Source organism: Zalophus californianus, chromosome 9 (genome assembly GCF_009762305.2).
Source record: "Zalophus californianus isolate mZalCal1 chromosome 9, mZalCal1.pri.v2, whole genome shotgun sequence".
NCBI lineage: Eukaryota > Metazoa > Chordata > Mammalia > Carnivora > Otariidae > Zalophus > Zalophus californianus.
Genome location: NC_045603.1, coordinates 61,887,565 through 61,953,391, shown reverse-complemented (window position 1 = coordinate 61,953,391; position 65,827 = coordinate 61,887,565). Strand labels below are relative to the sequence as shown.

The 65,827-nt window shown below is 50.1% G+C and overlaps 2 protein-coding genes across 8 annotated transcripts; both read left to right on the top strand.

The window, feature by feature from the left end:
• Positions 1-13,474: 13,474 nt before the first annotated feature.
• ACVR1B (activin A receptor type 1B) lies at positions 13,475-48,232 on the top strand. 5 transcript variants are annotated; one of them, XM_027592883.2, is made up of 11 exons: positions 13,522-13,633; positions 14,890-15,039; positions 16,825-16,939; positions 29,818-30,057; positions 30,870-31,118; positions 34,320-34,550; positions 36,978-37,145; positions 38,178-38,334; positions 39,492-39,616; positions 43,325-43,455; positions 44,970-48,232. In XM_027592883.2, exons 4-11 carry the CDS (start codon positions 29,883-29,885, stop codon positions 45,093-45,095), a joined length of 1,362 nt encoding a protein of 453 aa, XP_027448684.1. In that variant the 5' UTR covers positions 13,522-13,633; positions 14,890-15,039; positions 16,825-16,939; positions 29,818-29,882; the 3' UTR covers positions 45,096-48,232. The 5 variants fall into 5 exon arrangements, with proteins under 5 accessions (XP_027448682.1, XP_027448683.1, XP_027448684.1 ...); XM_027592884.2 differs by lacking the exon at positions 16,825-16,939; XM_027592885.2 differs by lacking the exon at positions 14,890-15,039 and having other exon boundaries at positions 13,539-13,633.
• Positions 48,233-56,487: 8,255 nt separating this feature from the next.
• TAMALIN (trafficking regulator and scaffold protein tamalin) lies at positions 56,488-64,180 on the top strand. Of its 3 annotated transcripts, XM_027593659.2 has the most exons (8): positions 56,488-56,823; positions 58,925-58,974; positions 60,565-60,619; positions 60,734-60,836; positions 61,997-62,090; positions 62,195-62,261; positions 62,491-62,557; positions 62,999-64,180. In XM_027593659.2, exons 1-8 carry the CDS (start codon positions 56,572-56,574, stop codon positions 63,496-63,498), a joined length of 1,188 nt encoding a protein of 395 aa, XP_027449460.2. In that variant the 5' UTR covers positions 56,488-56,571; the 3' UTR covers positions 63,499-64,180. The 3 variants fall into 3 exon arrangements, with proteins under 3 accessions (XP_027449460.2, XP_027449462.2, XP_027449461.2); XM_027593661.2 differs by lacking the exons at positions 56,488-56,823; positions 58,925-58,974 and adding an exon at positions 59,621-59,700; XM_027593660.2 differs by lacking the exons at positions 56,488-56,823; positions 58,925-58,974 and adding an exon at positions 60,082-60,425.
• Positions 64,181-65,827: the final 1,647 nt, after the last annotated feature.

The following is a 65,827-nucleotide window of genomic DNA, read 5'->3' as shown; positions in this document are numbered from 1 at the left end:
CATATGGTATTTGTCTCTCTGACTTATTTTGCTTAGCATTATACCCTCTAGCTCCACCCATGTTGTTGCAAATGGCAAGATTTCATTCTTTTTTATGGCTGAGTAATATTCCAGTGTGTGTGTGTGTGTGTGTGTGTGTGTGTGTGTGTGTGTGTGTGTGTATCACCTCTCCTTTATCTATTCATCAGTCCATGGACACTTGGGCTGCTTCCATAGTTTGGCCATTATAAATAATGCTGCAATAAACATAGGGGTGCATGTATCCCTTTGAATTAGTGTTTTTGTATTCTTTGGGTAAATACCTAGTAGTGCAATTACTGGGTCATAGGGTAGTTCTATTTTTAATTTTTTTGAGGAACCTCCATACTGTCTTCCACAGAGGCTGCACCAGTTTACATTCCCACCAACAGTTCACGAGGGTTCCTTTTCTCCACATCCTCACCAACACTTGTTGTTTCTTGTGTTTTTGATGTTAGCCATTCTGACATGTGAGGTGTGAGGTGATAGCTCATTGTGGTTTTAATTCGCATTTCCCTGATGATGAGTGATGTCTTTTCACGTGTCTGTTGGCCATTTGTATGTCTTTTTTAGAGAAATGTGCGTTCAGGTCTTTTGCCCATTTTTATCTTTTACTTTTATTTTTTTAAAACATTTTTTTTACTTATTTGACAGAGAGAGACACACAGCAAGAGAAGGAACACAAGCAGCGGGAGTGGGAGAAGGAGAAGCAGGCTTCCTGCCGAGCAGGGAGCCCGATGCGGGGCTCGATCCCAGGACCGTGGGATCATGACCTGAGCCGAAGGCAGCCACTTAACGACTGAGCCACCCAGGCACCCCTCTTCAGCCCATTTTTAAATTCGATTATTTGGTTTTGGGGTGTTGAGTTGTGTAAGTTCTTTATACAGTATGGATACTAACCCCTTATCGGATATGTCATTTGCAAACATCTCCCATTCCATAGGTTGTCTTTCAGTTTTGTTGATTGTTTCCTTCACTGTGCTGAAGGTTTTTATTTTGATGAACTCCCAATAGTTTATTTTTGCTTTTATTTCCCTCGCTTCAGGAGACATATTTAGAAAAATGTTGCTACAGCTGATGTCAGAGAGATTACTGCCTGTGCGCTCTTTGTTTTTTTTAAGATTGATCGATTGATTGATTTATAGAAAGAGAGCGAGAGCAGAGCAGGGGCGTCTCCAGCAGACTTCCTGCTGACTGTGGAGCCTGACATGGGGCTTGATCTCAAGATCCTGAGATCATGACCTGAGCTGAAACCAAAAGTTGGACATTCAACCAACTGAACCCCCCAGGCACCCCTACCTGTGCTGTCTTTTAGGACTCTTATGGTTTTGGGTCTTTTTTTTTTTTTAAAGATTTTATTTATTTATTTGAGAGAGAGAGAATGAGAGATAGAGAGCACGAGAGGGAAGAGGGTCAGAGGGAGAAGCAGACTCCCTGCCGAGCAGGGAGCCCGATGCAGGACTCGATCCCGGGACTCCAGGACCATGACCTGAGCCGAAGGCAGTCGCTTAACCAACTGAGCCACCCAGGCGCCCCATGGTTTTGGGTCTTACATTGAGGTCTTTAATTCTCATTCTATCTTATCTCTGGAGGACTATTCTATATCTTCACCTGGGACCTTACCTCAAAGTTCTTGAGTAAAATCATGACATTTGCATAAGATCAGTCATTGCACAGATATTGATCCTATGCCTTTCCCTTGAAAGACAGGGTATATATGGGAAACTAAAGACACATTTAGGTGCACCCCTTCTTACCTCTATAGAGTCAAGGGAGGCACCAGAAGCCTCTTCTGCCAAGTGTCCTCTTAGGTAGTGGGCTAGATGAGGGGCAGAGACCTGAAAGCCTGTTTTATAGCAGGAAGCATCTACACACTTTTCCAATGGAAGCAGAGTTAAGGTTCTCTCCCCAGCTCTATCAGCCTATCTGCCTCTATCCCGTTCCCCTCTGAAGCACCCACAAGACATCCTTGGGGATGACCTGGAAACCATCCTAAGTGGTTTTCTCTGGCTTCCAGCAGACCCTGCCCTGCTTAGGTATAAACCCCATTTCTGTTCCATACCGAACTGCCAAGGATGGGAGTACAAGATTTAGCACACTACAGCTCCCAGGTTCTCACTTGTGTAGAAATTGGCCATGAAGCCTTTTTCTAGAGGACCGTGATGTCCATCCACAGGACAGGATGGACTCCAAAGTGGAGTGGGAAAGGGGGAGAGAGGCGGCAGCGCAGGGTACTATGGCCAAAATATGTCAATATCATGTTTGTTTTTTCCTCTCGTGGGGAGGACGGGGGAGAGCATGCCCGCTGTCTTGAGTATGGTGCGCCTGAGCCTGCCTCCCATCCCCCACAGCTCCCTGCAGGCTGGCCCAGGCATGCGGTGGGCATTTAGTAAGTGCACACTAGAGCTGGTGGTGATGTCGATGGGATGGCCGCACAACACTCAGTCTGCAAAGTCCAGACTTCTGTCTCTCCCACCCCCTGGGAATTTCATAAATAAATCCCTGGCCCTGTTCCAAGAAGAATTTCAAGGCTTCTCTGCGCGCGCGCACGTGTGTGTGTGTGTGTGTGTGTGTGTGTGTGTGTGTGTGTGTGTGTGTTTCTAGAAACACAACAATTTTACATGCTGCCTGGTGTGCAAACTCCTAAGCAACTCCTGGGGAGGGATGAGGGCCGGCACAGCATGAGAACGTAGAGCCCGAGTTGGGCTGGGCCAGTGGGGTGGCCGGGATACCAGCAGTTAACCGGTAGGTTGGAGCCGAGTCTCTGCAGCTGGCTCTGCTAACCTGCCTCGCAGACACCCAGTCAGCCCCAGGCTCAGGTTGCTCAGCCCCCTCCCCCACTCTTTGGCTTTAGCAGTACTCTCCACCAGGTTTTGCAAAGTGCTGGGGTCTTAAAATAGCATAAAGACACACACACTCTAGACTATAGTGTCAATTCCCGGACCACAGAATGATCAGAAAGGAAGGACAGTGGAGGGTAGAGAACTCCAGGGCATCTTCCTGAGCAGCGAGCAGTGTGAGTGTGGGGCCAGGCAGGAAACGGGGTGGGCACTCGGTGTGAGGATGGGAATGGAGGAACAGTGAGGAGAAAACAAGGCAGACCCCATGTCTGGGTGTGAGTGACACAGTGACAGGGCTGATAGTCATGTCTGGTATTTGTGTGTGTGTGTGTGTGTGTGTGTGTGTGTGTGTGTGTGTGTGTGTGTGTGTGTCTGGGATCATGAAACCAGAGGCTGTGTTGGTGTGATTGGTTTGGTGAGGAGACTCTGAATTTCCCTCCTGGACTATGAACTTCATCTTAACCATCCCCAAGGCCTAGCCTGGTGCCTGGCACATAGACACTCAGTGCACGTTCCCAGGATAAATAAACGATGGATGGATGTGTGGATTTTCTAGAACATAAAATGATAGCAATAAAGATAGTCCAACTTCAGACAGCAAGATCAGAAATGAGTGTCCCAAAGTTAGAAGTTTCGACCAATCAATATGTACTTACTGAACATCGGGAGGAAAACGGAAGTGGTGGGGTTTATGGTCTGTGTGGGGAAGGAGAGAGGAACACACCCAGGAAGGGGAAGGCTTCCAGGAGGAGTCAGGCCCTGAGCTCCTTCTGAAGGATGGGTGCAATTCCTTGAGCTGGTGTTCTAGCTGAGGTTTGCAGGCTCTGAGGACAAGTACACTCAAACTGATGGAAGTGGAAAGAGGATTTCCTGGAACGACATGGGAATCTCAGAGAAACTGGTGCTGGGAAATACAGCTAGATCTCCTGGCATCTGAGAAGACACTGGGCTGGGGATGTGTGGAGGGCAATTTGACTGCGTGGGTGAGTCTGGAGGGCGTGTGTGCACATGCACGCACCCACAGGCACAGCTCAGTAATCTCTCTCTCTCTCTCTCTCTCTCTCTGCCTCGGTTCCACTCCACTCTCCTCTCCTGACTCAGCCTGATGCCACACGGCCCAGAGTGGCTTCCAGGTTCAGCTCTGTAGCTCCTGTCACCATCTAAGTAACTCAGTTACTATGCCTCCTGAGTGCAAAATGCCCACAAGAGAGAAACTGAATAGCTCAGCCAGTCTACTTACTGCTTTTCCTGGGTTCAGATGCCCAACGCTGGTCAGTCATCTGTGGACAGAGGGCAGACTATGTACTCACCCAGGAGAAGGGGGCATTGACTCTCCTAATTCCGATGGAAAAGAGGGGACGAGGGCTGACCAAGCAGGGGGAACAACCTGAGTGAGGATTTGGGGTGTGTGTGTGTGTGTGTGTGTGTGTGTAAGAGGGAGAGGGAGAGAGAAACCAGGAGAGCTATCAAGGGCCAAGATTAGTTGGGTGACCTTTTGCAATTTATTTAATCTCGGTATGCCTCAGTTCCTCATCTCTACAAAGGAGTTGTTGTGAAGATTAAATAAATAATCCATAGAAAGCTTTTAGGAGAGTAAATGGTCAGTTCCTGTACGCTATTTTTTAACCAAGTTCTCCTTGGATGGCTATTAAGTTCTCCTCACGTGGAAGTCTCGACTGCCTGTTTAGTTCTACCCTGGACAAGTCATTGATCTTCTCTGAGCCTCAATTTTTCCATCTGTAAAATGAGATAAGACTAAAATAATTTCTCAAATCTCCTCCAGATTTAGAATATCATGGGCTTGGTTTTGGGCAATAGGGAGCCTGTGTGCTGTCCGGACGGCGGATGTGACACAAGGAAAGGGGCTCTCGTGGACATGGGTGTGCAGCCGTGTGGCTGGGGACAGCAGGGAGTGTGGCCAGGTGGTAGAGAGGTTGCAGCAGGAGCAGTACCAGAGATGTGTGGTCTGAGGCTCCGCGTTGGGCCCTCACGAAGGGCATGGAGAAGAAGGGGCCAGACAGGCAAAAGCTCAGAGGTCCACGACAAAAGGCCAATGACCAGGAGAGCCATCCTGTGTGGCCATCGGGCATGCTAAGATAGAAACTGAAGTATGAATCATCAAGGCTGAGGGCACCAGGCCTGTTTACCGAGGAGGCACTGGGATGGAACGAGGTCAGTGTGAGGGTTAAAGAACAACTCTAAAATCATGCAGTGGCCTCTGGAGCAACAACAGGGTGAGAAAAGCCAGAGGAGGGTTTTCCTCAAGGACACCAGAGCTCAGCACCATCCCCTGGGACCACTGAGCACAGACAGCGCACGGCTGACGGTGTCGGGTCTCTGACGCTGTCTGGGGTCTTCGGGCTTCGAAGGGCCGCGGCAGCTCCTCTGGCCAGCCTCCCATCCCCAGCCACCAGCCACATCACGTTCAATTACCTTCCATTCCTACGCTGCCCTCCCTCTGCTTCCCTTACCTCCCTGTCCCGCCTGTTCACCTACCAGCCCCTACCACCCCGCTCCCTACCCCTTCATCCTCCAAAAGTCCCCTCTTCTGCTCGCACCCGGGGCTGCTAAGTATTTCCAGAGGAAACTGTACCAAAGCTTGTTAGGACCTCAGCTTTATGTTCTGCGACCCTGGCTGGGCCCCGGTGCCACGTTGGCGATCCCTTTCTGCTTTTCCATGTCCCTGCACACCACTCCCATTCTCCACAGTGGCTTCTCCAAATGCCCCCTACTCTCTTCCAGCAGATTTACCATCATATGCTGTCCTGCCTCCTGACCATATTGATTCACAGCAGAGGGCCCTGACTGCAGTTTGACTGAGAACACCCAGGTGGCCCTCTCATGCCTATAAACTCCCTTGGTTGACCTTCTTCCTCCAGCCTCTGGCCAAGGCTACTCCCTGCACCTCTGGATCCTGATTCTGTGTTCCCTGGCCACTCCAGCTTCTGGCTCCACCACTTATTCCTTCTTCGTCCTGTATCTCTGAACTCCTCTTGGCTCCTTTACCGCAGCCCAAGTTGCAATCTCTCCCTTCCTACTAAAGCAACAAAACACAGCAAACACTTCTGTGACCTGGTGTATCTTTCTAGAAATCTCCTTTTCTCTCTGTCTCTTGTCCAGTCTGGAAATCTGAATATTGGACTATTTAGCCCATTCACATTTATTGTAATCACAGACATATTTGAATTTATTTTCACCATTTTTTTTAAAGATTTTATTTATTTATTTGAGAGAGAGAGAATGAGAGACAGAGAGCACGAGAGGGAAGAGGGTCAGAGGGAGAAGCAGACTCCCCGCCAAGCAGGGAGCCCGATGCGGGACTCGATCCCGGGACTCCAGGATCATGACCTGAGCCGAAGGCAGTCGCTTAACCAACTGAGCCACCCAGGCGCCCTTCACCATTTTGTTTATGCTTTCTATTCATCCTACCTTAATATTTCTTTCCTTTCCTTTCTTGCCTCATTTTGGATGGGTTATTTTTTCTCATTCTATTTTCTTCCTTCTCTTAATCTGGAAGTTATGTAATCTGTTTCTCTTTTATTAGCAAATATCTGACAATTAATAAAGTACGCATGAATTCATACATAACTTATACATTTTTTATTTAGCCTTTTTAATTTTTTTAGATTTTATCTATTTATTTGACAGCGCGCGAGAGAGCACAAGTAGGCAGAGCGGCAGGCAGAGGGAGAGGGAGAAGCAGGCCCCCCACTGAGCAGGGAGCCCCATGCGGGACTCGATTCCAGGACCCCGGGATCATGACCTGAGCTGAAGGTAGACACTTAACCGACTGAGCCACCCAGGTGCCCTAGCCTTTTTTTTTTTTTTTTTTTTAAGATTTTACCTATCTATTTGAGAGAGAGAGAGAGAGAGAGAAGCATGAGCAGGGGGAGAGGGAGAAGCAGACTCCCTACTGAGCAGGGAACTTGATGCAGGGCTTGATCCCAGGATTCTGGGATCATGATCTGTGCTGAAGGCAGACACTTAACCGGCTGAGCCACCAAGGCACCTCAAGGCTTTATTTTTCATAGACATTTTCTTTGAGTACAGTAGCCCGCCTTATCTGTGGCTTCCCTTTCCTTTTAGTTCCCTGTGGTTGACCATGGTCCAGAAGCAGATGATGCTCCTTCTGACATATTGTCAGAAAGTCAATAGTAGCCTAACATTACATTACAATGCCTACATCATTCACCTCATTCATTGCCTCTTGTAAGCATTTTATGATCACACATTATCACAAGGAGAAGGGTGAGTACAGTACAATAGGATATTTTGAGAGATCACATTTACAAAACTTTTATTACAGTATATTGTTATAATCGCTCTATTTTATTGTTATTGTTGTTAATCCCTTACTGTGCCTAATTTATAAGTTACTTTATCATAGGTATGTATGTATGTATGTATGTATAGGAAAAAACATAGTATATAAAGGGTTTGGTACTATCTACAGTTTCAGGCATCCACTGGGGGTCTTGGAACATATCCCCTGTGGATAGGGGGAACTATTGTATACAATATTCTAAGTTAATTGTTAATTTTCTCTTGGCCCTATTTAATTGTTTTCGGATTTTTGACAACAGAGATTATATTTCTTGGAATTTTGTCTGTGACAATTCCTTGTAGACTGAGTTGAAGTTGGACTCATCTAGAGATGATCTACTCTTCTTTCTTCCGGGTACTATCAGGAGGTACCACCAGCCCAGGACCATTTGCATTTAAATAATGTATAGTTTTTCAGATCAACAATGGTAGGGTGAATTTGTAATGAAATTAAATCATGCAAGCCAGCGTGTGGTTGTGAATTCTCAGGGAAGATTTTTGCCCATTCTAACTCAGAGCCAAGGTTTAAGTCTGGCAATTTTCCTTGCCTATCTCCTGGAGGAGTGAATTATTTCTAGTCCATCATTCAGCCTAGTATGTTATTACCCATTATGGGTCACAGATCTGTGCAGATGGTTGCTTATTAGTCTCCTCACCTTGGGCAGGCCTGGGCTTTGTTTTCTGTTCCCTGTCCTGCTTGCCTTTGAAAAACCAAAGTTCAAGTTCACCTGGTATGCAAATGGTCTCAAGGTGAAAGCCAGCTTTGCGGCTTTGCTTTCCTCTCTTTTGTTCCTTAGTTTTTTGTTTTTTTTTTATAATGCTGCTATTTTTTTTAAAGATTTTATTTATTTATTCATGAGAGACAGAGAGAGAGAGAGGCAGAGGGAGAAGCAGGCTCCCAAGGAGCAGGGAGCCCGATGCGGGACTCGATCCCAGGACCCTGGGATCACGACCTGAGCCGAAGGCAGACGCCCAACCATCCGAGCCACCCAGGCGCCCCTGTTCCTTAGTTTTTGACTTGAATATTCTTCACTTCCTTGGTAGTTTACTAAGCATTTTGAGTTGCTTCTTCAGCAGAAGGTTTGCTCAGGGAAACTGGTCCATCATTCTGAAGGAAATCCAAACCTCCCTCTCACATCACAGCCATGTTCTTTTATTTATTTATGTATGTATGTATGTATTTTTGAAAGGGGGGAGGGGCAGAGGGAGAGAGAGAATCTTTTTTTTTAAAGATTTTATTTATTTTTGAGAGAGAGAGAGAAAGCATGAGTTGGGGGAGAGGCAGATGGAGAGAGAGAGGCAGACTCCCCGCTGAGCAGGGCGCCCGATGCCAGGCTCCATCCCAGGACCCCGGGATCATGACCTGAGCCAAAGGCAGATGCTTAACTGGCTGAGCCACCCAGATGCCCCAGGAGAGAGAGAATCTTTTTTTTTTTTTTTTTTTTTTTTTGGAGAGAGAGAATCTTAAGCAGGCTCCATGCTCCATGCTCAGCATCCAGCGCAGAGCCTTGAGATGCGGGGCTCGACTCACAACCCTGAGATCGTGACCTGATCCGAAATCAAGAGGTGGACGCTTAACTGACTGAGCCACCCAGGTGCCCCTCAGCCAAGTTCTTTTAAAGAACAGATGACTCTCAGTCTTTCTAAGCCTCCACTTGCCATTCACTTGTAGCCCCGTGAGGTTAGACCTCTACCCCATGTTGCACTAAACCTACTCAGGTAAGCATCACCTTGAAGCATCAGGCTTCAAGTCCTCAAATCCTAGACATTTGTTGTTCTTCATCTTACCTGGCCCTTTCCCAACATTAGAAACCACTGATCTCTTGAAACCCTGGGTGTTGTATGCAACTGATGAATCACTGAACTCTACCTTTGAAACTAGTAACCCGCTATATGTTAATTAATTGAATTTAAATAAACAAGACAAAACAAAAACCTGCCTGCTTAGAACCCTGCCAAGAAAACTGGAGAAAAGTACATTTCCAAGTATACTTCCACATCTGTCTATCTCTTCAACATGACCTGTTCGCCCCGCCACCAGCCCCCTTCACCCCCCGCCCTCGGGGTGAGCTGCCATATGCCGCTAGCACTTCCCCTAAATGCCAGGCGATTTTACCTCAGCATCTTGCTCATACTTCTCTCTCTGCTGGGAAAGACGTCCCGCTTTCCCTTGCCCCACACCGGCCTGTCTGGGGGACCTTCTTTGATCTTCCAAGAGTCAGCTATAGCAAGCTCCAAGAGAGCTTTCCCACATCCTCAGCTTGTCCCTGCAGAGTTGAGACATCCATACCCTCCTGAGTGCCCCCACTGACCCTTTACTGGTGTGTGTTGTAGCATATACAACATGTTGTTGCCTTTTTTTTTTTTTAGGGAGGGGGAGAGAAGGGGAGAGGCAGAGGGAGAGGGAGGGAGAGAGAGAGTCTTAAGCAGGCTCCATGCCCAGAGCAGGGCCTGATGCGGGACTTGATCTCAGAACTCTGAGATCATGACCTGAGCTGAATCAAGAGTCAGCCGCTTAACCGACTGAGCCACCCAGGTGTCCCTGTTGTTGCCTTTTTTAAAATGCTTGTCTCTACTATTGTAAGTTCCACGAGGGCAAGACCATGACTTATCTATGTTTACATGGTGCATCTGGTATACCATAGGTGCTCCACGCATACTTATAGAATGGGTGAATGAAGATGAGCTATTACCTTCTTGAGTTTAATGAGCCTGCTGCTCACCAAGGCAAACTGTGCCAGATCCCCTAAGATGACAATGTCTTGGTGCATTGTGACTAAGATGGCAGCTGTAACACTGGATGGTCTAGTCAGTGGAACCTGGGGAGTAAGCTCTGGGGAATTCCATGACAAAGGGACAGAGCAGGGCAGAGAGGAAGTTTATAGATTGTGATGTGGGTCCAGTCCTAAGATAAAGGAGGTTTACAGAAATGGACACTTTGTTGAAGCCTTCAGGGATGGTCAGAGAGCTAAGCTGTGGGCGGGACACAGATAGATTGGGCTCCGTAGGGCTTAGCTCAGGACCTAAAAGGGAAGGTAGGCACATCACATAGGAAAGCCCTGATGTGAGAGGATGTGCCAAACTCTCAGGAATCAGATGTGAGGATATAACTAGACCCCATCCAGTCTAATTTCCCCACCTTCAGCTGGCTCTTGGAGACCAGTCCCTGGGAAAGCATGAGATGCTATGATGTTGAAGGAATGCAGGAACCAGCAGGCTGTGCCTTAAACACTTAATTATACGTGAGCTTGGGCAAGTTGCTTACCTTCTTTAGGTCTCAACTGCCTCACCTGTAAATTGCACACACACTGACATGCCTCAACCACTTCACAGGACTGCAGTAAAGGTCAAATCGTCGTCATAATAATAGCTATTCTTTTTATATCACTTCCTATGTGTCAGAGGCTATGCTAAGTGCTTCACATATGATATCCTGACAACATCTCTGTGAGATAGAACTAATTTTTTATTTTTTAATTTATTTTTATTTTTTAAAGATTTTATTTATCTATTTGACAGAGAAAGACACAGCGAGAGAGGGAACACAAGCGGGGGGGGGGGCGCGGGAGAGGGAGAAGCAGGCTTCCTGCCGAGCAGGGAGCCCGACGTGGGGCTCGATCCCAGGACCCTGAGATCATGACCTGAGCTGAAGGCAGACACTTAACGACTGAGCCACCCAGGTGCCCCTAGAACTATTTTTTTTTTTTTTAAGATTCATTTACTTCAGAGAGAGAGAGCATTAGGGGAGGGGCAGAGGGAGATGGAGAGAGAGAGAACTTCAAGCAGACTCCCTGCTGAGCTTGGAGCCTGACATAGGCTGATCATGACCCCAGCCGAAACCAGGAGTCTGATGCTTAACACACTGAGCCACCCAGGCGCCCTGAGATAGAACTATTATCAGCTCCATTTTACAGATGAGTGAATCGAGAGGTTTAGGGAGGTAAAATACCTTGCCCAAAGTCAAATGCTTATGAAGTGAGACAGTGGAGCTGGCTTTTGGGTTGTTGACCCAGTGTTCTGGTTCCCCAGGCTGTATATTCCGGTGCGTAGCTGACCTTGCAGTCTAGGAGTAAAGCAACCACAGGTTGCTTCTGGATCTGTAGCCGCAGTGGCCACACGTAGCAAGGTTTAGGGGAAGGACCGTTCCTCCTCCTTGGCCTCAGCAACGTGCTCCTGAGGGGTCAGCTTTCTCTTCCCAGCCACGGGGGTTGGTGAATGTAACTGTATTGAATAGTGTCTCCCCTGAATTCATGTCCACCCAGAACCTATGCATGCGATCTTATTTAGAAATAGGATCTTTGCAGATATAATCAAGTTAAAATTACTTGAACTCATAGTGGATTAGGGTTGGCCTTGATTCAGTTACTGGTGTCTTTATAGGAAGAGAGAAATTTGGACACAGAGATACGCAAAGAAAAGATGGCCATGTGAAGATGGAGGCAGAGAATGAAATTATGCTTCTGCAAGCCAGGGAACACCAAGGATTCTGGGAATCACCAGAAGCCAGAAGAGACAAGGAAGGATTCTTCCCTAGAGGCTTGAGAGAGAGCATGGGCCTGCTGACACCCTGGTTTCAGATTTCTAGCCTCCAGAACTGTGAGAGAATAAATTTCTGTTATTTTAAGCCACCCAGTTTGTGGTACTTTGTTAAGGCAGCCCTAGGAAACTAACACAGTTACCCAGCGCTGTGCACATCACAGCTGGGCGCCCTACGTATGGATGGAGCAGAGTTTGAGAGACCAGTTAGATGGACTGGGGTGTGTGTGCCCATTTTGGGGTGATGAGGGAGAGCAGTATTACTCATCCACCTACTGGCCAACTCCTAGACAGCGTCTCTGCGTGACTTTGCACGTGTATGTTTGTGTGTGAGTTGTGTCTGGGGGGTGTGGCTGCCATCTTTTTTTTTTTTCTGGATGTGAGGTTGGGCGTTCTCCATTGGTAGCAACTTATAAGATGAGGATTCCCTTTGGGAAACGTTGCCCCCCACCTCCAGTCATCCTCTCCACCCCTAGATCTTGGATGATGATGCACTGTGCTTAGAGAGGTTAAGAAACTTGCCCAAGTTTTCATGCCAGTTAGTAAGAAAAGGAAAATTCAGATCCAGAACTCTGGTTCCAAAGACCCTGCCCTCTTCAAGAGCTCAAACTAGTTTCTCAAGCTAAAGAAAGCAAACTCTTTTCAAAAAGATATGGGCGATTCAGTTAACCTTCTTTAAGTACTTTGTTTCTAAATTTGAAAGTAACACTTGTTTATTTGTAAAATATTTAGAAAACATTGAGTGTTTCAAGAAAAAGTAAAAAAAAAAAAACTATATCCTGGCAATAACTAACTGCTAATATTGGGCAATTCCTTTCCAGTCTTTTCCCCATACAGTTATATATTATCAACAAAATTAGAAGAATACTGCAAATAGTTTGGTATTTTGCTTGCTCATTTAACGTTATCTCACAAACATCTTACCTTATTGGTTTTTATAAATATAATTTGTAATTACTAAATAATGCTCCATCACATGGATGGGCCATCATTTACTGCGTGAGCGTCCAGCTTTTTATAATGATAAACATGCAACTGTTAACATTTTTCATACATATTGGTCCTCATCTCTATTATTTCTTGAAGACAGATAAGGAATAATACCAGTCCATGGGTATGGATATTTTAAGGCATTTGATATATAATGTCAAACTGTTTACCAAAAGGGTTCTATCTCGCAGCAGAATGGGAGTGCCTCCTGCAGCACCCTCACCAAGACTGAGCGCTAGCATTGAAAACCTGGCTCTGTTCTGCAAAGGGGCACCCCAGGATGCGATCACACAGGTTGCCTGCGTCCACCGGACCGCAGGCGGCCGCGCGGGACAGGGAGGCGGATTGCGAGGACCCCGGCGGGACATGAGACGTGATGGGGGATTGAGACGAGGCAGTGGGGATGGAGGAAACAGGAACACACGCACGCGACCAGTAGAACATTCGATGCGGAGGAGGGGGTCGGTGCTGATAACTGTGCGCCGGGCGGGGTGCTGGCCAGGGTGGAGGCCGCGTGTCAGACTCGGGCCTCTCCGCGGAGCGCTCGGCACCCACCCGTGAGGTGGCCGAGGCGCGAGCCCCTCCCACCCCTTTAACAGGGACACTCCCCTTTAAGGCGGGCGCCCGCGCGCACCCGGCCCCGCCCTTCGGGGGCGCGCGCGGCGGCCGCGGCGCCGGCTCGGCCGGGAGCGCACGTGCCGGCGCCGGGCGGAGGAGAGGGAGGCGGGAGCGGGGCCGAGGGAGGAGGGGAGGCGCCGGGGGCGCGCGCGCGCGCGCTGGGCGCTGCTGGGCTGCGGCGGCGGCGGCGGCGGCGGCGGCGGCGGCGGCGGTTACTATGGCGGAGTCGGCCGGAGCCTCCTCCTTCTTCCCCCTTGTAGTCCTCCTGCTTGCCGGCAGCTGCGGGTCCGGGCCCCGGGGGATCGAGGGTGAGTCCCGGGCCGGGGGGCGTGGGCCGGGATGGAGAGGGCCGGGCGAGGGCGAGGCCCCGCGCCGCGGCCCCTGGCTACAGCGCGCCCCCTCCCCACGCGCACAATATGGCCGGGTGGGGGGCGCGGAGGAGTCGGGGTGACCCGTGGTCGGCGTCCCCAGACTTCCGAGGCGCAGCTGCCCAGCCGGGACCGAGCTCACGCAGGGCCCCTGGGGACCCGAGCCCTCTTCCAGGCGGAACTGGATTCGGGGAGCTCTCAGGGTCGCGCTCCCAGCACCCCCTTGTTCCATAGAGGGGAGGGCAGGCTCCCTTTCCCGAGATTTGGAGGTCCGTGCTTCTGCCTCTCAGCATGTCTAGGGGCGGGGGTCTCCATTCCCTCCCTCCAGATGCTCTTGAGGGGCGCCTTTTCTCCCGCCAAGATTGAGGGGCTCAGACGATGGGTCTTTGCTTCTCCGAGGTATCCTGATGTGGCGAGCCCTTGCGCACCTCAGATGACAGGGGAAGGGGTCTCTAACCTTTCCTTCAGGACCTGCACTTGGGGTGTCTCTTCCCTTCCCTCTGCTTCCTCCCTAATGTTCTGGGAAAGGGAGTCACATTTCCCCTACGTGCAGCCCCCTTGAGTTCAGGGGGGCAAAACCCCCCACATACACATGCCCTGTGGAAGCTGTTTGGAGGAAGGGAGACCAACAGGCCCCTAAACGTTTTTGGAGCTTGGCTTTGAAATCTCTCTAACCCTAGGAAACCTGGTTCCAGAACGGTTAATCTGCATCTAGGTGTATTTGCTTTCCACCTCGCTTCCCCCACCCCACCCCAGGGGGCCCATTCAGTTAATCACTTTGTGGATGCCTTTCGGGTGAAATCCTAGAACCTCCCTCCAACCCCCAAGATTATCTAAAGATCCCACCACTGGACCGACTCCCCGGCCCTTGGTCAGTACTTATTTACCTTCCCACACAATCCCTTTTCCCAGCCCTGCCCCCCACGCACTCCCCCACCCTCACACACCCCTTACCTTCCAACCCCCACAGCCTTCTGCTCCCTGACACCACCCCCACCCTTCTCAGTATAGAGGTGGGTACCTTTCTGTGGGACACTCGACTGGGTGTGTTGTTTATGAGGCTTTGGGGGCTAAGACGAGCAGATGAAACCCTAAAATATTTAATTTAAGAGACTCGTCTGAAATGTGTTTTGGCATTGGGGTAGCAGATGAAGGTTATATTTGGCAGTTATATTGAAGTGATTATTGACCCACAGATGGATCTGGGAGAGACGATCAGGATTGTATTCGCTCCCCGATGTACAAAGCCTGGGTTTTGACTTCTCAGCAGCCCTTAACCTTCCAGCTATGGGAGATCAAGTGTGTGTTCTGTGGCTCTCCTCTCTACTAAAAATAATGATTCTCAGGTGGGTTCAGGCTTCTTTAATAAACCAGACAAACAAGAAAAGACATCATCCTACTTTGGAGTCTCCAAAACAAGTTCATTATCTCCAGCTTTGATATTTGTTCCCAGTGGTGTAGTCTGTGCAGTGGGGTCTTTGTTCACTGGCTAATGCTTCTGTTAAGCACCTCGTGTGTGTTCCTGGGTCTCGCTGCTCTGTGCATGGGTAATATGCCATGGGGTCTGATAAACATGGTGAAGGTCTACGAACATGGGCTGATGGTTGTAAAATAATGGTTTTCGTGAATAATGTTTGCTGGGCCTTATTATGGGCCATGTTTTTGGAATGTGCAACAATGTTATTTCTCTAGTAGGATAGTAAATAAGGAGACTCAGCCATCAGGTTTGTCATTTTGTATGTGTCTGAATAAATCTTTACATTCTTTCCATAAAATTTTTTATGCTGTCCCTAATATAGTTAAGATTTTTAACAGCCATTTCCCTGTTGATTTGGTGTAGTGTCTGTGGGGTTTTTGTTGTGGTGAGCCTAGTTAAAAATGTTTAATTGGTAATCCAGCTGGTTCTGAATAGGGCAGAGTTCATTTTTTTGTAACCTTCCTAAAATGGATGTTTGTTAGGGTGAGGATGGGTGGGCATAATAGGGAGTTAGTTTCTTTTTTTGGTAAATTGGAAATTAGGTTGTGTGTCCAGCAAACATTCTCGAAGGCCTTTAAACTTCTTGGCCAGACACTACAGTTTTTTCCGGGACACATGTAGTTGCCAATAGTGCATGCTACAGAGACCACTGTTGCAAAAGGCTTAAAGTAAAACGTCAGTTCTGGGAAAATAGAGGCTGTGGGATTAACAAGAAGTTGATTGCTTTCCTCCCCTGCACTTCCTCTGTGTGTTCCCCTAGGTGAGCTGGAGGAGTGGCTGAGCCAGGCAGCCCTAATGGTTGGTACTTGGACATGACATGAGGGCAGCAAGGGATAGGTGTTCTATTAGTGCATTAACTGCGACTTAGTAAAAGGCCAGTGACAAGGAGAATGAGTTCTAGGTTATAAACAGCATCCACTTGATAGGTGTAACAGGTTTTAAGGCCTCGCTTTGGAATTTTCACATCAGTATTTAAAAATGTAAACTTGCATTAGTAATGGGAGAACATGACATACATTTCTTAAGACAAAAGCAACAAGGGAGACGTTTGAGGTTCTGATAGGAACATTTTGGATTTTTGTGAACAGACTTAAAAATCTAATTTCAGGCCAAGTCTTGTAATTTTGTTGAGTGCACATGGATTTGAAGTACAGGGAAAGTGAACTCTTGTAGAGAAAAAGAGAATCTCTGGTTGGTTTTGTTAAAAGAGCTCCTGGAACAGATGTGATTAAAACATAATAAAATGGCTACTCTGGTTAAAGGTTGGAGCCAGATGGAGGGAGGAGGCCAGATCTCAGCCCCAGAACTTTGCTCCCTTACAGGTTGTCCTTGAACAAGTCACTTGCTTAACCTTTCTGTGACTGCCTCAGTTTTCTCTCTGTAAAGTAAGGAAACAGCCCATGTAGTTCTTATTGGGACATTTGTGAGACTAACTTACTGATAGCCAGTTGGCTGGGAGGTATTTTTAGACACAGTTTCTGACTTCAGGGAACAAGCAATGTTGGGTTACTTTTTATCTTATGGAACAGAATAACATACTCTTGGGATTGATAGAAGCACCACAGGCCACAGCGTGGTTAATTTCTTCTGATTTGTGCATTTTTTTTTGTAGACCTTTTCAGATTTCCTCAAGTTAATTTCTGTCTTTTGACAGGCTCTTACATCGTAGACCGGGCAGCGTACCTGTGCTAATCAAAGACAGTCTGGAGGGAGTGACCTGCTTTAGGCTTTATTGGTTTGGCAACGTTTTAATTCTTACGCAACTCTGGGTATGTTTATGGCACTATGTAAATGTTACATAAGAACATGGAGGCTGAGAGGTGGCTGGAATGGTGCCTGTGAACACAGGAAGGTTAGACTGAGGACTTCATCCGAAAGGACCTTGGGAAGCTGCAATCAGCACAGGAAGAAGCTGCACTTCATTTTCCTCTAAAAACCTTTTTAGATGATTGTGTCTTTCAGGTGGACTGCTGTGTTATAAATAGGTTTATTCTCCACTGGTGAGCTAATTGTAACCTTGCTACCAAAATATGAATCAGTAAACGAGGAGACGAGGAGCCGTGCTGCTTCTTTCAGCATGTCCTGTCGAAGCTGCTTGTTGCATTTTGGAACATGAGTTGCGTTGCAGTCTGCTCTCATAACTCAGGAGTACAGGGTGTTGAGGTGGAATGGAATTCTCAGTTCATGGTGCTTTAGATCTTCTTTATTTTTGAAGGTTAAATTAGAATACTGATGTGGCTCTTTTGTTTTAATTTTGAAATCCTTATTGTTTACTGTTCAGTTTTTGCTCAGAGCAGCAGTGAACATTAATTCTGGAATCCCGCCTCTTTGTCTTGTGTTATTTGTCCGTTACTGTAGGAGTTGATGTAAGAGGGTCTTATCTCATTTTCCTCTCTGTGTTTATAAAAAGAAAATCCTAGAGCCCTCTTTCTCAGCTATCCCTCTGACGCTGGAAGTGCTGCTGGCATCCGTGGCCCATCAGTTCCGCCTGGGCTGGGAATGCTGAGGCCTCTGAAGGAATCAGCTCCTCAGACCCGCAGTCTCCTCTGCATTTCTCCCCCTCTGTAGGCACCGCCTCGTGGCCAAGTTCCAATACCTACCTGCCTGCTCCGGGTTTTTGCTCTCCTCAGTGTCTCTCGCACATGTGGTTTGACCTGAGCTTGGGCTCCCGGAGGCACCATCCCTGCTCTTGCCTGTTCCCTCTGCCTGCTGGCTTCTCCATCAAGGACACCTGTAACACCAAGCAGAAATACTATTTCAGAATGTATCTCTCTTTCCCTTACTCGGTAGAGCTGCCAGCATTTGGTTGAGCCATGGTGTTTGCATCCCAGACAATCTGACCTGGTCTCTGTGTTTCAGAGACAGTGCCACCTCAGGCAGCTCTGGGGTTCTTTTTGGTTTTCTTTCTTCTCTCTCCACTTCATCCTAAGCCTGCATTTGTCTTACCAAATGTTTTGAATTTAACATAATGAAAGTAACTGCCCTTCTCTTTAAAGTGTCAATCACCCCTGATATTTACACAATTACATATAGGAGATTTCTTTATTCATTAGGTTGGGTATATGCCTGGAATGGTTCTTGGCTTGGGGAAATAACCCCGAGAGAACAAGATGGACAAACTTACAATAGCAGTGGCTGAGACTGAAGATAAGTAAACACAATTCTCAGTCTTAAGTGTTCCGGAGAAAATAAAATAGAATGATGTGCTAGAGTGTGCTGAGAGCTACCTTTTCACATCTGTCTCAACTTTATTTTTTCATCTGTAAAATAAGGCTAATATAGTCAAGTGTCATTATTCGTGGTACTTAATATTCTATAAAGTCGACTGGAACACTGGATTAGCAAATACTGAACCACTGCTCCTAGGGGGAAGATGGGGTTAGGTTCCTATGAGCCACTGGTCACCACCTCTTCATCGACCAGTCAGTACATAACCTTGCTATGTGTGTGTTTCTGGTTAAAGACACCTTATTTAATATATATTGGTTAATTAACCTTGGACTTAAGGCCAACAGCACTGTAGTGAAAGCCTGAACGACACTTGACTGATGGACGTATTTTCTCTGCAAGGTACATCACTGTCTCTTTGAGCTTGGGAACACCGGAGAGCATTTTAGCCCTACTCTTGGGGGCCATTTTAAACAGTGAAATCCCCAGCACCAACACAAAAATGCAAAAAGGTGAAAAGCAAGGCACAGAGTAGTATACTATGAAAAGAATACATATTTACAGTATGAAAGCTGACACAGGAAGGCAGAGCATTGTCACCTTGTTCACCATCAGCTGGGGACATGTGCATTGGGTGACTCCCGTTTTTTACCACTGCACATGTCTGTGAATGACCATGAAGGCACAGAGTACTGATTTTGGGGCTACAGATAAATTTTAATGAATATGGAATCTATGAAAGATGAGGATCACCTGTATTTTGTTAAAGCCATACACAGATCATTGTGGCAGAGATAAAATTATATGGAATTCCAAGGATTCCTAAATGGTTTCACTGAACCACAATTTGAATATAGAGAGAAGTCCCATTTCCAGTCTGTAAATATGTAGTTATCTGAAGTAAATATATATAGATATCTATATATAGTGATCTATATATATATATAGTGATATATAGTTATGTAGTGCTCTAAGTAAATATATAGTGATCTGAAGATTCCTTTAACACATTTATTGAGCACCTAGGTTCTAGAGATACAACAGTAAGCAAAAAGACATACAAATGCCTTCCTTCAGGGCACCTGGGTGGCTCAGGTCGTGATCCCAGGGTCCTGGGATCGAGCCCCGCATCGGGCTCCCTGCTCCGCGGGAAGTCTGCTTCTCCCTCTCCCACTCCCCCTGCTTGTGTTCCCTCTCTTGCTGTGTCTCTCTCTGTCAAATAAATAAATAAAATCTTTAAAAAAAAAAAAACAAAAAAGATGCCTTCCTTCATGAAGCTTACTTTCTGGCAGGTGAGATAGATAATAAATAAAATATAAGGTGATTCTGCCTACCGCAGTCCACCCTCTGCCCCCTCCCCCCAAGATTTCCTGCCTTTGGAATATACCGACTTCCAGTTGTTAAACATGAATCTAGGTACGCCTTGGAGGGATTATGCAGATGTGATTAAGGTCCCAAATCAGTTGATCTTCAGCTAAGGGGACTGTTGTGATAGACCTGACCTGACTATGCTAGCCCTATGAAAGCAGTTTTCACAGCTGATTGCAGAAGAGGAAGTCAGAAATGCTCCAGCTAGTTTGGAAGAAAGTAAATATCTCAGAGCTGAGAGTGGTCCCTGGCTGTCGGCAAGGAGGTAAAAGGGGACCTCAGGCTTCCATCCACAAGGCAGTGGAGTTTGCCAACAACCAGTGAGCTTGAAAGAGGTCCCAGCCCTGGAGGAGAAGGCAGCCCTGGCCAACACCAGTCACGCTGTGCCTGGACTTCTGACCTACAGAAACTGAGATAGTAAATAAGTGGTGTTTTTTAAAGAGAGAGAGAGAGAGAGAGAGAGAGTGTGTGTGTGTGTGTGTGTGTGTGTGTGTGGCGGCGGCTCAGATGGATATGTGAGAAGGAAAGCAAGAAGGGAACTAACTACCCAAGATAGGGTACCCAGCCATGCTAGTGATGGACCTCCCATGTGAAAAGTTCTTTGACCACATGTGGCCTTCACCTACTCTGCCAGTTACCTAGAGAGTTGTGACTGAGTGGAGGAGAGAGCAGATTGTGGGTACTTTGGAGATAAGTTTTTTAGGTGGTAACAATGTTTGAGTTGAGGAATTTGAACTGAAGCGTATATTTTTTTATTAAGTAGTTGTGAACCTGCCTTGCCCTAGATCTTCATGTGTTGTCTTGGTGTACATTTGTGTATTACATTTTATAATTGTGGTCGATAAGATTGAATTGTCATCAGTGTTCATTTCTAACATCCAGGACCAAGCTGAATGGTGAGAGGGATACTGAGGAAAGAGTCTGTCCTTGCCCTTAAGAAGTTTACACACAAATTGACTTTTTTTCTTCTTTTTGGAACAACCACAAGACCCTTCTCATGCAGTGGGATGGCAGTAGTAATAAAGGCACCTGGTTAACTGAATGCTTACTGTCTACTCAGGTGTGATGCTAAGGACTTGGGTTATGTCTGTTACTCTCTGCAGCTGCTCTGAGCACTCTTATCCCCATTTTACAGATGAGGCGCCTGGGGCATGGTGAGGTTCAGTGGTGGGCTCAAGGTCTGTCGGACTCCAAAGCATGTGCTCTAAATCCTGTACTCTACCATATTCTACGAGGACTGTGAAAGTAATTTTCTAACCAGTCTCTGCTTCCAGGCCCCCACTTGTTGTCCATTCTATTGCTGGATTTAACTTTGGAGAGCATGGCCTCTGTGTCTCATGATTCCACTGCTTTCATGTGGCCTCCAGGATCAACCCCAGACCCCTTAGCCTGGCATCATGGTGCATCTGATTTGGTCTCGTCTTCCCTACCGTCCTTGCCTCTGGCTGGAACCTTGCACCTGTCCGTTCGCCGTGAACCTAATATGCCTTGTGTTTTGCTTGGCCTCGGCCTTCTCTTCTTAACCAAAGTGACCATCCTCCAATGTGGGACCGTCTTTGTCCTGCCTTCCCCTGGTCCATGGTTCCATCCTCTCTGCTCTTCTCTTTGGTCCATCTGCTCCTCCCACTCTCCCAGCCTCTGCCCTCTAAAAATGGATGCTCAGAACTGGCTTATTCTTCTTTCTGTGGCTTTGTCCTGTCACAGAGCCTTGCACATTTTAAGTACTTAATAAGTTTGTTTAATTGAATTCATTCAGTTCTTTTCCATCCTCTCAGCAATATCCTAGGTAAATAATTCCAGTTCTGTCCCTGCTGTACTTTTAGTATCTCCTCTTTATGCAGTTTTTATCCTAGTCACTCAAAAATGCTACAAACATTTCTCAGTTACTTGGAACATGATAAGCTCTCTTCCTACCTCACCGCTTTCATCTTTGTTTTATTCTACCACCTACCCATTTTATTCCAGCCAAATGCACTTGATCTCAGCCTCATTAGTTTTATTCTCAGCCCTGGCTGATTTTTTTCTCCTTCTTTGTCCCAGTTGCCTGAAACCATTCCTATTCCTCTTCTCACTCAAAACTGTGACATACACTGTCTCCTCTCCACTCATCCATAGTATAGTAAATAGGTCAGGAAGCAAATACAAAATGCCACTGATAAACATCCTCCCCTGCCCTAATGAGCCACAAATACGTCTATTTAAATACAACAAAGAGAGAAAGCAGAATGGTTTTACATGTTCATTATAAACTGTAAGTAAAGGAGAAGTACCAAGATACTCCTAGATAGTCTGAATAGGACCGCTGAGTCCATACACTTGGGTCCTAGGAACACCAGGCACGCTCCGTAGTAAGACGCCGCTCATTCTAGTTTTACCTTGACATTCTCCTGGGCAGCAGGTGGGCCCTTGCTGAGATATTCAGGTATTTACAGTCAGCCATAAATTAAGTTGCAGTGACAGGTCTCCTTAGCATAAACATCAAACGTCTCTTTTGAGTGAGAACAAAGCTTTCATTCTCCAGACCTGAGGCTTAAGGGTGAACTTGTTTAAACAGCTCTCTAGGGTTGGGTTTGTCTCCAAGTAGAATGTCAGAAAGGCAGTTGGTAGGATAGATAGAGTGTGGAGCTGGCTTTTCAAACACCTTTCTCCTATGCAAACCCCATTCCAAGACCTTTTCCCAGATTGAAATAAAATACCAAGCTTATCAAGTGTCTTATTGTTAAATCTCTGGGCTTTTTTTCCCCTCCTCATACAAATAGCTTCCTTTATTAAGTCGGTTACATTTTTTTCATAAGTGCTTTTTACCAGTACATTTTTTTGGTTTTTTAGGTACCACCCAGCTGCACGTGTAAAATTTGACTTTATTTTGGCACTTGGATACTTGAGAGGTTTGGTTTGGTTTTGTTTTAATGTATTTTTAAAATCTAATTTTGATGATTGTGAAGGGTGAAAATGTAACTTGGGTCTTTTTTATGAACCAGTAGCATCTAATTGCTTTACTTTAACGTTAACGTGCTTCTACTTAGATTAAGAGGCTTGGCTGCTGACGCATTGTCAGTTCCCAGTTACTGTCTCCCCTCGCCCCTACCAGGGGAACCAAACATTACCTTTGTTTTGTGACACTTTAGTACCAGATGCCATTTTTTAACCTGATTCAGGATTTTCCTAAACATTTTGGCAGTTGTCTAGATCAGTAGTTACTGAACAATATTTTTCTTTTTTCTTTGTCTTTTTAAAGCAGTGCAACCCTTTAAATGTACAAATGTAGAAACGTATGTACAGCAGATAAAATCCACTCTGGCAGAGCCCCCTTCCCTCTCAAGTTATTAGGCTGAGATTTATTAAACATAGTACTATTTGCTAGGCACTAGACACCACTGAGAAAATGGTGAAGCAACGCAGGGCAGTGGCTCCCCCCTGGTGGAGCTTAAGGGTTCCTGGGACATCTTGGAGAGCACAGGGATTCAGGAAGAATACAATCTGAAGAACGCTAGACTTCCAAGGATTTTTTTCCTTGTTATTTATGTATGTATGTATGTATGTATATAAATAAGTGATCTCTGCACCCAACGTGGGGCTCAGACTGATGACCCTGAGGTCAAGAGTTGCATGCGCTACCACCTGAGCCAGGCACCCTGAGTTTTTTTTTCCCCATGCATGCGTGAGGTGTTTAAATGTTTTTGTTTCATAATGGAGATTATATTATACATATTGTTTTTCAAAGATGTTTAATTTTTTAAAATTGTGGTAAAACACAGACAACAAAGAATTTACCATTTTTAACCATTTTAAAATGTACAATTCAGTGGTGTTAAGTACCTTCATAACGTTATCACCACTATCTCGTTCTAGAACTTTTTCTTTACCCCAGAGGAAACCTAGTAACCCATTAAGCAGTAACGTTCCATCCTCCTTCCCAATCCACTCCCCAGCCCCTGACAACCACTAATGTGCTTTCTGGATATTTAATATAAATGGAATCATATAGTATATGGCTGCTTTCACTTAACATAGTGTTTTCAAAGTTCATTCATATTGTAGTGTATATCAATAGTTTATTCATTTTTATGGCTGAATAATACTCCATTGTATGAATATACCACATTTTGTTTTTCCACTCATTATTTGATAGACATTTGGGTTGTTTCCACCTTTTGACTATATACATAGTGCTATTATGAACTTTCGTGTACTAGTTTTTGTTTGAACATTTGTTTTCAGTCTTTTGGATGTATACCTACAAGTGGAATTTTTGGGTTATATGGTAATTCAACATTTAATTTATGGAGGAACTGGGCGCCTGGGTGGCTCAGTTGGTTAAGCGACTGCCTTCAGCTCAGGTCATGATCCTGGAGTCCCAGGATTGAGTCCTGCATCGGGAGGAGTCTGTGGGGAGTCTGCTTCTCCCTCTGACCTTCTCCCCTCTCATGCTCTCTCTCACTCTCTCCCTCTCAAATAACTAAATGAAATCTTTAAAAAAAAAAAAAATTATGGAGGAACCATCAGCTGTTTTTCGCAGCAGCTACACCATTTTATGATCCTGCTGGCAATGTATGAGGGTTCCAGTTTCTCCGCATCTTCACTATCACTGGGTATTTTTCTTTTTCATTTTCTTATGGCCTTCCCTAGTGGGTGTGAAGTGGTGTCTCGTGGTTTTGATTTGCATCTGCATTTAAAATTCATTTGCATTTGAGATGATGTTGGACATCTTTTCATGTGCTTTTTGGCCATTTGTGTATCTTTTTTGGAGAAATGTCTATACAAGTCCTTTGCCCATTTTTTAATTGTTTTGTGTTGTTGAGTTATGAGTTCTTTATGTATTCTGAATACTAGGCCATTATTAGATATATGACTTGCAAGTATTTTCTCCCATTCCATAGGTTGTCTTTGTATTCTCTTGATATCGTCCATTGATGCACAGGTTCTAATTTTGATGAAGGCCAGTTTATCTATTTTTCTTTTATCACTTGTGCTTTTGGTATGCTATCTAAGATAGCACTGCTAAATCCAAAGCCATAAAGCTTTACCCCTATTTTCTTTTTTGAAGTTTTAGAACATAAGTTATAGCTTGTATATTTAGGTTATTGATCCATTTTGAGTTAATTTTTATATATGGTGTGAAGTAAGGGTCAACTTCATTCTTCTGCATGTGGAGATCCAGTTGTCCAGCAACATTTGTTGAAAACTAGTCCTTCCCCCTGAACGGTCTAGAAATTCTTGTCAAAAATCAGTTGATCATAAATGTAGAGGTTGGTTTCTGCACTCTGGATTCTATTCCATTGATTTATGTGTCTGTGTTTAATGCTAGTACCACACTGTTTTGATTGCTGTAGCTTTGTAGTAAGTTTTGAAATCAGGAAGGGTGAGTCGTCCAACTTTGTTCTTTTTTTTCCCCCTCAAGATCATTTTGGCCCTTCAGACTCAGAGTTGAAGTGTTCTATCCTAAGGAAGCTGTAGGGGGTTTGGATAAGGTCCAAGGAAGACTAATTAAAATAATCATGCGTTGTAATAGGCTATTCTTATCAGTTTGGCTTCTCTGATGGATGCTGTCATCTGGAAGGAGGAGGGCTGAAAAGCAGTTTATGATCAAATTGTAAAGTCGTGAAGAAGAAGGGCTACGCGAGCTGGTTTGGGCACCTCATCATGGATACTATAAAGTTAGAAGGTTGCCCAGTGAGGTTTGGAAGAGGCAAGTTTAGTATACCTGAACAGGACAGTGCCCCATTCTGGTATGAAATCAGTGAAGCTTATTATCCTCAAGGAGCGATTAATATAAGCTAAAAGTCATAAATACTGGAGCTTTAATATGTTTTAGAACATCTGTGGATCTTTATCTGCCAGGACAAATGTGGATGTTTTGCGGCTTGCTTCTTACCTTTTGAGGTTGGTCCCACCACCCTGTGCTCTCCCACACCCTGTCCCCTGGAGATGTGGTCTGGGGCAGAATAGTGGGCTGAGTGGCCGTGAGTCTCTGCCCGTATGGTGGCTCTTGGGAATTCCCACGAGCCACACCCTTGCTGAGTGTCCTCCCAGTGGCTCAGAGAGAGGACCCAACCCCAGCGCCCTGCCTACGGTGGGGTTGTCTCTGCCGAGGCCCAGCTGTGTTAGTGCTTCCGTAACGTGCAACTAGACAGAGGCTGCCCGAGTTGGGACTTGTTGGTCTTCCTCAAAACACAGCCTCTCTCATGAATCAAGTTTGCATCTACATCCTACCACATACCACCTTCTAATCGTATTTTGGAGCCACACTCAAATCCTGCATAGGTGGTTTTGTTTTTAGTTCCGGTTTGACTGACTTTTAATAACAAAATGCTGTGCTAGTGGGAATTTCATTCTGACCATTCTTGGGGGGGAGGGGCTGAGGGAGAGGAAGAGAGAGAATCCTAAGAAGACTCCACACCCCCAGCACGGAGCCTGACGTGGCACTCGATCCTACAACCCCTAGATCTTGGCCTGAGCCGAAATCAAGAGTCGGACACTTAACTAAGCCACCCAGGTGCCCCCTGGTTCTGACCACTTTTTAACTTGGTTGTGTCTCAAGTGATTTTGTTATTCCTCTGTGATTGGTTTTCCAAATTGTGTTATTTCTACTACATAACTCCTTGGTTGTGGAATACAGAGAGTTTTAGGTATATATTGTTTATATGCGTGTGTGTAGACTGATTTAACCTGATGAGTCACTATGAAGTAGATTATAAAGGGCTATTAGCATTCATTAGTCCAGATTTAGCTTTTCAAAGAAATCGCGATTAGGTTTATGATTTAGTGTACTAGTACATTTACAGTAAATTCAGATGTTTTTATAATTTTATTACTTATTTTGAAAAATGAATATTAACGGAAGACTAGCCCTAATGTCTGTCTTTAAAGTTCAGGAAAAAATATATAAAATTTAAAGCAGAACTTCCCAGTGTTGGATCAGTGATCCAAACAATGTGAATTTAAAAACAAACTGGATTCAAATTTCAGCTGGAGGACTTTAGAGGTCATCTAGTTCATTGCCTTCTTTCTGATGAATCATGAGGAAAATGAGGCTCAGAGAGGTTAAGTGACTTGCCCAATGCCACACGGCTAGTTACTGGCAGAGCTGAGACTAGAATAGCAGTTTCTTACTGTAACTTGCTACTTCCTAATTAGTGGTTAAAGAGACGTTTTGCGGGTGCATGCCCGTGTGTGTGTGTTTGTTTGAGTCTTACATTTAGAGAAGAGATTAAAGTTTATTGAGCACCTATTTGCCGAGCACTTTTAAAATGCATGATTTCATACGGTTCTTACATAGTCCTGTAAAGTGATTATTAACAGTCCCACTTTACAGATTAGGAAACCAGGGTGCAGGAGGTTACTAACTTGCACAAGGCTATGTGATTGGTGTTAGAGCTGCTACTTGAGCCTTGGGTCTTTCTGACCTGTTCCTGCCACCGTGACCCTGCTGTGGCTCTGGCAATAAGTAACTGAAGCCTTTTCAGGGGTGTGGGCAGTAGTGATGGTTATCTTTTTCAGACTTCTTCCTCACTCTGTAAACTGTATGGATGTACACAGATGTGTGCAGAGCAAGTCCTTCTCCGAATACTCAGCGCTTAGCGGATGTGTGGCTAATCTTCCTACCATCTCTGTAAGATAAATGGTATTTTCTGGTTAGGCGGCTGAGGCCCAGATGGATTCAGGGACTTGCCTAACCCCTTATCACAAACACGCACGGCCCTGCTCCCAGTTCCGTTCTTCACCCCGTCTCACATAGATTTCACCACTTTTGTTCTTTCCTGTCTTACACCAAGATTGTTGAAGTACTTCCCAAAAATAATGAGCCACGTGTGGGTGTGTTCTCCAGAATGAATCACTGTGAAAGAGGCCATGAACCAACGAAGGGAGAGAAGAAGTATCTGGAATCAGAGGCTCTTGGCTCTCCTGTCTGCTAATTGACAGACTCTGAAGTGAGCTTTTTTTTTCAAAAGGCGGCTGCGGGTCTGGCCTGTGTGTCCCACTGTGCTCAGAATAGCCCTCTTAGAGTTACTCGTTTTCCCTTCTTGCTTCCCAAAATAGCCCCAATGCTGTTCTCTTTGCTGGATGTCATGGCACATGTATTGAGAGGTGTGCGCTCCATGGGGAACCCCTTTGTGCATGAATGTCCTCCCTGACGCAAAGGGCGGGGGGGGGGGGGGGCATTAGCTTCCTTGGATTACCGGTCAGGACTGCAGCGTGAGTAAAAGGTTTGGCTCGAGTATTCAGAGAGTTGCAGAAGTAAATTTGAGTTAGCAAGAAGAATAAGAGAGGGAGCAAAAAGAGGTATTTGGGGGGAAATGAAGAGGTTTCTTCGCCTTTCTTGTGTCTAAAAAGGACTGGAATCGAAGTTTAGGAAGAACTGACTTTTAAAATTGCTTTTATGATGTGGATTCTAGTCTAAAGGGTACCTGCTTTAAACTTCCTGCCCTTAAAATAGAACACTACCCTCACCCTTCAGCAGGTAGCTGCGTGTTTTGGAATTTCTCCCAGAAGAAAGGGCTGTCTCTGATCAAAGGCCTTACAGTGAAGCTCCACAGTGGCGTTTACCTGTCCGTGTGCGCTCTCCTTTGTTTCTGTGGGTGGGAATGGCTAGTGAGTGCGTCATTTATAGAAAGCCTGAGGAAGGGGGCTTGGGCACCGGAGATATTTAGAATCTGCCTTTGGAACTGAAAAGCCGAGAGATGCCTTCCAGGGTATTGCAGGAAGAGACAAAGATAGACTGTTTACAGCCTGAAGGGGTGAGTTTCAACAGGCTAGTTTTTCATGGGATTGGTCATAAACGTCTCTTCTCTGGGGGCCTTGGTTTGAATGTATTCCCACTTGGTATCCAGATAGTATTCACTGAGTGGCCAGTATGGGACTTGGGTGGGCTGCCCCCTCCATTCCCCGACAGGCAAATGCTTCATTCAGCAGCGAGTCCCAACCCAAGTGTCCTCGTGGCCACAGCCATACTCCTGCCCGTTCTGAGAGGTCAGGGCTGGGTTAGGCTCATGGGAGACAGTGTTGGGGAGAACCGACTGCTGCTGTCTGTGCTATTCTTGTTAGATGGATAAATAAAGGATTTCAGATTCCAGGGCTGCTGAACTGGCTTTCAGAGGCACCAAATTCATTTACAGTAATTTCCTGTCAACAGTGCACACTTATGTATAATACACACCCAGCAGAACTCATTCGTCCCAGACATGATTGCACACACTGCCTATTTGGGGGGAAAAGAAAAAACGCGTGCCTATGTGTGTATATATGTATAAAGCATATTTATATATATTTGTATATTTTTATATGTGTATATATTATATATGCGTATATAATGTTTTCAAAGTGATATCCAGGGACCTTCCAGAGTAGTTTAAATTTATTGAACACTTTTTATGCATCAGCTCATTTGATCCTCACAGTAACTTTATGATGTAAACATTAATGTTATCCTCGTTGGAGGTTATTCTTTTTGCGCCTCATGAGAGGTGCACCTGCCATGGACTTAAAGGGAGGAGGAGGGTGTTGGACTAGTGGGCGGGAAGCTTTTCAAAGGAAGTGATGGTCAGGCTGAATTTTAAAGGATTTGTGAGAAGTAGCCAGGAAAAAAAGCATTGCAGCAAAAGAATGTGTGAGAGCATGCATACTGCATTCAGCAAACTGTGGCATGCCTAGTGCCCAAGAACGGCGATGGGATTGAGGAGCCATCGTTGAGTGAGGAAGCCGGGGCAGTTTTGGAGGGAGGATGTAGGGGTGGGGCAGGAGGTGGTGTCCTGTATCCTCCAAGGGGCAGGTGTCTTCCTCTACATTTAAAGGAAAACTTCATTCCCAGCCACAAAATATATGTGTAATGAGTCTAAGGCAAAGTTTGAAAGGGGGTTTCTCTGTTTCTCATGGGCATTAGATAGGGCCACTTAGAAGAAAATGGTGGAGCTTGGAAGCCTGGTTTCCAAGCTGAATTGAACAGGCGAAAAGCTGGTGCTCCCATTGACAGTGCCATCTTTCTGGCCCTATCTCTATAAAAGCTCCTTATTTGGGAACATCCAGTGTGCTAAAGGATTATATTCTAAGTCTGGAAAAGGACCTAGGAGAAGATCTCACCGTTAATGTCAGTGTACTCCCAAATTTCCTGCAGCTCTGCAGTGTGCGTGTACTAGCTGCCTCCAGGCCAACTACACGTGTGAGACAGATGGGGCCTGCATGGTTTCCATTTTCAACCTGGATGGGATGGAGCACCACGTGCGCACCTGCATCCCCAAAGTGGAGCTGGTCCCCGCCGGGAAGCCCTTCTACTGTCTGAGCTCCGAGGATCTCCGCAACACCCACTGCTGCTATACTGACTTCTGCAACAAGATTGACCTGAGGGTGCCCAGTGGTGAGTGGACACCCTTGTTGGACTATTGGCTCATCCTGGAGGTAGGGCACCCCCGTCATCTCATCCTTCTCTACTCCTGCCCAATCCCTTTGTTTGGTGATATGTAGAAGTACCTTTTTGATGTTCCCCAAGGTCACAAGGGGATAGGATTCCTCCCCACTCAGGTTTGTAGACGAGAGGTCGGAGGAGACCGATGGTCAAGGTAGTCCCAGGGTTGAGAACTGTGTTCTGGCCACTGGCGGAGCCGCCATGGGCAGCTGGTAAGGACTGGGAGAATCAGGCAGGTATCCCCACGGGAGGGAATGGAGACAACCGCTGAGCTGTGTGAAGGCAGCTGCTGGGTGAGGGTGATGGCAAGGCGGGACGAGAGGCCGGAGTCGAAAAAGAAGGAGAGCAGTCAAGGCTGAGAGGATTAGCTGGCACCCCTTTTGCAAGCGTACCATTTAGAAGGCAGCACTGGGGAGAGCAGAAGAGGAGGGACTTAAAGCTGCCGGGGCTTAAAGCAGCTGTTCTGAGTGGAAGAGCAGAAGTTGGCCTGGGGCACTGAGGTGGGAGAGTCCCAGGAAATGCTGCGGATGACAGAGCGGCTTGTGAGTTGGACTGTTGAAAAGGGCTCCTCCGTTGGCGAGGTTTGCATCTAAGAGCACCGGGCAGACACACGGCCTGGTAAGACCAGGGAGGTGAAGGGCACCTTGAACACAGGCAGAGGGAAAGGGCATTTTCACGTGGAGGGAGGTGTTGGGGACAGAGAAGGCCAGAGCTTTCCCGTGTTTTTACTGTGTTCTTTCCCTCTCCTCTCTCACTTGACCCAGGTCATCTCAAGGAGTCTGAGCACCCTTCCATGTGGGGCCCCGTGGAGCTGGTAGGCATTATTGCTGGCCCAGTGTTCCTCCTGTTTCTCATCATCATCATTGTTTTCCTTGTCATTAACTATCATCAGCGTGTCTATCACAACCGCCAGAGACTGGACATGGAAGATCCCTCATGTGAGATGTGTCTCTCCAAAGACAAGACGCTCCAGGATCTTGTCTACGATCTCTCCACATCGGGGTCTGGCTCAGGTACCGAGTCCTTTAGCGACTGTGTCTGTTGGTCTTCGTCACCAGTTCCCAGCAGGATAGAACGTTTGTGAAGGAGGCTGGGCCTTGCACTTGTTTCTGCCAGCATTGAGGCGTTTGGCTTCCTAATTCCCCTTCTTTTGGAGTCTGATGTGTAATAAGATAATGGGTCCACAGAAAATCTTTCATTCCCTGGGATTCCAAAGGCCAAGTACGAAACTCTCCATTCCAGAAACCCCGCCTCTCCAAGTCTTGCGACTATACGTGTATTAAAATTCACCTGGTTCCACCTGAGCAGTGGAGTGCTCAGTGGAAGGTCCCCTTTGGAGAAACAGGAGTGTGCCAGGTTTCTGTGAGGTGGTGACAGCTAATCATTGATCTCCGAGCAACCACAAGGGGAGTTTAAGGACACTGAGGAAAGCTAAGAGCTGGGGTTTGGTGAATCATTGACTTGTACCAGTTGCCCGAGGGTTTTCTGGTGCGGGTTACATAAAGGCAGCCTGGGCTTATGGCATGGGATCAGTACCATTCGTTTCCTGCACTGCCTGTTGGTAACCGACTCTTTCTTAGACGAGGGAATTGAACCGAACCCTGGACCTTTGTGTGAGCCTGGAATTCAGGATAAAGGGACTGGGGCTGCTCAGGTCTCAGGGCATAGCTCAGCTAGCTATTAGATGTGAAATGACTGCAAAAGAGTCTTTTTATGAAGATTAGCAATTATTTTAGTGATGGTGATATTCTGTCCTTGTAAGAAAGAAATAATAATCTGCAAAGGTCTCTATTGCCGTTCTAGCTAAAACATACAGAATCATATTGTGAGAATTTTGTGTGTGTTTATGTATGTTTCCTTGCCGTGTGACAAAGACTATTGTTCTGTAGGGAAATTATGCCATCAGTCATGGCCAGACATTCCTCCTTGAACACAAGGAATACTTTGAGCTGTGACATCTCCTGAATTTCAGTGGTTTTGCCTTTATTAAGCTCTGCAGTAGAGAGTGCCAAAATGATGGATATATTTAAAAGCTGCATATTTTTAGGAAGAGAGAAAATATATGTCTTGTTCTTTGCTGAAAGAGGTAGGGCAGTGGTTAGAACTGCCTGACTGACTCTGCGACTTGATTTGCTGTCACAGGAGGGTAGCTCAGGTCTTCTGGAGTCCTTTTTAAGATCAGAACTAGCTGAGGCTAGCAAAGGTCCATGGTGGTTATTTAGTCATCTGGAGTAAAATGACTAATAACTGTTTCTCCTTGGAGGTTCTAGTCCCTTCTTAGTTCCAAATATGCAGAGCTTTGAAGGTGTTGGAGTTTTAATACTGTGGTTTTTATTTTTTTTTTTTATTTTTATTTTTAAAGATTTTATTTATTTATTTGAGAGAGAGAGAATGAGAGATGGCATGAGAGGGAAGAGGGTCAGAGGGAGAAGCAGACTCCCTGCTGAGCAGGGAGCCCGATGCGGGACTCGATCCCGGGACTCCAGGATCATGACCTGAGCTGAAGGCAGTCGCTTAACCGACTGAGCCACCCAGGCGCCCAATACTGTGGTTTTTAAAGTGATAAGTGCTTATGTGACTTTCAAGTCCCTTCAACAAGTACATGTTGAATACCCTCTGGGTGACACAAGGTAAACAAAGATGAAAACGGCTGACCCAGGATTGGATGGAAAACATGGGGATTGCTGGGAAAGGGTCTCATGGGGGAGGATGCTTTTAAAGGGTTCTGAAGACAGAGTTGGAGGTTTTAAGAGAGGTAAGAGGACGGGGGACATTCCAGGCCAAGGAAAACCCCTTGAGCAAAAGCACAAAAAGGCATGAAAGTTCACCATGTGTTTAGGGGACGATATACAGGCCGGCATGCCCTGCCCACGCTGGGGGGTGGGGGCTGGCAGCACAGCTCAGGTGGGCAGGACCTTGGGCGCTGTGCTTTATCCAGTACGGCGAGAGGCATCTACCGGAAGTTTTCGCGTGGCAAAGTAAACGTTCATATTTTCCCGTGGAAGGCATTCTGGCAGTGGGGTGGAGGTTGAATTCACTCATTCACCAACCTCCTGTTAGCGAGGGCAGGGTGAGGCAGGGCTGTGTGTGGGTGTGCAGGGCAGGAACAGGGCGACGAGGGAGGTGGAAAGACCAGTCGGGAGTCTTTTAAAGACGGTCCAGAACCTGGATGGGCACAGGGGGCATGGGGGGGGGGGGTCCGATGTGAGAGACATTTGGGGGGTTCTGTAGTGTTGTAGTTAAAAGCAAAAACTTTGGGAGTCAGACAGTTCTAGACTTTAATCACTTCTTTGCCACTTGCTGCCTGTAGGAGTTCAAATGAGTTACTTAACTTTCCCTTTTGAGCCTTAGTTTTCTTGTCTGTAAAATGGGGATAATAACACCATCTACCTTATAGGTGGTTGTGAGGAAATGAGATAATTTAAAGCTTTATCATAGTTTCCAGTGTATAGTAAGCCTCCAGTAAATGGTATTCACATCCCCAGGACTTAGGGATTAATAACATGTGTATTTGGTCTGGGAGAGGAAGTGAGAGAGCTCCCAGTCAGTCTGATGGTAAGTGTGATTGGGTAGGTAGGGGGACTCCTGAAGGGGGCAAATGAAGCAGTAAATGAGCCCTGTGAAGACAGTAAAGTCACTCTTAGGATAAGCGTGGGAAGTCTCTCGTTGCGTATCAGGAGCTTGACCTGAGCAGAGCTTTGGAGAGTGGTGGGAACCTTGTGTGCCCACCACAGTTTGGCTTTCTTGGGCCGTGCAGCACCGCCCTCTAGTGGCCGCAGAGCAGAGCACCCCCCAGCCCTCAAGCCCCGTCTTTCACCTTCTCTGCCCTCTTTCCTCTTCAGTCGGCCGGCATAAAGCAGATGTGGGTGGACTGGCCCACGAGAGGCCGGCTGCAGAGCTGGTGAATCTGGTCAGACGTTGTGTGCGAATCTGTCACCCATACTAACTGAAAGGAAGAATTGCTTAGATAAGGCACAGCTGATCTCATGCATTTCCCTTTCTGTGTTTGCTCACTGCCAGTCACTGCCTGGCTTAGCCCTCTGCCGGCTCACCTAGCCATGTGCAGAGGCAGCCACAGCTCTCCTTGGTCAGGGGACCGGGGTGGCTTGGAGGCACTGTGTGGTAATGGCCTTTCCAGTGTGGCAATGAGAGCGGGTGTTGCAAAGTTCACCAAATTTACAATGTCCGCTTTCTTTCCATTCTTTGGTCCACAGGGTTGCCCCTTTTTGTCCAGCGCACAGTGGCCCGAACCATCGTTTTGCAGGAGATTATTGGCAAGGGCCGGTTTGGGGAAGTGTGGCGTGGCCGCTGGAGGGGTGGGGACGTGGCTGTGAAGATTTTCTCTTCTCGTGAAGAACGGTCTTGGTTCCGGGAAGCAGAGATATACCAGACAGTCATGCTGCGCCACGAGAACATCCTTGGATTTATTGCTGCTGACAATAAAGGTAACGAGCTGGATTTGGATATAGGGGCTCCCAAAGCCAACAGTAGCCCCAGATGGATGGGGTGACTGGGGAAGTTGAACAGCTCTGGGACCGCCTTCATAGTTATTACCCATAGAAGGAGAATCTGAATAAGCTGATAGTCTTTCCAACTTCTCTTCTATGAAAAGCTTATACCGAAACCCAGGCTATTAAGCAGATAAACAAGATAAACCCCTCATCCTACCTGCTCACTTCCCATTTGTAACACCCCTTCCCGTCTACCCTAGTGTAGTCCCCGCCCGGGCTTCACTTAGTTTACCTTGCAAATCACTGGAATGAAGAATTGTGCCCTCACCTCCTGCCAGGGCAGGGTAGCCCAGAGAAGTATGTGGTCCACGCTGTGTGACATAATCCGCATCATACACATGTGTAGTGGTTCCCCCAAGTGTTACCTCCTCATGATCGTTCAGGCTCAGCTTTTGGTCTGCTTGGACCTGAGGTCCCTTGGTTCCTTCTTCCTCTCCCTTCTGATTTTTCTTTAGTTTCTGAGTCTCTTGTGTGGCCAGGCACGTCCTTGTTTTCGAGGGCTTCACTGAGCGGCAAAGCGAGAAGTAAATGAATAGTTAATTCCAGGAAGTAATCAAACCGCAAGCTCTTCTAGTTTGCACAGATTGGGGGTGAGGTGGGGGTCGGGGAGGTCACACCTGAGCTTGATTGAGGCTGGGGTGTCAGGAGTCGGTGAGGAAGAAGACTCAGTGGGAAGGGCACTGCAGACACACACGTAGAGGTGAGGGGTGCCTGGGACCCTGCAGCTCACAGGCATGGCTCCGTGGGGGGAGAGGCAGCCGATGGCAGACCACGGAGGGCCTCCTCAAGAGCATTACCTTTTATTCTGGGGTAGTGGGTGGTGCTTGGACTTGGACTCATTCAGGCACTCACATCCCTTGACCACTGTGGGGCAAGACCTCTGCCCACTGCGCCGATGGTCACACAGGGGCCCCGCGGTCCTTGCCCTTGGAGCTCCCGGAAATCGGAGGCAGCAGGTGCGTGGGCAGGTAGCGGAGAGTCTGGGAGTTGGAAGGACTATGCGGCCTTCGTGTGCGCACTGGAGAAGAGTCGCCCTGGCAACTGGGACAGAGGCTGCTCCCAGGACATGGCAGTTTCTAGAAGTTCGTGTCTCCAAAGCCTATGGAAGATGCTAAGTGTTTATTTTTCCTTCCTAAGACAGCAGCAGACTGCCGATTCCTCATATTACTGTGGGGGTTTGTCGTGGCCTCAACTTACCCCAAGCTGAAGAGGCTCGGACTCAAGCACAAGGGAGGAAGGGGAAGAGAGAGTGTTTACCCCCTTTGAGTAAATTGTGCTTTTTTTAAAACAGCAGCATCTTTTGAGAACACTTCAATTTTACATACAGTTTAAAGGCTCAGAAGATGTCTTCCCTTTTAACTTGGACTTACTGGCAGGGTCCTCACGACTGCAGGGCTGGCTGGAGCGCAAGAGCGCTGTGCTGGGCGGGCCCCTTGTTCGCAATCAGGGAAGCTGAAATTGGGGCCGTTCCAAGAGCCCCTCCCTGTATTGATTCTGGCAGCTCGTGTGAAAAGGGATCTGGCTGTCAAAACGCACATTAGGGCCAAGGGAGGAGAAAAATCGGACTCCTTCGTTTTTGCCTTTTTAGCATGATATATATATAGTATAGTGTCCCGGAACTAATACCGGCCTAGAATTTGGAGGTCTCAATCCAATTTCCAGTCTTCCCATTGATAGCAGCATAACCTAATTAGATTACCAGCTTTGGGTCTTTCTTTTTTTCCTTCCTCCTTCCTACTACATGCTGCCTCTCATCCCCCACCCCGTATAAAAGTGCGTGCTGTCCACCTTCCATTGCTCTTCCGAGGATAAGATGACCTCTCTCGAATACTTGGAATTGTGCTCTTTGTGCACTGAAAAGCATTTTTTTGGTCTGGAATACAGAAACGCACGAAGGAGCTCTTTGCTCTTCTCCCAGAGAGCGAGCTCATGGCCTGGTAGGAGCCGTGGACTGAAAGGGAACATGACGGATGAGCCAGCTGCTGGGGCTAGGCTGTGCTCACGGGATCTTGGAGCACAGAGGAGGGTCTGCGAAGCCTTCCTCCTTGGCAGCGGTGGGTGCAGTCAGTCTTGGTTTAATGAGTAGATGAGTAGGTCTTGTTCAGACTCCGACAGCCACCTGCAAGAAATAAGGGAGCACGTCTAAGGAAGAATGTTGTTCTTCTGTCCTTCTTGGACCCCCACACTGGTGACCAAGTGTAGACGAAACAGGTATAGAGGGGGAGCCTCAGGAGGTATGGCGGCAAGAAGCGTGAATTCAGGAGTCTAGTTGGAGTTCGTGTTGTTCACCTATTCTTTCCTGCCTTAACCTTTTTGCTGGTAGTTGTGCCTCTTCCAGAACTCCTCTGTGGTTCTCTGCAGATAATGGCACCTGGACACAGCTGTGGCTCGTCTCAGACTACCATGAGCATGGCTCCCTGTTTGATTATCTTAACCGATACACGGTGACAGTCGAGGGGATGATTAAGCTGGCCTTGTCTGCGGCTAGCGGGCTAGCGCACCTGCACATGGAGATCGTAGGTACCCAAGGTGAGTGGACCCCGCCGAGGGGCAGGGAAGATGAGCAGCCTTTGAAAGCCGGTACCATCCTCGTTTAGTTCCCAGAACTCCTTTTTACTGAGGAAGTTGGAGGTGGGCCTCAGGAACTGTGGCCTAATCTAAGGGAGAGAGGTTTGAGTTTTTCTTGAGAACAGAAGGTGTCTCCAGTGGGGTCTTTTGACCTCCGTCTTTAGAATTTCTTCAGGGGCTCTGGAACATAAAGATTCCATTGTTTGTCCTCTGTCGGCCCAGCATGATTGTTGGGTGGTGAGCTAGTATTCTGTCATCCCAGAAGTCCACCACACACACGTAAAAGAATGGTGCCCAGGAGAGAAAAGGAGCACAGTTTGCTAATGTCACGTCACACATTTGCTCTTGGCAACAGGTGGCTTACGGACTGCATGCTGCATAAGACACTGGGCTTTACTAGCCTAGGAAGGTTCTCCTGGAGGAAACAGACCTCAGGCTTCCTTGTATGTTGACTGTGACATCAGCTCTTTGGGGGATCATGGTTCTCGTCCAGGCGGCAGGTGTGCTGTGCTCCCTGATTTCTGGTTGACCAGGGCAACGGCTCTTGCTGGCCTTGACGGAAAACCGTTAACGTTTGATCCTGTTCTTAACCCCTGTGTGATAGTAGCAGGCCTTATCTTCGCCTCTTTGACAGTAAAAACCTAGCCAGTATAGCAGTTTTTCTTGGAATTCCTTAGTTCTGTCCTGGAGCATATCAGTCCAGGGAAAGGCAAGGAGGAGGAGTGAGAATCCCTAATACGCATGCCCTTCTCAGCTCTTCACTTACCTACATTAATGCGTTTAATCCTCACATCACCATCAAGTAAGGACTGGGGTAGCCGCATCTTATGGATAAGAAGACAGAGGTGCAGACGGGTTAAGTTGCTTTTTTAGGGTTACCGGGTTAGTGGGAGGCAAAGCCAGAACTCGGACCCACACAGTCTGGCTGCAGAGTCTGTGCTTTTCACATTTATGCTATCTGTCTGTAAAGATCCTTATTTTTTTCTCTGCCAGGGAAGCCTGGAATTGCTCATCGAGACTTAAAATCAAAGAACATCCTGGTGAAAAAAAATGGCATGTGCGCCATTGCAGACCTGGGCCTGGCTGTCCGCCATGATGCGGTCACGGACACCATCGACATCGCCCCAAATCAGAGGGTGGGGACCAAGCGGTAGGAAGGCCCTGGGCCTCTGCCTTTGCCCTAGCCTTGTACTGAGGAGCGCATGGGCACCCTTTCCCGTCTCTAAAGGAGAAAGAGGCGTGGAGGAGGAGGTGTGGCCCTTGCTCTCCGACAGCCGAAAGCTGAATTGAAGCCCCGCTCCACACACTGGAAAGCTGAGCTGGTTGCATCTAACAGATACGGGTGCTGTCAGCACGGCTCTAGAGAACTACAGACATGTGGATCTTCTTAGTATTGGGCAGGGGGAGGCAGCAGAGAGAGAATGTGGAGAAAGATTCAGAAGGGGGACAGGCTGCAGGCTTGGCTGGGACAAAGAGGAGGAATGTGCAGTCCCAACAGGTACTTGTTCGGAGGCGGGGAGTGTGTCAGAGAGCAGGTTTGCCAAGCTCGAGCGGAGGTGATCTAGGGTGGAGATTGGGGGCACATTTAAGATTATGGGCCTACTTCCTGCTTCATACAGAAGTGAAGTAAGAAGGAATTATGATTGTAGATTGACTTCATGAGTTGGAAATGGAAATGTCTTGTAATGGGACAGAAGAGGAGGTCTATTTATCTGCCAAATTTCAGTGAATTTCATTCAAGTGTGCTGCTGCTTTCCCCCCTTCCTTCTGACCTGAATGGGTGCAGCTCCCCTGGGGGCGGGGGTTGGGAGGGTGTGGGGAGTGGCTCGAATAGTACTAATTAACTGAGGGGCACCTTGATGATCACCTAGAATTAATTTTCATTTTTATTTGTAATTAGGTAAGATAACAAATTCAGAGTGAAATATAAATTCAGCTCATCACTGTGGCTACATTTAATAAAGTCCAAGACACCAGCAGCAACCAGATATTATGGATGGCCCTGTGATCCACAGTACAAATACTTCTGCCAAGAAATCAAAACATGCTTAAAATACATCTCGATGGTTAAAAAAATAGAAGTACAAATAAGAGCAGCCTAGTATCACCCAGCCTCTGCTGAAGTGTTTAGATTCAAATCCAAAACATGGGAGTTTGCAATAAGGAGAATTGATCACTTCCTCCTCCCCAAGGGGCATTCTTAGGGTGATGCCTTTCCACATTTAGAGGGCCCCTGAATCACTACTTGGATTTAAACAAAGAAATCACCCTTTTCTTGGCATGATCTTGTTTCCTTTGCTATTGCAGATACATGGCCCCCGAAGTGCTCGATGAAACCATAAACATGAAGCACTTCGACTCCTTCAAATGTGCTGATATCTATGCCCTCGGGCTTGTATACTGGGAGATTGCTCGAAGATGCAATTCCGGAGGTACCTTTTCTTTTTTGCCTTCTCTTGCTCCTACCTCCCAGTGCAGGTTTTCGGGTCACGTGAGGGTGCTCACCTGAGGGTGCTCACCCAAGGGTGCTGGTGTTTCCATGCTTCCTTTCTCTTTACAACCTGTTGGGTGTCTAGTGCCAGAGCCCATCACACTTAGGGTTCTCATCAAAGATGAGGGAATCCTGGAGGTGGTTGTACTAAAGGAGTGTTGATTTGTTGAATAGTGCTTTTTTAAAAATTGTATTTATCTTTTTAAATTATTTTTATTTATTGGGACACCTGGGTGGCTCAGCCGTTAAGCACCTGCCTTCGGCTCAGGTCATGATCCCCAGGGTCCTGGGATTGAGCCCCGCATCGGGCTCTCTGCTCCTCGGGAAGCCTGCTTCTCCCTCTCCCACTCCCCCTGCTTGTGTTCCCTCTCTTGCTGTGTCTCTCTCTGTCAGATAAATAAATAAAATCTTAAAAAAATATATTTTTACTTATTTATTTAATTTGAGAAAGAGAGAGAGAGAGAGAGTTGGGGGGGGGGGCAGAGGGAGAGAGAGACTCTCAAGCAGGCTCCACGCCCAGCACGGAGCCCGACTCGGGACTCAGTCCCAGGACCCTGAGATCATGACCTGAGCCGAAATCAAGAGTCGAACACTTAACCAATTGTGCCATCTAAGTGCCCCTGTTGAATAGTTGTTTTACGTTGTGGTAACCATTCCAGAGGCTTGTTTGGCTTGTTGTTCTGTTTTAACACATTGTCCTTATTGATCCTTGGAGGTTGGGAAAGCCCTGGGCAGGAATAGCACAGGACCAGTGCAGGGGCTCTCCTTTACATGAGAGGCAGTATGTTCTGACACCAGGTCTCAAGCCACAGTGCTGGGGTTTCATTGATAAAATAATGGTGGCAATTTCTGAATTTGGAACAGAAAGTTTATTAACATATAAAATTTTTTCAAAATGAGTTTTTTTGTTCTGTTATTTTTTCTTACACCTTTAGCATTTGTACCTGCTCACCCATGTCAGAATCCAGTGAAAGGTAGTGTCAGATCTAGCAGGAAACATTTTTTATCATTAGCTTAGTGCATCAGTATTATACAGTGACTTCTAAGTGTTCTGCCATGTGAACAAGTTCAAGAACCACTAGAACCTTTTTCTCAGCCGTTTATCTCTGATGTAAAAGATTCCAGGTCAGTGGAAATGAAATAAATTAAAATTAAATGAATTGGTAAGTCTTCCAGCAGAACCCTCTTCTGTTTTACTGCCCTTTTCTCTCTCTCATATGTTTGGGAAGATTCCCATTATGGAGCAGGCACCCAGGTATTATTCATGGAATTGCACATCTAACGTTTTTTTAAATTTATTTTTTAAGTAAACTCTACCCCCCAGTGTGGGGCTCAAACTCATGATCCTGAGATCAAGAGTCGTGTGCTCTCTTGACTGAGCCAGCCAGGCACCCCTAAAATTTTGATCATTGTATACAGATAAAACATAAGAAAAATCTGGTCACACCATCCAGAAGTTGGGGCTAAGTATTCTAACAATACTAATATTTATTCGCTACTCGCTGTGTATGAACTCATTTCATCTGTACTGTAAAACCTAAGAGGTGGGTACTGTTATTTTCATAATTTTGCAGATGAGAATGAGTCACAGTGAAATTAGGTAATTTGTCCAAGGTCACACCAAATTACTAGGATTCAAACACTGGCAGACTGAGGCCAGAGCATAGGTTCTCATCGACCCCTTAGATAATTATCAAGTCAGACCCTATTTACAAATCTGTCCCATTAGCTCAGAACAGTAGAATTTTTCCTGGGAAAGGGCATGGGAAAGTTACATTGGATTTTTTAAATTAGCTTTTTATTATGGAAAGTATTTTAGTTTATAGCTCTAAAAGATAAGGACTTAAAAAATATAACACTGTCACTTTATTTTTTTTTTTAAAGATTTTATTTATTTATTTGAGAGAGAGAGAATGAGAGATAGAGAGCATGAGAGGGAAGAGGGTCAGAGGGAGAAGCAGACTCCCTGCTGAGCAGGGAGCCCGATGCGGGACTCGATCCCGGGACTCCAGGATCATGACCTGAGCCGAAGGCAGTCGCTTAACCAACTGAGCCACCCAGGCGCCCCTAACACTGTCACTTTAAAAAGTGAATAGTAATACCATTTAACCAGTCCGGATTGAGATTTCCCCAGTTGTCTCCAGATTTTTTTTGAACAGTTTGTTCAAATTAGGGTTCAAATAACAACTGCAGTTGATTGATACACATCTTTTTTTTTTTTTAGATTTTATTTATCTGACAGAGAGAGACACAGCGAGAGAGGGAGCACAAGCAGGGGGAGTGGGAGAGGGAGAAGCAGGCTCCCCGCGGAGCAGGGAGCCCGATGTGGGACTCGATCCCAGGACCCGGGGACCATGACCCGAGCCGAAGGCAGACGCCTAACGACTGCGCCACCCAGGCGCCCCGATTGATACACATCTTAAGTCTCTTATAATCTACGGGTTCCCCCTCCACTTTTTTTTCTTCTGCAGTTTATTTTATTGGAGAATCCAGGTCATTTGCCCTGTAGTTTTCCTCTCTAGATGTTGCCAGTAACCTTTTCTTGGCATTCACGTGTCCTGCTATTCCTGTGGACTTGCTGTGACAGTTACATCTAATGACTAGATTCACACACACACCCCTAATTTTTTTTCCCAAAGTTGTTCTGTTACCAGGCACATAATGCTGGTTATTTCTCTTTCTGTGTCTTTTTTTATTTAATTTTTTAAAAATGTTTTATTTATTTATTCATGAGAGACAGAGAGAGAGAGAGGCAGAGGGAGAAGCAGGCTTCCCACTGAGCAGGGAGCCCGATGTGGGGCTCGAGCCCAGGACCCTGGGATCATGACCTGAGCCGAAGGCAGATGCTTAACCATCTGAGCCACCCAGGCGCCTCTCCTTGTCTTTTTGTGATGTTAACAGCCATCAGTGATCATTGTCCAAATCCAAATTCATTAGAGGCTGAAAAATGCCAGTATTCTGATACTGTCAATCCTCAAATATTATCTAGATTTCTTTTTTATTTTTTTAAGTTTAAACAATAATTTTTTCTTAAGTAAACAAACTCTACTCCACACATGGGGCTCAAACTCACAACTCCAAAAGTCGCATACTCTCCTGACTAAGCCGGCCAGGCGCCCCCAGATTTCTTCTTTAAAGAGAAACTTCCCCTAATCGTTTGGCTACCAAGATATGTAATTTGAATAGGGAAGGCAGGAAAAACACTTGATTCTTTCCATTTATGTACCATTTTTCAAAACAGTCAGTTTGTTCCCTCTCACCCTGCAAAGGTGACTGAGGTTTTTGGTGCCCTTTTTCTTTTTCTTTTTTTTAGTATCGTGAACTGGTGGATTTAAAGTATTTGCTTCCACTGAAATGATTAATTAGTCCTGCTTTTGCTTAAATGTTCTCATCTTTGGCCACTTGGGAGCTTTCCAAGTCGGTGCCTTTTGACATGACCTCAGTAGTCTTTGATAGTTTGCTTGCTTTTGGTATGACGGAGATGTTCCTGGCTAGTCCCATTCCTGGAACCCACCCCCCTCTCCAAGGAGCCCTAGCTCCTCTTAGTGGGAAGTGGTATTTACAGATCACAGTGTAAGTGTTGTCATAGGTTGTTGAGTACTGCCCTCCTTCTGTTGATAACTCACATGGGTATTTTCTTTTCTCCCAGGAGTCCATGAAGAATATCAGCTGCCATATTATGACTTAGTGCCCTCTGACCCTTCCATTGAGGAAATGCGAAAGGTCGTATGTGACCAGAAGCTACGTCCCAACATCCCCAACTGGTGGCAGAGTTATGAGGTAGGAAGCTTCCCAGCCTCCTGTGGCTTTTCCATCTGCCGGGTTTTTCTACTTTAGAAAAAGGGTTTCCTAATTTAAAAAAAAAAGAAAAGAAAGGGGTTTCCCAACAAGGAGGCTGTGCCCAGAGGTAACCCCTGAGTGTGTCAGTTATACACTACTACGTGCTGTTGTATACTAAGCCCTGAGGGGCCATGGTGCCTTGTCCTGGGCACTGTAGGGTCCCCTTGCCTATGGACAGCCTAGTAGAAGAAAAAGCTGTGTCTTGGGGATCAAGCCCAGAGAGGTAGTCAACAAGAGACAGAAACAAAAACAGAGCGGGAACTGTTAGACCTGTCTAACTAGAAAAATGGTTCTGGAAGCACAGGGGTGAGCCGAGCTCTGTGGAAGAGTCGAGAAGAGGCATCCATGAAAGACGCTCGGCCTGGGTGTAGAAAAACGGCAGGACGGGACTTAGCGAGAAGTCATGTCTGTGAGGGAGGCGGCCTTTCTAAAAACTCAGAAGGGAGGAGGGTGTGGAGGGTTGGAATTTGGGAGAGACGGCAGCTGAAGTGGGGCGGGGACAGCATTTGGGGGGGAAATTGAAATGAGGACAAACTTATGATACAGGTTGCTAATAAACACAGCATTCTGGGGTCTTAGAGTCTTCAGGGGGAGCAGGGTTTACCAAGCCAAGTGCACGTGGGGCTCCTTGGCCCTGGTGGCTCTGCTTTTAGGGACTAGAACCACTAGAGGGCATCTGTGCATGTAAGAACAAAATCACTTGGTTCGCGTTTGAGGTGATGTCTTCCTGTTGTGTAATAGAGCAGCATTTTCCAAAATGTTCCTCGGAACCCTCAGGACAGGGTTTCCGAGGATAAGGGTGAGGCTGAAAAAGCTGGTCTTTAGCTGCCCGTGTCCCACACGCCCTCCAGTCAGTTTTTGAAACTTTGAAATTTTGAAAACCATTGGCCCAGGTTAGCAATTGGGGACGTCTGGGGCCCTCAGGGTTAGAGGTCTGTAAGCGACCTTCCAAGTCCATCTCTTGACCTGACCGCAGTGGGCGCCTGTGTAGTCCAGGCAATGGCAGTGTAGCTTTCTGCCTCTGACAGGATTGCTTTTCAGGGGCCACTTTCCTGCTTCTCACCCTCAGTCTGTGCCTATGAGGCGTGGGGTCGCAGCCATGCGCATGCTTGTGCCGAGGTGCGCCCCTGTTGTGCCTGGTTCCTGGGCTCCTTTAAAAAAACACAGTTAGTACAGAACCATACAAATGGATTCTCCAACCTGACAGAAGTGGTTTTCAGACCCCTGGCTATTTCGGGTAGCCCCTTCCAGAGCACCCCGGTGGTGGGCCGGCTGAGTGCACTTGCAGGGCAGGCCTCCCCTTGCCAGGCACGGCATTCTCCTGGCCCCCCTGAGGAAGGGAGGGCCGGGCGGAGAGGGAAACTTGCAAAGCACTCCGTGGGCTCCGAGGAGGTGGTCAGGAAGGCCTCCCGGGGCAAGGGTCGGACTGACGCCGTCTGGATCTCCCCGCGCAGGCGCTCCGGGTGATGGGGAAGATGATGCGGGAGTGTTGGTACGCCAACGGTGCGGCCCGCCTCACCGCTCTGCGCATTAAGAAGACCCTCTCACAGCTCAGCGTGCAGGAAGATGTGAAGATCTAAGCCTCTCCCTCCCTTGCACGCAGCCCCGGGCGGCAGGAACTACACACAGAGCTGCCCTGTTGAGCGTACGATGGAGGCCTACCTCTCGTTTCTGCCCAGCCCTCTGTGGCCAGGAGCCCTGGCCCGAGAGAGGGACCGAGCCCGGGAGACTCCCTCACTCCCATGTTGGGTTTGAGACACAGACACCTTTTATATTTACCTCCTGACGGCATGGAGACCCTGAGAGCCAACGGTGTGGAGAACTCGATGCCACAACTCGAACTGGCTGTGGTGGGAAGTCCCGCAAAGCCCGGGGCACCTGGCGGGCGGCCGGGAGGACCCAGGAGAAGCCGAGTGTCGCCAGTGCCCAGCAGCACTGAGGGTTTTCCTCCGGGGACCAGCCAACCCCAGCACTCCGAGGTGGCCCAGAGGCACCGCAAAGTACCGCCCCCTCTCACAGGCAGCTCTGGACCCCGGGCTCCCCTCCTCCCTCCCGCGGACATTTGGAGGGACCGCCGGTGGGGACAGGGTCTGCCGCCTGTCTGTCCAGCCGTGTGTGTGTGTGTGTGTGTGTGTGTGTGTGTGTGTGTGTGTGTGTGTGTGTGTGTGCGCGCGCGTGTGTGCGCGCGCGCGCACGCGCATGTGCCGAGGTGTGTCCCCTGTTGTGCCTGGTCCGTGCCACGCCCTTACACAGGTGTGTGTGTATGTGTGTGTCTGTAGGTGCGCACTTACCTGCTTGAGCTTTCTGTGCATGTGCAGGTCGGGGGTGTGGTTGTCATGCCGTCTGTGTGCTGGTGCCTCTGTTCTGTAGTGAGCAGCATCCAGTTTCCCTGGTGCCCTTCCCAGAGGTCTCTCTCCCGGCCATGAACCCCAGAACCCCCATGCCACAGTGGGGCTCCCTGCCCAGCAGGCTGCTCTGCCCACCCCTGTGTCAACACCTCCATTTCAGACTGTGGAACCAAAGCTGGCCCAGTTGTCCATGTCAGGCGAGGCTTTTGGGTCCAAATGTGAGGCGGGGGTGGGGGAGGGGCTGGGCGGAGAAAGAATCTTGGCAGAAGCCTCGGGTGTTGTGGTCAGTGGCAACCATGGGAAATGAGCCAGCCCAAGGGCATCGTCCTCAACGGCATCAAGGAAGGGCCAAGGGATTTGAAGCCCACATCGTGGGACTCAGATTGGAATGTCACATCTGTCTTTCATATCCCAGATTCTGGAAACAGCAGTGTATATTTTTGGTGGTGATGGGTTTAGGGTGGGGAAGGGAGAGGGGGGCAAGGAGTGGGGAGGGAGTCGGGGGTGGGAGGGAGGCATCTGCATGGGTCTTTTACTGGATTATCTGATCACAGTGGAGGGAAGATGTGAGACTTGCACCCACTTCAGGGGCCCTATGAAAGGGAACAGCCCGAGCCAAATCTGTTCTTTTAACCTGAGTATAGTATTTAATGACGTCTAGAAGCACGGTTGTGGGTGGTGGTTTGCTCAGCATATCTTAGGTATATAATAACTTTGAAGCCATAACTTTTAAACTGGAGTGTTTTGGTTTGTTTTCTTCCTTCTTTCCTTCCTTCCTTCCTCCCTTCTTTCTTTTTCTTTTTTCTTTTCTTTCTTCCTTCCTTCCTTTCTTAATTTTATTGGAAGGATCTGAATTTTAACTTTTTTTAATATTGTTAAGTTTTTATAAAAGGAAAACCATCTCTATGTGATGATTACCTCTCAATCTCTTTGTTTTTAAAGAAATTCCTACAAAACAACGACAAAAAAAAGATCCAATCAAACGCACATAGCTCAATCACACTGGAAATGTTTGTCCTTGCACCTGAGCCTGTTCTCACTGAGCAGCGAGAGTTCCTCCCTCTTTGCCCTGGAGGTTAGTCTCTCTTGCACTGTGCGCCCCCCTCCCAGCCCCCAGTTCTGTGAGTGGTTTTTGCATCAGGACCCTAGACTTTTGTGCATTGTTCAGCTGGTTGCCCCTTTTCCTCCAGGCATGTATTTAACAGATGTTTGCTGAGTGTCTGTTGTGTGCCAGGTACTTGGAATACATAATGTGAGCAAGACAGACGTGCGTCTCCCTCTTGGAGCACTGAAGAAGGGGCTGATTCAAATTAGTGGGTGCCTGTTTCAAGACCAGAAGTTTGTATAGTTGGTTCTGAGAGCCTTTTGAGCCTGGAATGATTGCTCTTAGAGAAGACCACTGAGGAGCAGGATGCCTCCCCACCCCAAAGAGCCTGGTGGTGGGCAGTGAGACCCTAAATCACTGCATTCATTCTAAGCCCCCCTCCTGCCCCCAGGGGAGGCATATGATGTATGCAGCCTGAGAGCATGCCCACCTCCAGCCCAGTGATTCTCTGCCAAAGCTTGTGGAGGAGGGGCGAGTCTCTCCCTGCTTACATGGGTCTCCCAAATGCTCCTGGTCTTCCTATTTATTTTCTTGATGTGTTGCTTCTTTCCTTGCATTAAAGGAGATCCTTGCCTCACCCTTTGGGCCAATTTACTGGCTACTGACTAATTTCCCTTGAATACCAATTGTGTCATTAGGGGGACCTTCTTTCCCCACCCCTGCTGATTCCCCCCCCGCCCCCCCTCCGCCGTCTGCCCTGCAGCAGAACCTGGCAGGATAGAGGCGGTGATGGAACTTAGACTCCTGTGCCCCAGTCACAACCAGCCTCTGGGATCTGCCAACACTCCTCGACCCAGGGACTCCCAAGCCACTAGCCTGTCCCCCAGGGGGCCCTTCCAGCCTCACCACACCTTGGGGAAGACTGAGCAGTTTCTTGGGAAGCCCCCACCCCCATCCCCACCACTCTGAACACCAAGAGTTAGGAGTTGGAGAGCTGGGGAGAAACTGAAGCCTAAAGCCGTGGTTTTTGGCCCCTGGGGCTAACCCTGATCCATAGGGCTACCTGCACCTCTGGATTCTGGATTCACAGACCAAGTCCAAGCCCGTTCTTACGTCGCCATCAAGGCCCCCGAACGGCATTCTCGGTACTTCTGTTTGTTTTTGTACATTTTATTAGAAAGGACTGTAAAATAGCCACTTAGACACTTTACCTCTTCAGTATGCAAATGTAAATAAGTTGTAATATAGGAAATCTTTTGTTTTAATATAAGAATGAGCCTGTCCAATTTCTGCTGTACATTATTAAAGTTTTATTCACAGAGCTTTTCTGGTGCCCGCTGCCTTGCGTGTGGGTAGACTGACTGCCCAGCTCTTGTCGGGGGCGAGGGCAGGGAGGGCAGACGTTCCAAGGTGGTGGTGCAACCCTCCCACTTGCACCTGCCACGGCCGGTCCCATCTTTGGAAGAGGAGCTGGTCCGAATGCAGGGGGTCTTCCCTCCCTGACACACGGGGGACAGCCTGGCCTGGCCTGTGCGAGGGAGCAGGGGGCAAACGACACATCTCTTTTTGGGCTTTGTCTGTATCTGCTTTTGCCTTTTAGCCTCTTCCTCTACACAAAAGAGGGTCTCGATCCACCACCTAGTCTTGAAGGCAGCCTAAGAGCTCTGCTGGGTTCCTGTTCTCCCCCTTGGCGATTGAGAATAAATGTGAATTGGGGGCACTTAGGTGACTTTGAGATGGAAATCTTCTCTGGCTGCTCGGCTTTTCAGTGTGTGGGTGGTGGTGAATGCCTTTCTCTAGGCCACAGGAACCCAAGATGGCAAGTCCTTGGGGTCACAGACACCCAAGTGTAGCTGGGGCCCTGGAGGTCGCCTGGTCCACCGTGTTGGGCGCTGGCCTCCCCTGAAGCCCCCTGCCACGTGCTGGAGGCCCACGCCTTCCCCTGCAGGCCATCTGCTCAGTAGCAAGCCCTCCTTGTGTGGAGCCAGGCGGCCTCCAGGTGACTTCGACACGGTTGAGAGCAGTTACTCTCTCGTCCCTGTGAGGTCCCTTCAGTTAACATCAGTTAGCGTTGTTGACTAAAGTTGACACTCTGTGCTAAGCAGTGCCGCAAAATTCGCTTTATGTATATTCACTGCCCTCATTCTCAAATAGCATATGAGGTGGGCATTACTCTCCCCACCCTCCTTTGTGGATGAGGAACCGAGGGCTAGAGAAGTCAGCAAGTTGTCCGTGTAGCTCACGAGGTGAAAAAGACCTTGGGTCCAGGGCGTCTGATCACAGACTGTGGCCCCTTCGTCTGTGTGGGGTCCCGCCCCCATGGTTCCATATTCTTCCGCCATGCCACTGAACCTCGAAAGAGCCTGGGGCCGGAAAGACACATAGCATCCCATCCAGGCATTAACTGAAGCGCAGGCTGGAACACGAATCACACCGTGCCTGACTCCGGTGGGTCACATCTGAGGACCCCAGGACTGCATCTCATGGGTTGAGTGAAGCCCAGCCACCTTCTTCTTCCTCCTGTCCACGGGAAGCTGGTATTTTGAACTCAAGTGCAGGACCTTACATGTTTGCCCTGTTAATTTATTTTATTTTATTTTTTTAAAGATTTTATTTATTTGACAGACACAGCAAGAGAGGGAACACAAGCAGGGGGAGTGGGAGAGGGAGAAGCAGGCTTCCCGCTGAGCAGGGAGTCCGATGCGGGGCTCCATCCCAGGACCCTGGGATCATGACCTGAGCTGAAGGCAGACGCTTAACCAACTGAGCCATGCAGGCGCCCCTGCCCTGTTGAATTTTACCCAAGGATGTGCTCCTGGCTCCAACCTGTCAGTATTTAAAAATTCTGGTTGGGGCGCCCGGCTGGCTCAGTCAGTAGAGCATGCGACTCTTTATCTCCCGGTTGAGTGCAAACCCCATGTTGGGTGTAGAGACTACTTAAAAATAAAATCTAAAAAATAAAAATTCTGATTGCTATCTAGAGTTTTCCATTGTTCTCCCATCTGAGACTGTCGGGCTGGAGAAAATCAAGTAACTCACCTCTAGAAGTTGGCTTTAAGTTTGGCACATATTCCAGTAACCTGGATTAGCTGCTAATTAAATTGTCCTTGTGGCCTCGCCATAATTCATTTGTGCACAGAGACAACAGCGGAAGGCCTAATATCTTTCTGAAGTGGCAAGGTAGTATTGTGGCTGTAGCATCTCTTTGTTGACAGAAAGGTGAAGTGGCTTGTAGGGAATCTCAACCCCGCTAAAAAGCCATCCTGTGAAGAATCAGTCGTCTCTCTGGGCATGGACCTAAAATGCCCTAGGCTGTGGATTGCAGCTTCAACTTTACCATTTTGAAAATCAGAATGGCAACCGTTGTGGTACCCCTTTGTGTGCCCTTGAAGGTTACTAAGGGCATGACGTTTCACCTTTGTAAGGCCCATGACGCAGGAGACCTGAATTATTTTGAATAGTGTATCACTTAGGTTTTTGTTTCACACGTTGTGAATTTTTGTCCCCGCCAGGTCCTGTCTTCTGATCTTTACAGTCTGGAGAACATGCTTGCGAAATACAACCAAAACAAAATTAAAAGTAAAGTAGTAGAGTTCAAGAGACACTCAGGAACATGTGAGGGATGCATAAGGAAGGTGGCGGGAGGGAGAAAAGGCTTTGGATCAAGCCAGGAATGGTGTACTAGGATTCTCCAGAGAAACCAAACCAGTGGGATGGATAGATGGATATTTTAAGGAAGTGACTCATGACCATGGGGGCTGGCCTGTTTGAAATCAGGCTGTGACAGCTAGAGATCCAGGGAAGAGTTGTTGTTGCAGTCTTGGATCCAAAGGCATTCTGGAGGCAGAATTCCTTCTTCCTCAGGGGACTGCAGTTTGTTCAGGCTTTCAACTGATTGGATGAGGCCCATCCACGTAATGGAGGGTAATCTGCTTTATTCAAAATCTGCTGACTTAAATGTTAATCACATCTAAAACATACTTTCACAGCAACATCTAGACAGGTTCAACCAAACAACTGGCACACCACTCTGGAAATCGTTGAGCATCCCATGGTCAGACAGGCTGGGATTTAAGGAATATGGCCGAGAGCCTTGGGTCCACCTAGGAATGCTCCTTGAACAATTGGATAGACTAGGCTCTCTTTGATTTGTTGAGGAACCTTAACGTGTAACGCAGAGAGAATGCAAAGACAAACAGTCTATGGTCCTTGCCCTTCAAGGCAGAGAGAGGGTTTGTACAGAGAGAACAATAACGCAGATTCTGGCAAGTCCCCTTACAGAACTATATGTAATGTGTCATGGACGCACAGACGGGGTGCCTAGGGAGCCCCGTGCATCCCTGCCCTCCAAGGGCTCCCTAACTGGTGGACTGGACTAGCAGACAGATAACCACAGTGGAGTGAGGTGCATGTTAGGATCGGGGTTGATACAGAATCTCCCAGAAGCACAGGACAGTAAGTTGGGGTCAAGAGAGGTGACATCTCTATTCTGTTGTAGGCATTAGGCTGCTGACTGAGGAGAGGAGAGGGTTTTAGTCAAAAAGAGTGTGTCATTGGGGCGCCTGGGTGGCTCAGTCGTTAAGCGTCTGCCTTCGGCTCAGGTCATGATCCCAGGGTCCTGGGATCGAGCCCCACATCGGGCTCCCTGCTCGGCGGGAAGCCTGCTTCTCCCTCTCCCACTCCCCCTGCTTGTGTTCCCTCTCTCGCTGTCTCTCTTTCTCTCTGTCAAATAAATAAATAAAATCTTAAAAGAAAAAAAGTGTGTCATCATTCAAGAACTACAGATGTCCTCAGCTATGGCTAGAGCGAGGGAACCTGTTGGGGTGTCACATGCTGAGGCAAAAAAGACTTCATCCCGGGGGGCACCAAGGCCATCACCCGTGACAGATACCTCAGACTGTGCGAATCAGCGGTTTGTCCTCTCGAGTCTGGCTCGGTCTCCGAATGTTTCTCAGTAGCATGCTTATGTGGAGTTGCCCATAAGTTAAAACCTCTCTGAGGTTCCTGCGTCCCGATGGAGGGAACAGGCCACGGACAGGTTTTAGCAGGGGAGTGAGGTGATCCGCTTGTGCTGGGGAAGATCCCCAGGAGGACCCCGGAGAGCGGGAACAGCTGAAGGAAAGGGAGAGCCGATGGGTAGAACGCACAGGTTTGGGGCGTAACCAGATGCGGACTGGGAGGGAAAGAGGGGGGCTGACTTCGGAGTCAGGTGAGGAAAAAGTCAGTTTGGAGTGGGGGTGGGTTGGATGCACCACACCGTCCCCTGGGAGAGGGAACCGGGGATGAGCCACCAGACAGCTGTTTGCGCCAAGAGGGAGGAGGGCCGGGGTGTCCGAGGCCCCAAGAACGGCCGTTTTTCTGCCCTCACCGTCTACACGTTCCGAAATGAGGCGGGGTAAAGTAACATGTACCCTGTGTCCTAACAGCAGCGTGTGGATGCTGTGAGGAAAGCTGGGGAATTACCCCTCCCTTCTTCTGTCAGTCTCATCTGTTTAAGTCGGAGACACCTTGCCCTCCCCATCCAAGAGGCAAGGTGGTCCCTGGCCTCTGGCCAGATGAGACCCAGAGGCCACCCACATCCAACACAAATAAACTGCCATATCTGCTTTGCCCTTATTCCCAGACCCCCCAGAATCGGCTCTTTGGGCTGTGCTGGATCCTCCCGGCTGCTGGGCTCCCCTGGGCCCCAGCACCACACACAGACACTATCCAGTGGAAACTGTTGGGCAATAAGAGCCATTAAGAAAAACCACCACTCCCTGCCCAGTCAGCTGCCCACCGGCTGTCTCTGCCTCCCTCATGTCATGCATGCGGGGGCCCGGGCCCTCATTCCTGACCAGAGCACCGGCTGAGTCCCAGGCCCTCTCTCTCCCACCTCCCTGGCTCAGAAGCAGCATCAGACCCAGAGAGGAGTCTCAGTGACCTCTTACTCTTCCTCCCAGTTCTGGGATCAAATGATGAAGCCGGAGCTGACATTGAGTTAGACTCCAGAGCGGCCCGAGCTGCTGGAGCTCTGGCCCCAAGTGCCCTGACTTCCTGATGGTACCCTAGAGCTTGAGCCCGTCAGTGGGGACAGCATTCAGCTCTCCCCACTTCCTCCACCGGGCACTGGTGACTGTTAGGCATCCAGGCAGGGGCTTGTCCCAAAGAGAAGGGGTCTTCCTCGGGCCTTGTCCATGAGCGGAGCCCCCGCCACAGACAGCAAGCCCTAGCCCGAGAGCTAAGAGCCAGGGCAGCTGGAACGAAAGTAAGCAAAGCTGGGGAGCTCATTCTGAAAGACAGACTGGCTCGGGGATAAGATGCAGATTGAGTGCAGATGTCTGAGGAGCCAGAGCCTGGGGCTTTTGCAAGGAGGCCTCCCGGAGGGAGGTGTCCTAACTCGCAGTTGCAGGCAGCGTGCGGCATGCTCCCCCCTCCGCATCCTCCCTGCCGCCCCCGAACTTTAAGGAGCTGCGGAAGATAGGATGGGGAGAACAGATGCTAGACAAGAGACTCAGGCTTAGGAGGAAGTCACGGAGGGTGGGAGAAGGCAAAGCTGCAGGGACCCCGCGCGTCTGGCATGTGAAGGTTAGGGCACAGAGGAGGCCCACCAGCTGTCTGCCCTCTGTTGAATTTTACCTGCGGCACAGCAGCTCTGGGGGAGAGCAAAAACATAACTTCTGAACTGTGAGAGCGGCGAGACTCCAGAACTTGGCGACCAAAGTGCAGCGTGGCATCTCAGTGGGACACAGACCCTCTTGGTGCAGGACAGGAGATGTGGGAGCTCCGCAAACCCTGCTCAGATTCCAGGTGGAGTCTGGCACTAACCAGACAGCCCTTCTCTCATTTGAAGGTTCTCCAGCAAGAGACACATGGCCACCAGAGGGCATCACCACCCCGTAGTGTGGCGTCCTGGGCTCCCCATCCCCTCCCGGGAGAGACGAATGAGATTGGGAGCAGGAAGCAGGCACAGATCTCTGAGCGCTCAGGGGAGCTACTAGCAGCTGAATTAAATAGTCCTTGGAGTCAGGAGACCTTGGATCTAGTGGGTTCTAGTGCCTGCCCTGCCGCCATCTTTCCTCCCTGGCCTCAGTTTACCTCCTCCATTCAATCAGTGCTTGGACCGCCTTGTATCATCACCGGGCCATGAGGCCCTTCCTTTCCAGCTCTCCAGTTCCAGGATTTGAGGAAATCGTGCAATGAGCCTCACAGAAATTGCATCTCCTGGGCCCACCCTTACTCTGGGGTTCTCTGGAGCTCTGCCTAGAACAGGGGGAAACTTGTGTGACCTTCACTTCTCTGGTGCTGTGCCCTCACTCGGAGGCAGAAAGGCAGACTGACCTGCAGACGGCCTGCGCGTCAGCCTGAAGGAGGAATGTTTTAACAGGGCTTGAGACACAGGTGCCGTGACTCCCGAGGCGTCCACCTGTCCAGCTTTCAGACAAGGCCGTGTCTGTCAGGTCACCCTCTGCGAGAGCTGGGGTGGTGGTTCTCCCCACAAGAGACTGTGCAAGGTGCGCTTTTGCTGGTCCCTTCAGGGATAGCCACAGGAGTGAAGAGAATAGAAACCATCGCCTCTCGCCTCCCCATCCCCCACCGCACCCCCACCCGCACCACAGATGCCGTCTGTCAGGAGCAGGCAGCAGACGGTCCAGGGGTCCATCTGTGCTCATGCTTCACAATACAGTCCCATGTTTCCCCACCGACACCCCCTCGGCCCCTCAGCTGATGGCCACTTGGTGGTGCCAAGGGGGAGGTGGGAGGAGGAAGGGGAAGGTACTAAGGGAGCTAGCTCTTGGCTCCCAGCAGTCCCCAATCCACCCTCTGCCCCCCCACCCCCACCCAACAAGCATCCTGCCATCTGGACTTGTGCTAATTACTGAAGGGTGGCGAAGGACCGCTCCCACCCACACTTCCTGTAGGGGCTGGGGCCCCAGGGGCCTGGGGCTGGGGCAGGGACACGAGTCAAGGAGACACGGAAGCACAGAGACTGAGACAGACCCACCCATGGACTGAGACAGACAGCGGGCAGAAAGCCTTTCCTGGCCTCTCCAGGTAGATATGGCCACTTGCCTCTCCTTACTCCTCATGCTGGCCCTCAAACACAGCGTGTGACCATGTAACCAGACCCAGAGCCTCTGTAACCCCAGTGCCCAGCCAGCACCTGGCCCGGAGCAGGGCTGAAATGTAGGATGAATGGGGAGCTGAAGGAGACAGCATCACATAGGGTTAGGATCGCAGGCTCTGGAACCAGGCTGCCTGAGTTCGAGTCTCAGTTCTGCCACTCGGTGGCCTAGAGCAAGTTACTCAACCTCTCTGGGCCTCAGTTTCCTCCTCTGTGAAGTACCGATTGCATAGCGTTGTTAGGAAGACCAAATGAGTTAAGACATGTCTGTAACACAGCATGCAGCGTGGACAGCCCATGGTAACTGCTCGATAAATGTCAGCTGTAAAGGCATCATACAGATTTGTGAAGACTGGAGAAGGGGACAGATGGGGACAGTACCTCCCCAGCCTCTGCTTAGTGGCCAATGGTGGGATGCGGAGGCCCCCAACTTGCAGTGCTGACGCCCTGTGGTGGCTAGCTGCTCTTTAGACGCCAAGACTGGCCTTCCACTTCCTCCTCTCACTTCTTATTTGGGCACCTCTGACGACAGAGACTTCAGCTGGGCCATCCCAGTCTCTCCCACTGCCTGGCAGCCACGGTAACACAGCCGGCGGGGGGGGGGGGGTTTGGGGGGTTGCTGAGGGGATGGTCCCAAAGACAGGGTCAGAGAACGATGGAGCACACCCCCCAGCCCTAAGCTCCCACTCAGCTCAGACACATTCCCCTCCCCATGAATCAACACAGAGTTAAGATCTTTCTGCTGGGAAAAGGGGTGTCTGAGCTCCAACATCAGGAGCTGGGGAAAGGTTTATCCAGGAGGGACAACTCCTGACCCTCTGAGGGGACAGGCCAGAATTACACCCACGCCCACGGCTGCTGGGTTTCCACTGCTTCCCTTTCCCCTTGCCGGGGAAGGGCAGGGAGCCTCTCTCACCTCTTCTGGGGCAGCTGTGCAAAGGGAAAATCCTTGGCCCTCACTCCCAGGGGGCTTCTGCACAGTCAGGGCTATCTCTAACTTCCTTTGGGACCTCACCCCTCCCCTTGTCCATACCCCTGCCCCTGCACTGCGCTGCAGCCACTGTCCCCTTGCCTAAAGTCTCCTGCAGCCCCCTGGATCTCCTAGAATCTTCCCTGAGCGTCCAAACCTTCTTACAACGACCCCTCTGTACCCCCACCACCAGATTCTCCATGAATCTCCAAAGCCAAAGCCATCCATCTCTAAATTTAGTCTCCTCTCGCACACAGGAGACCCCCGCCCCGCCCGAGGATGTCCTGCTCCCCTCCTCGGTGGCTAGGTTTGCCCTAGTGAGTGCTCAGGTCCCCAGACTTTCCCAGCCTGGCGGAGCGTCGGACGCTGTGGGCGGGGCTCCGGGGCAGCGGCCCCCCGGGGGGCGGGGCCTGCCGCTCTAGGGGCGAGGCCACCCGAGGCCGCTCCCCGCCCGCCCCCCAGCCCGCCCAGCTCGCCGATGCTATAAAGGGAAGCGACCCGCGGCCGGCGGGGCTGGCATTCCCGAGCCCCTGGCAATCCCGCAGCGTGGAGCGAGCGCCGCCTCCGAGGGTCGCCGGGCGCTGGAGCCATGACCCTCCGCCGACTCAGGAAGCTGCAGCAGAAAGAGGAGGCGGCGGCCGCCCCGGACCCCGCCGCTCGGGCTCCCGACTCGGAAGTCGCTCCCTCCACTCCAGCCCCGACCCCGGCCTCGGGCACCCGTGCTGCAGCCGCCAGCTCTGGGGCCCCCGGAGACGAGCTGTACGCGGCGCTGGAGGACTATCACCCGGCCGAGCTGTACCGCGCGCTCGCCGTGTCCGGGGGCACCCTGCCCCGCCGAAAGGTGCGTCCCCACCCCCCCAACTCCCACGGCCCCCCAGCTCTCGGTACCCTCCGGTGTCCTTTCCCCGAGACCTGCTCAGCCCCTCAACATCCCGCATCTGTGCCCGCTGACCCCACAACATATTCCTCGGGGGCCACCGCGTCCCCCACCTAATTCCCCAGCCCGCTCTTCCCCACCCACACGTTCAGAACCTGCTCTCCCTCGGTCAGTCTCCTCGGCGCTCTCCTCCAAAGGCGCAAGCCTCCCCCCGCCGCGGCCCCCGCCTCCACGCCGCCCCCGATCTCCGCGGCTCCCCACTCCACTCCCCACTTGCCGCCGTCGCGTCTCGCTCCTCTCCTCCCCGAGCACCCCTTCTCCTGCTCGCTCCATCTGGCCCTCAGCACCCCTGTGCCCCGCCCCCCGTGCCCAGGTGTCTCGAGGCCCCCGGGACCCCTCGCCTGGGCTGTTCCAGTTGGAGCGGGGAGGCCTAGGGCTGCGGTCCCGCCGCTCGCCGGGGACACGCTGAGGTCTCAGAGCCCCGGGGGCAGAGGGAGGCGGGTGGACTCCCGAGAGTTCACCCTTCCGAGGGGACGCCCGGATTGCTGGGCTCCGGGCCTGACGCCTTGCCCCGCGTCGGAGGTGTGGGGCGCGAGGCCACGGCTCCCGGGACTTCTCCGGGACCGGACGCGGTGGGAGGGGTCGCAGGGCGCCCGCGGGGCAGGAAGGATGCGAGCCGCGCCCGCCCTCTGAGTCTCCCCCTCCGCGGGGCTCTTCCTCTGGCCTGGGGGGACCTGAGCACTCAGAAGTGGGGACACAGACCCAGGTCAAGGAGAAGGAGCTGGTGGCCTTTCCCCGCTCAGCAACCCCCCCCCCCGCCCTTGGCTCCCCCCCATACAATGAACAGCTTGTTGAGAATTTGCATTTTATGAAAATCGGGTTGAAAGACAAAGGGGTCTCTCTCTATGCTGCCCAGTCCTTCCACCCTGGCCCATTTTGGAACTGCCCCCACCCCTGAGGCCAGTATTTGGTTCTGGAGAAAGAGGGCTCACTTCTCTTCCTCGTCTTGGGGCAGCCTGGGGGGAGGGTTAACTAGGGCACCGGCGAGGAAGGCCCTGGGCTGTTTAGGGCCCATGGGAGGGAGCTGGTCTGGCATGGCCTCTTCCAAGGACCAATAATTTAGGGAAGGAGAGATACTAGTTGCTCCAGGGCCCCAAGGGGGCAGGAACCCTCAGCTCTGACCCCCCCCCAAAAAAAAACCCTCCCAATCTCTCTCCTAAGTATAGTGAGACTTAAGGACAAGTTTGAGGTCTGGTTTTGTTTGTTTTGTCCCAGAGAGCAACAAAATATATGGCAACGTGGAGAAACCCAGGTGGAGCTGGGCGCAGCGGGCCACCTGCAGCAGGGATCCACAGTTGGTCCCTGAAACAGCCTGTAGTTTTGGGGAGGAGGGTTGGCCCTACTGTCCCCTGACTTTCCATGTTCAGGCTGGGATTGCCGGCTCTCCAGACCTGGGTCTCTGACCCCAGCTCCCCCAAGTCACTGTCTACGACTGAGAAAATAGGAGGAGATGCCCAATGGCGGTGGGGCGGGGCGGGGGCGGGAGTCTCTGGTGTACCTTGGTAGGTAAGTCCAGGGTTCCCCTGCCCTTCTTTGGGAACATCTGGAAAGAGCCCCTGCCTCAGCTTTCAGAGTCTGAAAGGTCTGAGTCCTGCAGACATACACCCTGAGGGTAGAGATTATTCTATCTAGATTAATGAGTCCCCCTTGTTCCCCCCCCAGCACCCACCGCCCCCCCCCCCCCCCGGCCTGGGCTAGCCCAGTGCTTACCCAGTTCCTGCATCTGGAACCCAGTAGGACTGTTGTGTCCCCACAGCCTCAGTCTCACTTATGGGGTAGAGCCTGAGGGAGACCTCTGTGCAGTGATGCTGGAGGGGCATTTGGCAAAGTTACGCTGGCACCAAAGCAGGTATGGAACTGGGACCAGACAGGCAGGCGACAGGAAGTGAGGTGCTGGGTCCAGGGCTGGAGCCCAGGGGAGGAACTTCGCGGAGTAGGACTCTCAGCCTCTGCCCGAGGACAGTCCCCCTCTCACCTGCTCCTTCCTCTCTGTCTTCCCACCCAGGGCTCAGGATTCCGCTGGAAGAATCTCGGCCAGAGTCCTGAACAGCAGCGGTGAGTCCCTAGCACCGCAGCCCCTGCCCTGGTCCACAAGGGTGAGGTGCTGGGGTGGGTGTGCACGGCTGCACGACAGAGCTCTCAGCCCAGGGGGACTCATTCTTTCAGCATGCTTCCCTCACTAAGGGTGAGGGGCAGGTGGGGGTGTGGGCTGTGTTAAGGGGGTGGCAGAGAAAGGAGGTAGGGACTTTTGAGTCATCAGGTGCTCCTCATGCCACCCCCAGTCCCTGCCAGTTACCCCTCCCTGAGGAGATCTGGATCTGGGAGGTGGAGAAGTGGAAGTCTTCAGGGCTCCCCTGAACTCTCCCGGCCCCAGCTAGTCCCGGGGCCCAGACCCTAGCCCGGCTGCTGGAGTCTGGCGCCCCTGCCTCCCAGAGCTCAGTCGTCCGCTGCTCCCATCCTGGGGTGTCCCTCTTCGGAAGCATCTGCGGTGAGGGCAGAAGTAGGCGCTGACCTCAGGCCCCACATTGCTCAGTCTCATGCAGATTGGGGCCTGGCTTCTAAAATGGATCAGCAGACTACAGCCTGATGGCCAGATTGGCCCGTTGAGCCCTCGAGCTAAGAGCTGTTTTTCTATTTCCAAAGGGTTGTAAAAATAACAACAAAGAACAATATATGACAGAGGCCGAATGGAGCCCGCAAAGAAAGCCTAAAATACGTACTATCCTGGCCCTTTGCAGAAAAAAGTTTGCCAACACTTGAAGAAACCCAGAGAACACTGGGGTAACACATAACTTCAGTCACCTTACTCCCCAGCCCAACGCACAACACACGCAGAGGGGGGAAGTCCTCCCTTCACAGTGGGGAGGAGCTCAAGTTAGGGCTGGGAGTTGCTTCTCAGCATTTGGGGGGCATCTAGGTCAGGCTGGGCCCTGTGGGCCTGGGTCTCAAAGGCCTTTCCGAGGCTGTGAGACTTAAGAGGCCTCTGGAGGCTGCTTTCACTCTGCCTCTGGCGGGGCGGGAAGGAAGGGGGTGGGGGTGGGCAGAGGAAACTCTGGGCTCCCCCAGCAGGCGAGGATCTGGAGCGGCTCCAGACCATTGTGTCCAGTGGGCAGGCCTTCAGTGCGGGAAGGGGCGGCCTCGAGGCTCCCCTCCCCCCAGCCTCACATCTGGTGGGCTGGCCCGCTGCAGCTGGGAGGAGCAGCTGTGGTCTGGGCTGAGCCTCGTGACTGGCCTCCGAGGGTGGGGCCAGCCCTCTCCCCAAGGCTGCGGAGTAGAGAGGCTCAGGGCTGGGGCCGAATTTGGGGCCTCAGCAAGTCAGTGAGTGGTACTCTAGGGCTCACTAGAAAGCTGGAGGAGTGGCTCAAAAGCTCTGAGAGTCCATTCCCACTGGGGGCCAGCCATTTGCAGTGCCTCCCTGCACTGGAGGCTAGATTGATTCTCTGTGGCTCCATGAAGCTGATTTCGGCTGGGGATTGGGACAGGCATTCCAACAACCTGTGATGAGAGTGAGTTGTCGCTGGAGACCGTGAGCCCTGCCTGGGTGTTCTAGAGCAGACCCCAACATCAGTGGAAGGCCACACTAGGGGACCACCAAGCTCCTTTTAATCCTGACCGTCCTGAAATGGCCCCCGTGTCCCCTTGCAGGAAAGTGCTGACTTTGGAGAAGGAGGAGAACCAGACCTTCGGCTTTGAGATCCAGGTGGGAGAAGCTGGGTACAGAGGGAGCGAGGGATCGGGGGCGGGGGGAGGGCCAGTCTGAGGGATGGCTGGCCCCTGCCACACCCCTGGCCGATGGTCCCCTTGTCTCTTACAGACTTACGGCCTTCACCACCGGGAGGAGCAGCGCGTGGAAATGGTGACTTTTGTCTGCCGGGTTCATGAGTCCAGCCCTGCCCAGCTGGCTGGGCTCACACCAGGTGAGGTCTGAGCCCAGGACACAGGGCTCCGGGAAGGTGGTATGACCTTACCCCCAAGCAGAGGGGGTGAGAAATCTCTTCCGAAATCAATTCCCCTTCCTCCTCCTGTTTTGAGAAAGCCAAAAAGAAGAGTGGATAGAATCTAGGCTTTGGATCGAGGCAGATTTGCCATTTACTGTGTGATATCGAGCAGTCCCATCTGCAAAATGGGGGCAATAACATGCCCAGGGGTTCCCTAGGCACAGAGCCAGGGCCTGTAAATAAATGGCAGATGTTGCTGCTGGTGTTTTGACTCCTGGCAATCAGGCCATCCAGCCCAGGGCAGGAACTGGGGAAGGCGCAACATTCCATTCGATTTGCTTGATGTTGGAGATCAGAGCCTATCCCGCACCGTACCTGTGTTACTTCCTCTAACAAGGAAATGATATGGTGCCTCCAGTAGGGGACCCTTGGGATTGGCCAAATCTAGAGCCCCCTGGTCCCAGGAAGGGGATTGAGACCGTATGAACTGACCACCTCCCCCACTCTATCACCACTTTCTTCCCTAAGCCCCCACCTCCATGCGCACTCACGGGGGGGCCCCTGGTAGCCAAGTGGTGTACCGCAACTTTGCAAAATACTTTCGTATCCACTCTCCCTCCTGATCCCCGAAGTAGCCACAGTAGGGATCCACACCCCTCTTTTACAGATGGGAAATGGGCCCTCGGAGATGGTGGCTTGCCCTGCCTGGAGTCAGGAGGTTCTGCAATGGCAGAACAGGGTCTCAGAAGCTGAGGCCTTGCATGCCGGGGGCCAGTGTCAGTTCCCAGCTGTGTGCTACTCATCCTGACCCCTTCCTGTCTTGGCTGGGTCTCATGACCGCCTGTGGGCTAGACAGAAGTAACCAGCTCCAGGGGCAGCCCAGGGTTGCTGAGAGGGCTCAGTCTTTGGGGACAGTTTCCTGAAGGTGGGGTGAAGGTGTAGGTATAGGAGGGCCTGACCCCTGCGCTGGGGTGCTGGGCCAGGAGGAGGTTTCCCCACAACCATGAGGAGTGGTGGGAGGGAGCTCAGGAGTGTTCTGTGGGATTATTACGCTGACCCTTTCCGGCTCGGGTAGGGGACTGGAATTCTTCCATCATGCCACAAGGAACAGATGCTGACCCCCCCTCTCTGCCTGTCAGGGGACACCATCGCCAGTGTCAATGGCCTGAACGTGGAAGGCATCCGGCATCGAGAGATCGTTGACATCATTAAGGCGTCCGGTAACGTCCTCAGGTATGTCCGGGGGCCGCGGTCCCTGAGGATTCCCGAACTCAGCTTCTCTCAGTGTCTCCACGCCCTGTGGGCTCACTCAGCCTTTGGTTCCCCAACCTCCTCAGGCTGGAAACTCTGTATGGGACGTCCATTCGGAAGGCCGAACTGGAGGCCCGTCTGCAGTACCTGAAGGTAAAGCAGCCCAGATAATGTCCTGCCTCCACCCTCTTCTTCCCAAGCCCCTGCCCGCCACCCCCCCCCAGGCCTCACTCTTTTTTGTAGAGGCCCATTTACCTGTCTGAACCTGCTTTTAACCTTAAGATTTCTTCTGTGTACTGCCTGACCCCTCAGTCTGTCTATACCCACCTCCTGCTTGTTTCTTGCTAGCTCCTGACAGTGAGGCGGGGGGTGTCTCTTGCAGCAAACCCTGTATGAGAAGTGGGGAGAATACAGGTCCCTAATGGTGCAAGAGCAGCGGCTGGTGCATGGTGAGTGGACTCGGGCTGCAAAGGGCCCCTTCTGCCCTACTGATACCCCTCTTCATGCTTCCCCCTCAGAGCCGAGGGGGTTACTTCCCTGGCCAAAGTGAAGAAAGGTTTGTTGAGCTACTACTTCGGGCACAACACTGCCCTGGGCTACTTAACGGCGCACACATTTTTTAGTTCATTCTCACAATAGCCTTCTGCTAGTCATTAGTATCATCCCATTTCACAGATGGGAACAGCAAGGCTCAATGAGCCAGTTTCAGACACCTTCCGGGGCCCTTGTGTTTCCCGTGGTCCTCCTAAGGACTTGAGTGTAGAATCCTGTTGTGCAGGGGAGGGAAGTGGGGCTTAGGCCAGGGGCCACACGGATGGTCAGCAGGAAGGAGCGGAGGTCCCCTCCCCGTGCCCTCTGACCGCCCGCCCTTGTGTCCTCTGCCCTGGCAGGCCTGGTGGTGAAGGACCCGAGCATTTACGACACGTTGGAGTCGGTGCGCTCCTGCCTGTACGGGGCCGGACTGCTCCCGGGCTCGCTGCCCTTCGGGCCCCTGCTGGCCGCGCCCGGGGGTCCCCGCGGGGCCGCGCGGCGGCCCGGGGGCGACACGGACGACGCCGTCTACCACACGTGCTTCTTCGGGGGCGCGGAGCCGCCCGCGCCGCCGCCGCCCCCCGCCCGCGCGCCCGGCCCGGGCCCCGCCGAGGCTCCTGCGTCCGCGCCCCGGGCCGCCCTGAGCCGCAGCGCCAGCGTGCGGTGCGCGGGCCCCGGGGGCGGCGGCGGCGGCGGCGGCGGCGGCGGGGCGCCGGGCGCGCTCTGGACTGAGGCCCGCGAGCAGGCCCTGTGCGGCCCCGGCCTGCGCAAAGCCAAGTACCGCAGCTTCCGCCGGCGGCTGCTCAAGTTCATCCCCGGACTCAACCGCTCGCTGGAGGAGGAGGAGAGCCAGCTGTAGGGGCGGGGCGGGGCGGGGAAGGTATTTATTTATTTATTCGATCCAGCCAGTGCAGAAAGGGGGCGGGGGGGGGGCGGGTACCCGGGCCGAGGGGACCCCAGGAGCCCAGCGCAGCGGGAGAGGGTCCTTGCCAGCCGCAGCTGGGCTGCTGGTGCCTGGCTGTCTCTGCGGGCCCCAGATCCTTTTACTCCTCCTCCCCTAAACCACAGTGGGAGGTGGGGCAGGGAGAACCAGGCAAGCTTGGGTTGGGAGAGGTTTGGGGGCGTTCATCCTACATCTGGGTCAGTAGTGCCTTGTGGGGTGTCCAGGAAAACCCCTCTGGAGGGGAGGAACCCTGTCCCACGAAGCCCTCTCCTCAGCTTTACTTGCTCCTCACCTTTGGCCTGGGGGAGAAATGGCTTCTGGTCAGTAGTCCCCCCTACTCTCCACACGTATACACCGTCCCAGTTAACCAGCGGGCCCCTGAAGGGGCCGAAGGTGCTGGGTCCCCTGCTTCCCGGCTTTGAACCCTAAGGGCTTGGCCCCTTCCAGGGGCCTGTAACTAAGTTGGGTCCTGCCGGGCAGGGGTCCTGGGTTCCCTGCCTCTTGGGGGACAGGAGTGGGCATGTCCAGGTGGGGTGGGGGCGGCACACTGTTCCACCGTTTTGCATATTGTTGCTTCTGAACCACAAACTGTATAAAATTGACGTTTTTTTGCATCTGTTGTCCGCGTGTTGACTGCCTGGTGGGGGGCAGGATTGGGCTCCAGCAAACTCTGACTCTACCACGCATCCCTCCCCCCCAACACACACTTGGGCGTGAGCGCGCGTGCACACACACACACACACACACCCCTACACTGTATTTTACATCTTATTTGCTTGGAGCCTGCAGCCAGGGGAATAGTCTGGGGGATTTTGACTTACATGTATGAACCTGAGCAAGAGGCCCCACACCCTCTTCAGAACTTGGGCCTCTTATTTAAGTGCATTTTGAACCTCCCTTCCCAAATACAACAGGTGGTGGCCAAGGTTTGTCTCAAGTCCTTAACTATCCCTGTGCAAATAACGTGCTTGGAATCTTCTCGGGGCTGGGCCTGGGTCTCCCACAGAGGAGGCCTTAGCCACCGGCCACCTAACCTGTGACAGGCCTAACCACTGACCACCCATTGTTGTTTGTCCAGAACTCCTCACTGGTTCCCCAGGACTCCTAGAATAAGTTTCTAACTCCCAGGCTGGGTTATCTGACCCCCGCCTGCCTCATTTTCCTGTCTTCCTTCTCTGGCCCCTTTGCTTTTAATCTGATATGCTTCAGATCCCATCCGCCCGAGGCTCTGCGTTCACTCTTCCCATAATTGGCCCCTTCAGTCTTCAGCTCTGCCTCCCAAAGGACTCCCCACCCAGTCTAAAATACAGTCACACCTTCCACTGTGAAGCCCTGGCTTTTTCTGCCATACGACTCATCACCATCTGCAGTTGTCTTGACTTTTGTGGAGTCTGGTGTTGGCCTGGCCCCCCCTCCCTGGGACGATGCACACTCCTTGCAGTAGAGCCCAGGGACCTTTCCTGTCTTCTCTGCGGCTTTAGTTCTTGCCTGATACTAGCTCATAGTAGAACCCCAATAACTACAGTGCGTGCTCCCAGCATCTCCACCTTTCTTTGAGGTGACCCAGGGCAAGTGACCTGTCCAGGGTCACACAGAAAGCAAGTAGCAGAGCTAGGCCTGGAACTTGAGACTCCTGTGCCAGTGCTCGCTGGCAGTGACCAGCATACAAGGAGCAGCTTTAAGGGGTCTAAGTGGCACCTTCCCCCAGCCAGGCCATCTCCTACCCTCTCTGTCCTGCACGGTACTGCACTTGCTTTCCCGAATGGGCTCCCCGCTACCTCTCTTGCCTCCAGACCATCCCTCCCCCTAGTAGTTTGGGTGATCTTTCTGAAAATGAAATCAGATCATAACCCTCCTCACTTGAAACCCCTTATGGCTTCCCCTGGAATAAAAGAATAAAATCCAAACTATTGCCTATGGCTTATCCTAACATGTCCGTCTGGGCAGACAAATTACAAAAAGACATCCCTTCCTCTGAGTTGACAGCAGCCACAGGGGCCCAAGAATTTGGTAACTGGGAGACTTTGTGCAGTGCACAACATCTGCGATTGTACTGGGATGCCTTGCAGGAGGCCCTCCGGGGTGAGGTCTCTATCTCTCTCTTCAAGCTCAAATTGTTTCTCCTTCCGTGTCACTTCTCAAGCTTAAGCCACACTAGTCTTCCTGGTCTAACTCCTCAAATACGCCAAGCTCTTTCTTGTCTCCGCCCTTTGCCTGTGCTGTGCGCTCTGCCTGGAACACTCTT

Excerpts from the sequence above, each read along its gene's own strand:
- TAMALIN (XM_027593659.2), top strand. The coding sequence starts at position 56,572 with ATGACCCTCCGCCGACTCAGGAAGCTGCAGCAGAAAGAGGAGGCGGCG. Across the intron at positions 60,620-60,733 it reads CCTTCGGCTTTGAGATCCAG|ACTTACGGCCTTCACCACCG; the intron begins GTGGGAGAAGCT and ends TGTCTCTTACAG. Across the intron at positions 62,091-62,194 it reads GCGTCCGGTAACGTCCTCAG|GCTGGAAACTCTGTATGGGA; the intron begins GTATGTCCGGGG and ends CAACCTCCTCAG.
- ACVR1B (XM_027592881.2), top strand. The coding sequence starts at position 13,543 with ATGGCGGAGTCGGCCGGAGCCTCCTCCTTCTTCCCCCTTGTAGTCCTC. Across the intron at positions 31,119-34,319 it reads CACATCGGGGTCTGGCTCAG|GGTTGCCCCTTTTTGTCCAG; the intron begins GTACCGAGTCCT and ends TTTGGTCCACAG. Across the intron at positions 43,456-44,969 it reads ACTGGTGGCAGAGTTATGAG|GCGCTCCGGGTGATGGGGAA; the intron begins GTAGGAAGCTTC and ends CTCCCCGCGCAG.